Genomic DNA, 72,089 nt, shown 5'->3' on the forward strand with positions numbered 1-72,089 from the left:
GCACGGCGAGGGCACAACCGCATGGTGGAGAGGGATCTCACGAGGGGGAGAGAACGATTGGAGGCATGACTTACGCGAGCGATGAGGCAAAAAAAAATTCGCACGGGCGAAGGCAGAGCGACGAAGCGAGCGAGGTATCGCACGGTCGTGGGCAGACGGACGAACCAAAACAAATGTCGCACCAAAAATATCCACACTTTGTTCTTTTTAGTTGTATATATATATATATATATATATATATATATATATATATATATATATATATATATATATATATATATATATATATATATATATATATATATATATATATATATATATATAGAGAGAGAGAGAGAGAGAGAGATCAAATACTGCCTATGATATTTATATTTATTATATATAGTAATTATTAGCATATTAGAACATGGTCACAATGATAATAAAACATGTTTTAATAGTTTATCATGTGTGACTATCCTTTATATTTGAAATTTAACATTATAAAAATAAAATAAACATTATAAATGAAGGAGCGAAAGTAGCTGCAGCTGGGTACGCTAGATAGTATGACACGAAATAAAGGAAAAGTGGCTCTATTTAATGCCTATAAAACTTTCACGACATCCGCTAAAACTGGTCAAAGGATTACTAGCCATGCTAGTGCATTTCGGGCTGCTCTGAGAGACATCATGTTGTTCGTGACCTAGTACTGTCTTAGAGCAACTCTAATAGCTAGTTATAAGCTAGTATTTGTAACATCCTCGGTGTTACACTGTAAATTGCTTACTAAAACACTGCATGAGCATCATATTTATGTGTTAATGTATGTAATATAGAGTGTAGATTAATTTCCGTAACATAAAACGACCAACGGAAACGCTTAACGAAACATTGTTCGTGACGTATGAAATTATCAAGTAAGGATGTTCGTGAATTTTTATTGAACGAAAACACTATAGAATGTATATACGAAACTTTAATAAAGTTAGAAGTACAAACTTTATAGATGACGATGAAATATCGAAAAATGAATTCACTAGCTAACATACCTAATAGCTTAGAAATCGAATTTGACTGCGAATCCGATCAAGACTTAGTCAAATTTCTTAAGTCGGAAAATGGTTTGACGAAGCTAAGTTTGGTAATTTTTATAGAAGAATCGGGTTAAGGAGTGGTGTGGTTTTAGTGCTTGTTTTAGTAGCCTAACATGCCCTCTCAAGTATAGAAAAGATGGTTTGGTGTTTGAATCAACAAATTGGATTTTTCGGGACCCATAAAAAGCGTGCATGGCACGTTTCCGGCCAGGTTTCAATGACTGGGTGCGGTCACCGTGCCTCGGCACTCGGTGTCGTAGCACTGACTCACCCAATGCGCGCACACCGCTGCATAGGCTCCGCATCACCGCTGCCATGCCCAGGCACGTGTTGCACGAGCAGAGCACGCACACTCCCACGTCGCGCACCGCCGCGCTCAACGGGCCCGATGCCCTAGCCGCTTGCCCTCGTCGGGTCACTGCAGCTGCTTTGCATTGCATCGCATCCACCTATGCCGCTACGCCACCGCTGTCCCATCACCGTGCTACGCCGCGCTGTCACCATCGTGCCACAGCACGCTGCCGTTGCGTCTACCTATGCCTCTGTGTCGTTGCCGTGTCGACTTCGTGCACATGGCCTTGCCAAGGCCACTCGCTTGTCATTTGCCATTAATGGTGCCATGGCTACCCTGCCGCGCTGTCTCTGCCTGTAGCATGCATGCTCCTCTCCTGGCTATGTTGGCTCGCAGTGAGTGCACGTGTGCAGTCACCGCGTACCGCCAAAGCTCAGGCAAGCAATCGGACCCCTTCCCCTTCTTTTCCCCTCCCTCCTCTGCTGCCGAGTCAGCCAGGCCACGCCTTCAATCTGGCATAGATAGGTCATGTCCATTCAATTTGGTGCGCCCCCAACTCCATCTTTGAGCCTGCTAGCCAACCGACCCCAGCACCGTGTCCAATCGTGCCTTAGCAAGTTCTAATTTAGAGACGGACGTCCACCGTCACGCCATTAAAGGCTAAGCCACTGTTGCCGTGGGCATTACCCAGCTGGTCATCCTAAGCCTAATTAGTTGCATCCCCAGCCCTGCCTTGCAGTCCTTCTCCCCGTGCGCACCCCATTTGCACTGCTACTAACATTCCCGGCGCCACTAACATGGTCGCACCACCGTAGTCCATCGTGGAGCTTGCCGTGTATGCGTGGCCAGACACACCCGGCCCATCCCTAGTCAAGCCACCACCACAGGTAGCTTTAGGGTGAGTTGTTGATGCCCATCCTTTGGTTCTTTCACTTTAGTTGTGCCTTGGCTCACGGGAATGTGACTGCCACCGCCGCAGGGTGCTCACTGCCATGGAGGAATGTAATAGAACCGACCAATTATACGAGATTAAGTAAGGAAATCTTCCGCCGAAGGAGATAATTTAGCAAACTTAAGCTCATATAACCCGGTAGTCCGTAAAACCATGAAGGATTTCAAACCAATCGACATACAAACCAAGATCGTACAAGTTTAGCAATCACCGTCACATGTTACATAAAGTTCTCAATGACAGTTGGATACATCAGAGTTTAGAACATAAAGTTATTACAACCCAAGTTCAAACTGAAATAGCGGAAGCAAATAGTTTTAAAGCCACACACACACTTTTGGTTCAGATATAGTGCCAGTAGGTACTCATCTCCAACAAAAGCATCAGATGAGAGATACGGAGTGACCATTGGCCTTGGTCCTAGTTGTCGCCCATCGCCGGGTACATGCAGTTAATGCAATAGCCGTAGTACATTTGACCATCTGCAACAACAATGGGAACAACGCCCTGAGTACGAGAAGGTACTCAGCTAGACTTACCCGTCTTAAACCAAAATAAAGCGACACCAAGGATTATGCAAGGCTTTCTTTAGTGGGCTAGCTGACTCGTTTACGAAAAGCATAAGCTATCATGAAGAAACCATTTTAAGTACTTTGCATCATCTTTATTATGACCTATCCATCTAGGTAAGCACCTATACTATAGCAATCACTTGATTAACCAATAACATCTAGTTACCAACTTAGATTTAGCATATCCCATATCATATAGATAACCATCAGTGTTTCATCATAATTACTATGATGTTGTAGCTCGAGTCAAGTGCTCACTATCCAGGAGCGATGGCGATTCGAATAGATTCCTAACTAGCTGGTGATTTATTCCTCACACAAACCACACTCACCGATCAAGTGAGCTACAGATCACTAATGACACTTTCCAAGTAGCCACGAGATAACAGTCATGGACCGCACTACCCAGGGACCGCCCGACAGCTAGGACGCACCTTGGGCTCACTCTTCGCGTCCCCGTCATACCCCCTTCAGCACCAGTCTACCAATCCAAGTTTATCCTGGCTCAAATAGTGTCACTAGCTTCGCAGTCGAAAGGTACTTTATTCGGCCAGCTAAATGTGAGGCATACGTTCAACATGACAAGAGGGACGAGCAACGATTGGTCCTTAATCGACACAGACAGAAAACTAATAGCACCCCAGAACCCTATCTGGTTGCCTCCAACTTTTTCTATCCAGTCTCTAATTATCCATCACACATGGTTAATTCTAGGATATCATTCTTTCTATAGCTAAATTCTTCTAGTAACCACCTATAAATGTAGGTGACCAGAAATCACCGATCGCTACCGGTATAAGCAAGGCTAAGCAGTTATTCGATCCTGACCTAACAGGGTAAAAAGGTAATAAGGTAGGCAAGGATAGTAATAAATGCATCAACGGTTTCAATCAACTCCTACAACTTAATGCAACAATATATAAACTCATATATAGAAAGAATTGCTTTTATAGAGTAGGAGACTTAGAATGCTCCGGAGCTTGCCTCGTTCGAATGAACTAGGTTGATGATCCACGCACTCGGGCAAGTCCTCTCCTTGCTCCTCTTCCTCTGGCACCTCCTGTGCCTAGATTTCTTGTGGATCTGTCCCAGGTCTGCTCTTCCTGAACTGCTACTAGCAACTCCTCCTACGATCCTGTATGATGCAGATGTATAAGTGCTCATGCATAGGTGCATCGGAGAGATGACATGTAATGATCATGATGCATGGAATGTAGATGAACATGTTTAACTTTATTGGACATAGTAGAAGTAAAGCTCTTCTACAAGGTAGCCAACATCATCCAAGAACATGTACTACTATACTACTACTACAACCACTGTACTAACATGCCAAGTCACCACAGCAAGCTAAGATGCTTCAAAGATACACCAAAGCAAACATTATTAACTAAACATGCATTAAAGAATATTATTTTATTTCATTTTAAACTAGGGCTACAACAGCAACATATATTTCTGGTGCTCATAAAATTATGAGAAAATTATAGTAGCTTCCTTAGCCAATAATTAGTCTACCATAAAATTTTCATTGCATTTGGATAAGTAAAATAGCCTTCACAAAAATGACAAGCTATGGCATAAATATGAGCATGAAAATACTTTGTATTATGAAAAGTATCAAACAATAGATTTAATATTTTTCCTATGTTCTACACAGTAAACAATCACTGCACAAAAATTATCATATACATGTTTTATACAATTTTTGCTCTATATCAAAATAACAAAAATCATCAATTAAAGGCACTTGAACTACACATCAATATTTCTCTATAGAACATGCATGACATATATTTTTCCTACAAAGTACATCACTAAAGGAGATTAACAAAACTAGAACCATATTTTTCTGATAATTATTCTATTTACTAGACATTTTCTAAGATAATAGCAAATACAAGAATTAAATAAAACCCTATACAAAAGTATCACAAAAACCATATGCAATATTTTTAACAGATAGATCTAGTCACAAGAAACCTAGCAAAATTGTTTCATCAAATTTGGAGCAATACTTTTTCGATTTATGAATTTCTAAAGCATTTAAATAAAATCTGTAAATCATTTCTTTTAATCTTTCTGAAATTCCTGGTTCAAAATTGCTAGATCCACCTGGATCTGAACACACACACACACCGAGCGACAGACTAGGCTGGGCTCCTACGCATCAGGCAGGCCCCACCATGGCAGCCACACGAGACAGAGGAGGCGGCGGACCACGCTGAGATCTCAGCCGACGGCGAGGTCTCCGGCCCAGTGAAGGTGACCAACGTGCTCCCCACCCTCACGCGAACCCAACAGGTGCCCAGTGGCATGGGCATAGGAGCTCGAGAAGCCGGCCGCTGCCGTGCATGGCGGAGCGACTGGCGCGGGTCGTCGTCGGTGGGGCGTCCCCGGCCATGGCACGGTGAGTGGAGGCGCTCGGGAGCCTCAGTGACGCGGTGTGGTGCTCATGCATGAGAAAAGAGAGCGAGAAGGAGGACGGAGGGGCGAGGTCCATGGAGCGGAGCACTCCGGCGAGGAGGAGCTCACTCCGGTGAGCGATTCACGATCGATGAAAGCTTACCAAGGTGAATCGACGTGAGCACGGGGTGCGCGAGGTGGAGGCAGAGCTCAGTGTGAGATGGAGCAGTCGATGGCGAGCTGGGGTGGTCGAGCGAGTCAACTTCGGCGAGGGAGCGTGCACGGCGGAGCTGCGCGGCTATGGTTGCTGCTGAGCGAGAGGCAGGGGAACAAGGCAGCATGTGGGAGGAGCGTGGGGTGGAGCGCGCGTCTGGTCGGCTCTTGAGCCGAGTGCTGGTCGGAGCACCGCCCTTCGCCACCGGTGTATGGACGCCGCGTGGTGGCCGGGCAGGCGGGGAAGGCAGGCGCAGCGCGCCCGCGCGCTGGAGCGGCATGGCGTGGGCCTGGGCCGGCAAAGCGGTAGCTGGGCCAGGGCGAAGCGTGTGGCGCTATGGGCCGAATACTCGAGCGGGCCAGAAGGGAGGCGGCGGCCCATTAAGTGAAAATGTGATCTTTCCTTTTTATTTTCTTCCCCAAATTCATTCAAATGAATTTTTAAACCTTTTCAAAGTAATTTCAAAAGTTGGACCCAAAATAAAAGTTGTTTAGAAATTTAAACTCTACAACTTTGTCAAAAGGTGCAAGGTCTAAATCCAAACATATTTTGAGATAGAAGTTAAAAGCTAAATAAAGAGTATTTTGACCATTTTTAATAATATTTTTAAAATCAAAATTTGGGAAATTTTGAATACCAGCCTTGCTCCAAAATGCATGTGAAACATTTCTAAGTCATTTGTACTCCCAAACAATCATGTTAAACATCATTACAAGCACAAACACGACCCAGGTTCATTTAAACAGTAATGCAACATACATGTTTCATTAGTATGTTTCAATTCTATATTTCATGTCATGCTTATGAATGCATAATAATGATTATGCTCATGATTTGCAAAATATTAATGCATGCTTAACACCGAGGTGTTACAGCCCTCCCCCCTTATAAGAATCTTGTCCTGAGATTTTGAGTTACGAACCATTTGTTATAAAAATCCTTATAAGCATTTTGTAGATATTCTCCTAGTTTCCCACGTCGCATCACCATCATCGTGATGACTCCACTGTATCTTATATGTTCTCACCACTTTATTCTGAGTGACTCGGTCCTTAGTGTCCAAAACTCGAACCGGTTGCTCACGGTATTCCAAGTCTGATTTGATCCGAATACCCTGAGGTTCTATTCTCTCTTCCGGAACACGCAAGCACTTCTTCAACTGTGATACATGGAAGACTAGAAAGATCGAACCCATCGCTTCTGGTAACTGTAACTTATAAGCCATGGGACCCTTCTTCTCTATGATCTTGTACGGTCCTACAAACCTAGGAGCGAGCTTTCTCTTTACTCCAAACCATTGTACTTTCTTCATTGGAGTAACCTTCAGATAAATGTAGTCACCTACCTCAAACTCAAGCGGTCTCCTTCTCTTATCTGCATAACTCTTCTGAGCATGACTGTGCCGCTTTCATGTTTTGTTGGATAATACGGACCTTTTTCTCAGCCTCGTCAACAAAATCGATTCCGTAAAACCTTCTCTCTCTAGGCTCAACCCAATTCAACGGTGTCCTACATTTCCTACCATACAATGCTTCAAATGGAGCCATCTTGATACTCTCTTGGTAACTGTTGTTGTAAGCGAACTCTGCCAAAGGTAACCATGATTCCCATGAACCCTTAGACGATAACACACAAGCTCTAAGCATATCTTCAAGAATAGCATTAACTCGCTCTGTCTGCCCATCTGTCTGTGGGTGGTAAGTTGTACTACGAACCAAGCTAGTACCCAAACCTTTATGAAGATGCTCCCAAAAATGAGCGGTAAACTATGACCCACGGTCAGACACGATAGTCTTTGGTATACCATGCAATCGGACAATCTCTGCAATGTACTTCTCAGCATACTGAGGGGGTCGAAAAGCGTTCTTGACTGGTAAAAAGTGAGCTGATTTGGTAAGGCGATCTACAATCACCCAAATCGAATCATTCCCCTTTGGTGTGGTGGGAAGACCGGTGATAAAATCCATACTTATATCATCCCATTTCCAATCTGGTACTGACAAAGGTTGCAACATTCCTGCGGGTCTCATGTGAAGAGCTTTCACTCTACAACACATGTCGCAACGAGCAACATACGCTGCAATCTCCTTCTTCATCTTCGTCCACCAATAACGAGGTCTCAATTCTTGGTACATTTTGCTACTTCTAGGATGGATAGACAACTTAGAGTGATGAGCTTCATCCATCAATTTGTTCTTGAGCTCTCGATCTTTAGGTACAACCAGACGGTCCTTAAACCATAACACTCCTTGTTCATCCACTCTAAAGTGCTTGGTCGGTTCTTTCTTCATTTTCTCCTTGATATGGAATATTCCCTTATCTGTTTTCTGACCCTCAATGATCTTGCTCTCCAAGGTACAACTAACCTTGGATATTATGCAACACCAGCAGGATGCAACAAATTGAACCCATCTTCAAACAATGGTTGCACAGCAAGAGAATGTGACTTCCTACTTAAGGCATCTGCTACTACATTTGCCTTTTCCGGATGATAGTGCACATTTAGATTATAATCCTTTATCAGCTCTAACCATCTTCTCTATCGCATATTCAACTCAGACTGAGTAAATATGTACTTGAGACTCTTATGATCTGTAAAGATATTGCACACATTCCCAAGCAAGTAGTGTCTCCAAATCTTTAGAGCATGCACAATGGCCGCAAGCTCTAAATCATGCGTAGGATAGTTAACCTCATGCTTCCTCAACTGACGTGAGGCATAAGCAATGACCCTTCCATCTTGCATCAGAACACATCCTAAACCATTCTTTGATGCATCGCAAAACACATCAAACGGCTTCTCTATATCCGGTTGCGCCAGAACAGGAGCAGTGGTTAGCAAATTCCGCAAGGTGCAGAAAGCTGCCTCACACTCCTTTGTCCAAACGAACTTATGATCCTTCTGTAGCAAACTTGTCATTGGCTTGGCAATCTTCGAGAAGTCCGGTATAAAATGACGATAGTAACCGGCTAATCCAAGAAAACTCCGAACCTCATGAACTGTGCTTGGTGCCTTCCAATCCATAACCTCTTGTACCTTACTAGGATCCACTGAGATTCCATTCTTAGATAACACATGACCGAGAAAAGGAACTGTCTTCAGCCAGAACTCACATTTACTAAACTTAGCATACAGCTAGTGATCTCTGAGTCTAGTCAAGACAATTCTTAGATGCTCTGCATGATCCTGTTCGTTCTCTGAGTATACTAGAATGTCATCAATGAACACAATCATGAACTTATCCAACTCCGGCATAAAGACCGAATTCATCAGATACATAAAGTATGTAGGAGCATTGGTCAAACCAAAGGACATGACAAGATACTCGTACAAACCATATCTAGGTGGAGAACGTGGTTTTGGGTATATCTTGTGGTCTAATCTTGATCTGATGGTACCCTGATCTCAAATCTATCTTGGAGAACACCTTGGCTTTTGATAATTGATCAAACAAGATATCAATCCGAGGTAGAGGATACTTGTTTTTAATTGTCACCGCATTCAGTGGCTGGTAGTCCACGCACATCCGTAAGGAGTTATCCTTCTTCTTCTTCATGAACAGTGCGGGACATCCCCATTCCGATGAACTTGGACGAATTAAACCCTTAGTCAACAGATCTTGGAGTTGTTTCTTCAACTCAGGCTAATTCATTTGGAGGCATCCGATAAGGCCTTCCTTGAGATCGGTGGTGTTCTAGGGATTAACTCAATGGCAAACTCAACATCTCTAGTCCGGTGGAAGACCGGGTAACTCATCTAGGAAACACGTCTGGAAACTCGCACACTACTAGAATCTTGGCTAGAAGAGTAGTTTGGACTGCACAAGTTGTACTGGCCAGATCTATTCTCTGAGGTAAGGTTACTTGAAATGTACCTTCTCCAACAGGTTCCTTGAGAGAAATGCTTCTTCCTCCAACATCAATTACTACTCCCATCTTATTCATCCAGTTCATTCCCATAATCACATCCAGAATTAGCCCTGGCATAACTATCAAGTTAAGCTTATACTACCTATCTGCTATACTCAGGGTTACCCCCTAGATTATCTGATTAGTTAACAGATCAGCCCTAGCTGAACTTATCCAATAAGCACATTCCAATTCAACTATCTTTTGCTCATACTTTCTTGCAAATGCTTGACTTATGAATGAATGAGATGATCCAGAATCAAACAAAATGACTGTAGGATGATTGTTGATAGAAAACATACCGGCTGTCATGGGCTCTCCTTCTAGGATGTCATCAATGGTGGTGTGGTGCACATGAGCTTGGTACTGATTCTGCTGCTTCTTGGGATATGGGCAAAACTTCACAAAGTGCCTAGGTTGATTGCAGTTGAAACACGGTCCTCTTACTTGAGTAGCAGCTCTAGATGAACTGCCTTGTCCGGTCTTGGCTTGTGGCACCGCCATCTTGAATGGCTTCTGATTCCTCTAAGGTTGCTGAGCATTCTGATTCCTCCGCTGGGGTGGCCTAAACCTTGCACCAGGGGCAAGGCGGACGATACGCAGAACGATTTGCCATCGGGGCCCTTGACTAGGACGGACCTGACTCAAAAGCCCTCTTGTGAGTCTTGGATGTAGCATATACATTGTTGTTCTTTTCTTGCTTTAAGCAGTCACTAACAAAGTCATTGAAACTAGTTCTTAGTGTTGGTACCCACGTGCTTCATCATCTTGGGATTCAGACCTCTCTTGAAACTAGCGATCTTTTTGGCATCGGTATTCACCATGTTAGAGGCATAGCGACTTAGATTGTTGAATGCATGTAGATACTGTGTCACAGTCTTGGTGCCTTGATTCAGTGCTAGAAATTCTCCAAACTTCATTTCTGTCAAACCAGGTGGAATGTAAACTCCACGAAAAGCCTCAGTGAATTCCCTCCAAGTAATGGGGGCATTGGGGGGAAAAGTGGTGCGGTGGTGCTTCCACCACATTCCTGTAGGGCCTTGTAGCTGATGAGCTGCATACTCAGTCTTCAACACTTCTGTCATCCTTAGAACATGAAACTTATCTTCCATGGTGTTTATCCACTCTTCTGCATCCAATGGCTCTGCCGCTTCTTTGAAAACTGGTGGTCTGGTGTCCATAAAGTCCTTGAAACTGCTATACTGATTCGCTTCATGTCCACCTGGGTTTAACCCACGGCGAGTGTTGTCAGCAATGTGGCGCAATGTAGCTTCCATGTTTTGCTGCATGCCCTCCATGTTGCGTTGACTTCCAAGGAACTGTGCGAAGAACTGTTCCGCGGTGTATGGTGGAGGAGGAGGTGGTGGTGGATCACGGTTCTCATTCCCAGGGGCACTGCCACCTGCCTCAGTAGCATCATACACGGTACGGTGAGTGTTCGGCATCTGCATATTTCAGCAACAGTAATTATTAGGCGATGTTGTAGAAATTGCAGGTGAATGAAAAATTATGCCGTACTGAATTCACTGGAGAGAATAAATTCATACAATAAAATAGGGGCACAATAAGTCATTCCAATTAACACAACATCACTAATTAGATTACTTAAGCGCACACATCGCGTCCATTACAACCAAATTGCCAGCATACATACACTAGACTTTTGATGTTCAGATATCGCCACAAACACATCCAAGTTTTCCAATCATTACATCAAGGTCTTAGTCTTTCTACTCATTATTACATGCCAGACATGCCAACCATGCAAAAGGTCATCGCAAACAAAACCCTAGTAGCTAGCGCAACAACTACTAGCCTACTCATCGTGGTCGCTGTCTAAGTCAGAGATGTCGACATTGTCACTATCCACATCATCGTTGTCATCATCAGCTGGTGCCTCAGGCTCTTCGGGATCCTCGTCCTCATCTAGATCCATCTCTGCTGCTCCAGGAGGAACGTAAGGGTGGAGCTGATTATTCAGCTGATGAACCTCCTCATGTAGGTTGTCGTTGTACTCTTCTGCATTGGCCAAGCTGCTGCTCTAGCTCAACCTGTCGAGCTCTCAGAACATCTTCTGCAGACTAGGCTTCATTCTCTGGTGGAGCACATGGATCAACATGCGCTCAGCGTTCCTATTGGTGGTGGTCAGACGCTCAACCTGCTCTCTCAGTGCACGTATGTCTCCCTCATAGACTCTAGTCCTCTGGGTCGCCTGATCCCTCTGACGAGTCAACTGAGCCATCTCTGCATTGAGCCTCTCAATCTCGGCGTCGTGATCCCTCTAACGCTGAATGTCGATCATCGTGGGCCTGACCAAGAGCACCTAGACACACGTCTCAGGCTACCTTCTACTCCATCGAAAGCCTTCATCACTGATGAACATGGTGCTCATAGCAGGGTTATCACTGTTCTAGTCCTTCTGCTGCACCAATCTCCAGAGATCTTCCTCTTGCTTGTTGCCACGAGTCAGTGGAGGGGTTGCCCCTCGAAAGACTCCAACTATAGCGGCTGCCAACTCCTAAGGAAAACGATCCATGATATCCCTCAGTATCCCAAAGGCTGCCCTATCAGCTGCTTCTTCAGCGGTCCTACCAGTTGACTCATAACGCCAACCAGTCCACTCAGAACCATCACCTCAGGGACGAACAACGGCCTCCACAGTAACCAAGAGACCTTCCCCCAACTGCTCATTTGTCCAGAAATAGCGGGGCTCCATTCCATCAGGATAGCCTACATAGCTGAGCACTCTCCACAAGAGTGTAGGCATCCCAAACTCTCCAAGAAATGTGTGGTGCTGACGGGTACGTGGAGCAAGCTGATGGCGGGGAGCTCTGCCTCTGGTGGACTTGCGAGCGGTCTGCTTTGTGCGTGCCATCTGTAGCAAATTTTGTTTTATTACTCACGTGAGAACAAGGTTAAGTTGTCATTTTTATCAAAATGAGATAATCAACTTATAAGGGGAGGAACAATGCCATGAATGATATGTAACAACATGATGCATGCACGTTCCGTACGTTCTCACAAACTTAGGAAAAATAACAATTGCTAGCGGCATAGACGGTGGCATACAACGGTCTCTCATAAACATAGCTAATACGTACTACACGATAGCGCTGTTATGTACCTGCAAAAGATCCACTTCAGCCCAAACCCTGACAGTATGAAAAATATGCATGAAAGCAGTAAAGTAATCTACTCGCTCTACACGCATCCCCAGATACGCGTACAACGGTAGCAACTACCCGAACCATCGTCCTATCGACGGCATCGTCACCACAGGACGGAATTCCCCACACATTGGATACCTTCATACAAACACGCGTATGGCATGTAAATAATCCGGCATCATATAAGCACTTCCCTAGATCGGCAGTGTATCCGATCATGCTCTCACAACTCTCACTTACCGAGGCGTAGAGGCAATGGATCCATACATTACCACTCAAGTGAATGGCACTCATACAATAGCACGCCTGTATGAGCAACGAAATAGAAATATGATGCAAAGACCCCCAAGTCAGTACTTAAATAAGCCACCTAGAGTCCTTAACTGGGCATACAGGATATGACCACTGGCACACTATTAAGTTTTAAAACTCAGTTTTAAACAAAATTTTGGTTTTAAATACTCATGGGAACAGTAACCTGCTAAACCTTGCTCTGATGCCAGCTATAACAGAACCGACCAATTATACGAGATTAAGTAAGGAAATCTTCCGCCGAAGCAGATAATTTAGCAAACTTAAGCCCGTATAACCCGGTAGTCCGTGAAACCATGAAGGATTTCAAACCAATCGACATACAAACCAAGATCGTACAAGTTTAGCAATCACCGTCACATGTTACATAAAGTTCACAATGACAGTTGGATACATCAGAGTTTAGAACATAAAGTTATTACAACCCAAGTTCAAACTGAAATAGCGGAAGCAAATAGTTTTAAAGCCACACACACACTTTTGGTTCAGATACAGTGCCAGTAGGTAGTCATCTCCAACAAAAGCATCAGATGAGAGATACGGAGTGACCATTGCCCTTGGTCCTAGTTGTCGCCCATCGCCGGGTACAGGCAGTTAATGCAATAGCCATAGTACATTTGACCATCTGCAACAACAATGGGAACAACGCCCTGAGTACGAGAAGGTACTCAGCTAGACTTACCCGTCTTAAACCAAAATAAAGCGACACCAAGGATTATGCAAGGCTTTCTTTAGTGGGCTAGCTGACTCGTTTGCGAAAAGCATAAGCTATCATGAAGAAACCATTTTAAGTACTTTGCATCATCTTTATTATGACCTATCCATCTAGGTAAGCACCTATACTATAGCAATCACTTGATTAACCAATAACATCTAGTTACCAACTTAGATTTAGCATATCCCATACCATCTAGATAACCATCAGTGTTCCATCATAATTACTACGATGCTGTAGCTCGAGTCAAGTGCTCACTATCCAGGAGCGATGGCGATTCGAATCGATTCCTAACCAGCTGGTGATTTATTCCTCACACAAACCACACTCACCGATCAAGTGAGCTACAGATCACTAATGACACTTTCCAAGTAGCCACGGGATAACAGTCATGGACCGCACTACCCAGGGACCGCCCGACAGCCTAGGACGCACCTTGGGCTCACTCTTCGCGTCCCCGTCATACCCCCTTCAGCACCAGTCTAGCCAATCCGAGTTTATCCTGGCTCAAATAGTGTCACTAGCTTCACGGTCGAAAGGTACTTTATTCGGCCAGCTAAATGTGAGGCATACGTTCAACATGACAAGAGGGACGAGCAACGATCGGTCCTTAATCGACACAGATGGAAAACTAACAGCACCCTAGAACCCTGTCTGGTTGCCTCCAACTTTTTCCGTCCGGTCTCCAATTATCCATCACACATGGTTAATTCCAGGATATCATTCTTTCCATAGCTAAATTCTTCTAGTAACCACCTATAAATGTAGGTGACCAGAAATCACCGATCGCTACCGGTCTAAGCAAGGCTAAGCAGTTATTTGATCCTGACCTAACAGGGTAAAAAGGTAATAAGGTAGGCAAGGATAGTAATAAATGCATCAACGGTTTCAATCAACTCCTACAACTTAATGCAACAATATATAAACTCATATATAGAAAGAATTGCTTTTATAAAGTAGGAGACTTAGAATGCTCCGGGGCTTGCCTCGTTCGAACGAACTAGGTTGATGATCCACGCACTCGGGCAAGTCCTCTCCTTGCTCCTCTTCCTCTGGCACCTCCTGTGCCTAGATTTCTTGTGGATCTGTCCCGGTCTGCTCTTCCTGAACTGCTACTAGCAACTCCTCCTATGATCCTGTATGATGCAGATGTATAAGTGCTCATGCATAGGTGCATCGGAGAGATGACATGTAATGATCATGATGCATGGAATGTAGATGAACATGTTTAACTTTATTGGACATAGTAGAAGTAAAGCTCTTCTACAAGGTAGCCAACATCATCCAAGAACATGTACTACTATACTACTACTACAACCACTGTACTAACATGCCAAGTCACCACAGCAAGCTAAGATGCTTCAAAGATACACCAAAGCAAACATTATTAACTAAACATGCATTAAAGAAGATTATTTTATTTCATTTTAAACTAGGGCTACAACAGCAACATATATTTCTGGTGCTCATAAAAATCTGAGAAAATTACAGTAGCATAGTACTACTCTAAGTAGACTACCATAAAATTTTCATGGCATTTGGATAAGTAAAATAGCCTACACAAAAATGACAAGCTATGGCATAAATATGAGCATGAAAATACTTTGTATTATGAAAAGTATCAAACAATAGATTTAATATTTTTCCTATGTTCTACACAGTAAACAATCACTGCACAAAAATTATCATACACATGTTTTATACAATTTTTGCTCTCTATCAAAATAACAAAAATCATCAATTAAAGGCACTTGAACTACACATCAATATTTCTCTACAGAACATGCATGACATATATTTTTCCTACAAAGTACATCACTAAAGGAGATTAACAAAACTAGACCCATATTTTTTTGATAATTATTCTGTTTACTAGACATTTTCTAAGATAACAACAAATACAAGAATTAAATAAAACCCTATACAAAAGTATCACAAAAACCATATGCAATATTTTTAACAGATAGATCTAGTCACAAGAAACCTAGCAAAATTTGTTTCATCAAATTTGGAGCAATATTTTTCGATTTATGAATTTCTAAAGCATTTAAATAAAATCTATAAATCATTTCTTTTAATCTTTCTGAAATTCCCTGGTTCAAAATTGCTAGATCCACCCGGATCTGAACACACACACACACACATCGAGCGACAGATAGGTGGGCTCCCTGCGTCAGGCAGGCCCCACCGGGCAGCCACACGGGACAGAGGAGGCGGCGGACCACCGAGATCTCACCGACGGCGAGGTCTCCGGCCCAGTGAAGGTGACCAACATGCTCCCCACCCTCGCGCGAACCCAACGGTGCCCATGGCATGGGCCATGGAGCTCGAGAAGCCAGCCGCTGCCATGCATGGCGGAGCGACGGCGCAGGTCGTCGCCGGTGGGGCGTCCCCGGCCATGGCACGGTGAGTGGAGACGCTCGGGAGCCTCAGTGACGCGGTGTGGTGCTCGTGCGTGAGAAAAGAGAGCGAGAAGGAGGACAGAGGGGCGAGGTCCATGGAGCGGAGCACTCCGGCGAGGAGGAGCTCACTCCGGTGAGCGATTCACGACCGGTGAAAGCTTACCAAGGTGAATCGACGCGAGCACGGGGTGCGCGAGGTGGAGGCAGAGCTCAGTGTGAGATGGAGCGGTCGATGGCGAGCTGGGGTGGTCGGGTGAGTCAACTCCGGCGAGGGAGCGTGCACGGTAGAGCTACGCGGCTATGGTTGCTGCTGAGCGAGAGGCAGGGGGACAAGGCAGCATGTGGGAGGAGCGTGGGGTGGAGCGCGCGTCTGGTCGGCTCTTGAGCCGAGCACTGGTCGGAGCACCGCCCTTCGCCACCGGTGTATGGACGCCGCGTGGTGGCCGGGCAGGCGGGGAAGGCAGGCGCAGCGCGCCCGCGCGCTGGAGCGGCATGGCGTGGGCCTGGGCCGGCGAAGCGGTAGCTGGGCCAGGGCGAAGCGCGTGGCGCTACGGGCCGAATACTCAAGCGAGCCAGAAGGGAGGCGGCGGCCCATTGAGTGAAAATGTGATCTTTCCTTTTTATTTTCTTCCCCAAATTCATTCAATGAATTTTTAAACCTTTTCAAAGTAATTTCAAAAGTTGGACCCAAAATAAAGTTGTTTAGAAATTTAAACTCTTCAACTTTGTCAAAAGGTGCAAGGTCTAAATCCAAACATATTTTGAGATAGAAGTTAAAAGCTAAATAAAGAGTATTTTGACCATTTTTAATAATATTTTTAAAATCAAAATTTGGGAAATTTTGAATACCAGCCTTGCTCCAAAATGCATGTGAAACATTTCTAAGTCATTTGTACTCCCAAACAATCATGTTAAACATCATTACAAGCACAAACACGACCCAGGTTCATTTAAACAGTAATGCAACATACATGTTTCATTAGTATGTTTCAATTCTATATTTCATGTCATGCTTATGAATGCATAATAATGATTATGCTCATGATTTGCAAAATATTAATGCATGCTTAACACCGAGGTATTACAAGGGAGCTCTTGAGCACGTCTCCATTCATCGCTTCACCGCCCATCGCTTTGTGTTTGTATCTAGGTGAGGATCGGCTCCTTAGAGGGGGCAGGGAGGGGCCCGACTAGCTGATGTGACTGCCTAGTGCCGTCGTCGCCGTGCCGGTGCGCGCGCGGGTGCCCGAGGACCTAGCCGTTGAGAAGATGGATTGTTCTAAGGGCTAGATTACTTAAGCCCAAACTATAGGAATAGTGCTGTGGACTGTGGATTGATTCAGTATTAGCACGGAGACGTTTTCGCAAATGTGCCAAAGCACGCGAGCCTCACCGTTGCGGGTCGTTGTCGTGCGGTTGGGCCGCGCCCTCGTGGGCCATGCCGGTGGGTTGCGTGTGCCCACGCTGCGCGTGCGTGGGCCACGCCGCGTGATAGTGGGCCGCGTAGGTTGAATTCAGTTTTTCTTTTTTCAGGGAATTAGTAAATTCTTTTTCAATTTAGTTTTGAGCTAATCTTTGGAAAATTATAGTAAATTCTATAGGTGTCCAAAAATAGTAAAACAAAATTTATTAGGTTCACAAAATTGTGATATATCTGTTGGTGTAGTTAATTTACAGTTATCTGTGATAATGGTAGATTCATTAATTCATTTAGGAAAGCTTAGCATTATTTAGCTTAATATTTGTAGGATTTTTTGTGGCAAATTGGTAATAGTTTTGACCATGAAATTTTTACAATAGGTTCATTATATTATTATGTGCTCACTGTAATTTTGATAGTCTTAGAAGAGGTTGATAAATGAGGTAGCTAGTACTCCTTATTTTATCATATAGATATTAAATCGATGTTAAGAATAGGGATGCCTTTAGTTGCTAAGATAATACGTGCAATATTTTATATTTGTTAAGTGGTAATAATAGGTAACTTAGCATCTTAGTCGGTTGAGCTAGCTTAGTAGGTTGATAGAGGTATTCTTATTTTAAGAGTTGTTGTTGCCGTATTACTAAGTGTTGCATCATCATTTCATGCATGTAGATAACGAGTTGATAGAGTTCATGTCTACGGGTGAGCAGGAGTATGAGGACATTATCAAGGAGTATGAGAAGGATATTCTTGTATAGGAGGGAGGCTCAGAGCTATCAGTTGCTGACTTTGTTGACACCCCACCTACCCAAGGCAAGCCTCGGTGCATAACCCTTATTTTGAATGATCATTGAATATATATATATATATGATGTGCATTTATGTTACAGGTATTTTATGAAAACTACTTACATAGATATACCTACCTAAGAGTCCTACTAGCATAGGTCCAGTAGCTTTATGCTCAGGACTTCGGTAGCGTGAGTAACTTGCTGTTACTCACAATAGGTGATTATTATTATCACTCATGATAAAAACTTGTGAAAGGAAAATGGAGACCGGACAGGGATATGGTACGGGTATTGGTGGGTGTAAGAGGTTGTGTCCTTCGGCCAATGGGGCATAGCTTGGTTACACTATTTCTGTGTCTATGTCGGTTAAGGACTATCCGTTGTATTGGGTTCTAGGCAAGTCACAGACCTATTATCCCAAACACATACTTTGTATGGGCATATGTAAGGCTTGTTGCTCTCTTGTTGTAGGTTCTAGCTCTTTCCGGACCGACTGATTAGAGGCAGATAAAAAGATCAAGATGTCCAAGAGGAGGATGAATTGGGCTAATTCTAAAATACTTTGCAATAAATAAACCCTACGGTTAGCCCACTTCACCCCTTGTGCCTAGAAAGTGTTTCTATTGTTCTACCGTACAAAAGTTTACCAACCTATGTTCTAATCCTACTCTAGCATGTCAATTCTATGAATGTAAAGATAAGAATTGAATTGCTCAAAGTAAATGCTTAAAGTAAAGAGAGAAGGAGGAATGTGGTGATGTTTTACCGAGATATCGGAGAGTCGCCACTCCCCACTAGTCCTCGTTGGAGCACCCACGCAAGGGTGTAGCTCCCCCTTGATCTACGCAAGGATCAAGTGCTCTCTATGGGTTGATTCTTCGATACTTCGTTGTGGTGAATCATCCACAACCACTCATAACTTGAGTTGAGTCATCCATAAGCTCCGTTGGATGATCACCAAACTCCCAATCACCACCAAGCCATCTAGGTGATGGCAATCACCAAGAGTAACAAGCATTAACTCTCACTTGACCATGACAAGCCTAATGAGAAGGGTAGATGCACACTTTGCTACTCTTGCTTTCACTAATGAGGTCTCTCTCTTGAATTCTCAAATCTCAATCACCTCACTAGGACCTTACTCTTCTTGGCACTTTCAAGGGTGTTTTTTAGCTGTTAGAATGAGGAAAAGTGATCCCTTGAGTGAATAGAGAAAGTATTTATAACCTCTTATTCAAAACGAACCGTTATGTGCCACTGCGGGGTGACCGAACGCTCTGGTCAAGGTGGCCGGACGCTCCGGTCAGTTCTCCCCGCCATCGAGCAGTTAAGTTGTGATCGGACACTGACTAGCATCCGGTCAGCGGTGACCGAACGTGTCCGGTCACAAAAACTACCCTCTGGAACCTTACTAAAGTTGACCGGACTCTAGAACCCAGCATCCGATCACTTTGCTGCTTAGCGTCCGATCAGTAGCCGGAACCTGACCAGCGTCCGGTCAGCATTGACTGGATACGTCCGATCAGGATTCTCCCTCTCTGGAACCTTATTGGAGCTGACCGGACTCTAGCACCCAGCATCCGATCATATTTCACTCAGCGTCCGATCGCATCTAGATGACTTCACCTTGATCAAATGAACTGATCAGACTCTGCGCCACCGTCCGGTCACACCAGAACCAGCGTCTGGTCAACATTTGACCCTCCATTCACTTCCAACTCACAATCATATGTGAATGAAGTTTGTTCCAATTGATCTACGGGCTTTTTAGAAGCTACCTAGTGCTAGATTTAATAAGTGTGCACCACACCTAACCCACTAGACTCACCTAGGTCAAGCTACCCATTCATACCCCATTAATAGTACGATTGAAGGAAAAACAAAGTCCTAAACTACTCTAAGTGTCTCTTCAACACCAAACGATACTTAGAATTTGTCTATCCTTAACCTTGCCGTCCATCCTTTGAAAATCGAAACGATTTCTATCGTAGGAGCATGACCACCATGATTGCCCAATCAATTGTCATCACGATGACCTAAATTAATTACATCTGTAAAACACACATTAGTCACAGTAATCTTGTATTGTCATTAATCACTAAAACCTAACTAGGGACCTAGATGCTTTCAGCGGAAATGGTGGAGGTCTAAGCACCGCACTGAGTCTGGGACTTAGGAGCGGGGGCTTAGAGTCTAAGTTTGGACGGGGACTTAGACCCCGTGACAGGAGAGTGGTGGGTTGGTCCTGCTTGTGCCTAGGGTGCAAGCATGACGTGTGTTTCGGGATACCCAGCTGGGACATTGATTCATAAATCGTCGGCGATCCGGTACGGCTTGTCTACAGTCTAGCACCGTAGTAATGATGAAAGGTGGTGAAATGAAACTGTTTGCTTAACTCCTGCTTGAAAGTAGAACATGTGCTTACATAGAATAGCTAGATAATGAAATAATCATGATTGCTAATAATAAATATACATAAGGATGCACTATTAGTATTGCTTTCTGTAAAAAGAAACCTAGCAAACCATAAAGCTTATCATATCCTTTGGAGTTGAGAAATTATTCCCACTAGTCGGATAAGTCTTACGAGTATATTGTGTACTCAGGGTTTATTTATCCCTGTTCTAGGTGCAGCTTGAGGAGTAGCTGTTGTATGAAGGATTCTTCTGGTGGGCATAGATGGATCCTTGTATATTATCGATAGATGTTTCTTTTCATTCCGCTGTTTAATTTTCGTACTCTGAATTTGATACTGTAATAATATATTTCTAAGAACTCTGGATGTATGAAATGGACTAAGTAATGTAAACTCGTTCTCATTATTGCATCCTGAGGGAAAATGTGGATTATTCGGGCTCTCCTTTGTGGTGTGCTCGACGGAATCCGCCCGATGTAGCTCGTCCTCGGGGTGCTTAGTGTCTAGTGGAAGACAAGTGCCTCCGTAAATACGTTATTTCGGACGGTTCTGCCACAGTATCAGATGTCACGTGAAGAAAAGATGTCAAAAACCTTTGAGCTAAGCTATTTACACATGTCAATGCATAAAAGAACACAAGTCCTCTATCTTTTTTCTTCACAGTAAAGAGAAATTATGCATAAATAACAATTTACATGTGGAGCATATATGAGAAGATATCATCTAAGAGGCCCTCGATCCATCCTCGTATGGGTGGAAAACCTCAATCCTTGTATGGGTGGAGGTGTCGTCAGGACTACATGTGTATACAACAGGTAGGAAAAGGAAATTTGAGTGGATTTTTTTCTAATCTAAAATTAAAAAGAGTTGGAAAGAGGGGTGAGGCTAGCGCACAATCGCATCGCATGAGCAGGCCTCAACGTACTCCCTCACTCGAGGCTGCGTGTGCCTTCGAGCAAGGTCGAGAGAGGCCCGGCTTCACGGGCTTTATAAGATTCGGAACGGGCTTCCAACGCTGGCTCAAGGCCATACACCTCTGATGCGTCGGCATTAATTAATAAGGTTAATACACGCGGGAGGAGTACGTGTACGTACGTGCTTGAGGAGCTTTACTTTAGGAAAGGGCTCAAGTCCATGAAGCATGAGGCCCAGCCGGATTAAAGCTAGAAGATTAAAGAAAAGTGCACACGGCGTGACCAAATATGTTTAATTAGAGTACTTATCCGACTATTAAAGATATACGACCGATTATAGACGTATCGTGAGACGTATTTGAGATTGAATAGGAGTCTTATATCTTACATGTAAGATCACGAATGATGGAGGACTCATATGACATGGTGTGTAGATCGAACGGTTATCAATGAGGGAGAGTAAGATCTCGGACAACGAAATGCTCATATTAAACGGTGTCAAGATGAAACGGTTACGAAAGAGGGATAGCCCCACAAATTATTCGCTCTTTTATAGTGTAATGACGATGATACACTCCCAATCTTAGTTTTTGTAAGATTGAAAAAAAAAACTTCCTAAAAAAAGATTGAAAAAATTGCTCTCTAACAACTCCATATTTGAACTCCTAACTTTTTGCACACTTGGTAAAATAAAATAATTTCTGATGTATCGATTGGCTAATCTGGATGTGTATGGAGAAAAACAAGAGTAGGACAATGTTCCCAATATAAATATATAAGAGAAAGAAAGTGTAAAAATAGTTAGAGTGATTGAAAATAGTCTAGGATTTCTAATATATAATTGCCTTCTATGTTTAGGAGTGATATTTTAAAAGAATTTCGAGGAACAAAAATATGCTCCTAACTTTTTTTTATCTTAAAAACTCATTAATTTATCAATTGGTGTTTGGAACTACCGGAGATGCTGGGGCCCTGTCAAAAAAAAAAAACTGAGGGCCCAATGCATACGCGGTAGGCCCAATACACGCGCACAAGTCTCTTCTTTTATCGAACCCAGCCCATCGACCGCGTTTCCGCCTCTCCTTCTCCCCTTCCGCCTCCGATGGCCACAACGGCGACAACGACGGCGACGGTGACGGCGGCGGCGGCCACAGCCAACTCCGTACCTACACCAACACCGCCGCATCCACGCCCCGCCGCTCCACCTGCTCTCCGGGCGCCTTCCACCCTGGGTCCCGTCAAGTCAGAGGCTACTCCCACCCCCTCGTCCTCTACCGCCACCGCCGCCGCCGCCGCCGGAGCGGAGGATCCATCCTACATCATCACTGTTCCTAGTTATTCAGGTAAACAAACCCGTGCCTTAGCACCGCGCTTCTACCTCTTGTGGAGGCTAAAACCTGGAACCCTAATCGGGGCTTCCCCTCGCAGCATGGTTCTCGTTCGACTCCATCCACGACACGGAGCGCCGCCTCCTTCCGGAGTTCTTCGAGGGGGAGGCCGCGGCGGCGTCCGGGTGCCGGGGCCCGCACGCGTACAAGTACTACCGCGACTCCCTGATACGGAGGTTCCGAGCGCGGCCGGGTCGACGGCTCACACTCACGGAGGCCAGGAGGGGGCTTGTTGGTGACGTCGGCTCAGTCCGCCGCGTCTTCGATTTCCTTGAGGAATGGGGGCTCATCAACTACGGTGCTTTGCCATCGGGGTCAAAGCAAGCGAAAGAGAAGAGGGAAGAGGTCGCGCAACAGTCCTTGTTGCCTTCTGGGGCAACTGTACCCAGGAAGCTCTGTACCGGGTGCCGCACCGTGTGTGGGCTTGCTTACTACGCCTGCGACAAGGTGAGCATTTTTTAATTGTGGATTATTATACCACTGCATAAATTCTCCGTAGGGATATAGTACCACTGTTTCAATTTTCCACTGCAGATATAGATTTGGTAACACGAATCAAACATTTAGGTCTGAATTGAATTATCTTAACTCATTAATTTGAGTATTTGGGATGGGCTACACCAATTAGCGCAGTTGCAATGCAAAAGTATTTTGTCTTTGCTGGCAACATTAAGATAAATTGAGTTGCCAAAATCTGCATCTTAGGTTTCTCATGGTATGTAACGGAAGGAGCAATAGTTCTGTGGTTATGAGTTCAGCCATGTATCAAGAAATTCATTTGGTGGGGTTGGATGTGTTCCTGCCTTCCTGGTTGGTCCTATGGTCCATGTTATCTCCATTGACATGTCTCCTGGGAAGGGTATTAGGACTGGTGAGCGGACAACTTTTTGAACAAAAAGGATCCCATGTAATATAAGCATATTTTGCTTTGACAATTGTCATATTTATTTGCTTCTGAATTTTAAACTGAGGTCACAGTGCAACTTCTGTGCACAAAATTACCTGCAAATATTGAAGTATCTGTCCTTATTGTTGTCAAGAAAGGGCATTAAGACTGGTGAGCGAATAACCTTGTTGATAAAAGGTGGCTAGATTTTGTTTCTTCTGAATAAATTGGAAATGTTTCATATCGCCCAATAGGCCTGGTTTTAGACCAGTGCTCCTCAATTATGAACATACAAAGTCATTCAGGCATTGGCGTGTTGATTCAGCTTTTGTAGTGGCCGCATTTGTTCATTGCTTTTTTTGGAGGGTATGATTGTAGTCACTTGTCAGAACATTATCAACACTTCAGAATGAAGTTTGAAGTTAGACGCTCTGTACAGTTATTTTCACCATCAAAGTGACGTGTACATGTAAACAATTCAGATCAAGTTCATGCTAATTGAAGTGAGCAACAAAGATCAGTTCAACTATTGTCATCGCTTGTCATTCTTACCATGTTGGCTGAAACTTTTTCATTGACTTTTTAATTTTTTATTGAAGAGTTACTAAGTTGATCTTATTAACCTTTTGCATGTGATCAGGCAGATATAAGTCTTTGTACTAGATGTTATGTAAATAATAACTACCGCCGGGTCTGTCTCCTGCTAACTTCAAGAGAGTTGAAATTACTGAAGATGCAAATCAGATTGGACAGACAAAGAAACTCTTCACTTGCTTGAGGCTGTCTTGCATTATGGCGAAGACTGGAAAAAGGTTGTCTGAACATGTTGGTAGTCGGTTAGAAAAAGACTGTATTGCAAGATTTATACGGTTACCTTTCGGAGGAACAGTTCATGGGACCCAAGGAGGATAGAATGGGGTTTGAGAACAATGATGACAATACTGATGAGCCTGGAGCAGATGTCTCAAAACGACTACGTCTGACTCCACTAGCAGATGCAAGCAATCCGATTATGGCTCAGGTCTGCATCGTTGCCTTTTACCCTGATGTTGGTAGCTGCTAGAGTACTTTTCAGCAGTATGCCATTTGCTTGGGCCTAGGAGCAAAGATGGTAGCACCAATACAAATCCTTTTTGTGATTAAAACTTGAGTCGTTGCATGTATATAAGAATGTAACCTGTCAGCTATTTCTGCAGTCATTGTTATTTGATTGTATAGGTCACTTCCTCAAGTAGCCTGGTTCCTTGCATGTATAACCCATATCCTTTACCTCAAAACAAAAGTGAAACATTGGGATAATATTTAAACAACCTCTGGCATAATATTCTCAAAACTGTCTTACATTGGCCTGCTGGTTGTATCAGCTTCCTTTGTACTGTATTGTTGTTCACTTCGGATGTGTTGAATAAACTGAGGGAGAAATCTGAGTAACTGAAAGTGTTTTTCCAGGTTGCATTTTTATCAGCCATTGTGGGTTCCGATGTTGCTTCAGCTGCAGCGCAAGCAGCTATTTCTGCACAATCCCGTTTGTTGACCTAAATGACAGCGAGATTGAAACTTCAATAATAGCACCAAGGAAGAAGGTATCAGCTCTGCTCTTTACATATTTGACTTATTCTTTTGCAACTTCTGCCGTTGAATTATTCATAAACATACACCTTTGCACGTTGATGTGCAAAATGCAAGCAATATCAACAGTGATGATTAATGGAAGTTTGAATGTTGTATGGATGCAAATAAACATTCTACAGGGAACAATACGCTCAAGCATACATGTGTAGTATTATAGCATTGTGCCATGTGCAAATAATAGTATATGGACTTGTACCTGAATTTTGTGTGCATCCACTACTAAAATGCTACCTGCTCACCTCACTCACACCTTGCTTCTTAGCCACTAACTTTAATGCCCTCTTCAGAATCATCTCACACAAATGGGCTCTCAGTTAACGATTTACTGAAAGAGGCGGCTGCTAATGCACGGGCACAACTTGAGAAGGAACGGAACAGCATAGAGCAATCTTATCAAACATAGTAGATGTCCAGGTACCAACACTCAAGTTACGTACTGACTTACAAATGATGTATATGTACTAAGTTGGACCCAAAATAAAAGTTGTTTAGAAATTTAAACTCTACAAACTTTGTCAAAAGGTTGCAAGGTCTAAATCCAAACATATTTTGAGATAGAAGTTAAAAGCTAAATAAGAGTATTTTGACCATTTTAATAATATTTTTAAAATCAAAATTTGGGAAATTTTGAATACCAGCCTTGCTCCAAAATGCATGTTAACATTTCTAAGTCATTTGTACTCCCAAACAATCATGTAAACATCATTACAAGCACAAAACCGACCCAGGTTCATTTTAAACAGTAAGGCAACATACATGTTTCATTAGTATGTTTCAATTCTATATTTCATGTCATGCTTATGAATGCATAATAATATTATGCTCATGATTTGCAAATTATTAATGCATACCTTAACACCGAGGTGTTACAGCCCTCCCCCCTTATAAGAATCTTGTCCTGAGATTTTGAGTTACGAACCATTTGTTATAAAAATCCCTTATAAGCATTTTGTAGATATTCTCTCTGTTTCCCACGTCGCATCCCCATCATCGTGATGACTCCACTGTATCTTATATGTTCTCACCACTTTATTCTGAGTGACTCGGTCCTTAGTGTCCAAAACTCGAACCAGTTGCTCACGGTATTCCAAGTCTGATTTGATCCGAATACCCTGAGGTTCTATTCTCTCTTCCGGAACACGCAAGCACTTCTTCAACTGTGATACATGGAAGACTAGAAAGATCGAACCCATCGCTTCTGGTAACTGTAACTTATAAGCCATGGACCCTTCTTCTCTATGATCTTGTACGGTCCTACAAACCTAGGAGCGAGCTTTCTCTTTACTCCAAACCATTGTACTTTCTTCATTGGAGTAACCTTCAGATGAAATGTAGTCACCTACCTCAAACTCAAGCGGTCTCCTTCTCTTTATCTGCATAACTCTTCTAGCATGATTGTGCCGCTTTCATGTTTTGTTAGATAATACGGACCTTTTTCTCAGCCTCGTCAACAAAATTGATTCCGTAAAACCTTCTCTCTCTAGGCTCAACCCAATTCAACGGTGTCCTACATTTCCTACCATACAATGCTTCAAATGGAGCCATCTTGATACTCTCTTGGTAACTGTTGTTGTAAGCGAACTCTGCCTAAAGGTAACCATGATTCCCATGAACCCTTAGACGATAACACACAAGCTCTAAGCATATCTTCAAGAATAGCATTAACTCGCTCTGTCTGCCCATCTGTCTATGGGTGGTAAGTTGTACTACGAACCAAGCTAGTACCCAAACCTTTATGAAGATGCTCCCAAAAATGAGCGGTAAACTGTGACCCACGGTCAGACACGATAGTCTTTGGTATACCATGCAATCGGACAATCTCCTGCAATGTACTTCTCAGTATACTGAGGGGGTCGAAAAGCGTTCTTGACTGGTAAAAAGTGAGCTGATTTGGTAAGGCGATCTACAATCACCCAAATCGAATTATTCCCCTTTGGTGTGGTGGGAAGACCGGTGATAAAATCCATATTTATATCATCCCATTTCCAATCTGGTACTGACAAAGGTTGCAACATTCCTGCGGGTCTCATGTGAAGAGCTTTCACTCTACAACACATGTCGCAACGAGCAACATACGCTGCAATCTCCTTCTTCATCTTCGTCCACCAATAATGAGGTCTTAATTCTTGGTACATTTTGCTACTTCCAGGATGGATAGACAACTTAGAGTGATGAGCTTCATCCATCAATTTGTTCTTGAGCTCTCGATCTTTAGGTACAACCAGACGGTCCTTAAACCATAACACTCCTTGTTCATCCACTCTAAAGTGCTTGGTCGGTTCTTTCTTCATTTTCTCCTTGATATGGAATATTCCCTTATCTATTTTCTGACCCTCAATGATCTTGCTCCAAGGTACAACTAACTTGGATATTATGCAACACCATAGGATGCAACAAATTGAACCCATCTTCAAACAATGGTTGCACAGCAAGAGAATGTGACTTTCTACTTAAGGCATCTGCTACTACATTTGCCTTTTCTGGATGATAGTGCACATTTAGATTATAATCCTTTATCAGCTCTAACCATCTTCTCTGTCGCATATTCAACTCAGACTGAGTAAATATGTACTTGAGACTCTTATGATCTGTAAAGATATTGCACACATTCCCAAGCAAGTAGTGTCTCCAAATCTTTAGAGCATGCACAATGGCCGCAAGCTCTAAATCATGCGTAGGATAGTTAACCTCATGCTTCCTCAACTGACGTGAGGCATAAGCAATGACCCTTCCATCTTGCATCAGAACACATCCTAAACCATTCTTTGATGCATCGTAAAACACATCAAACGGCTTCTCTATATCCGGTTGCGCCAGAACAGGAGCAGTGGTTAGCAAATTCCGCAAGGTGTAGAAAGCTGCCTCACACTCCTTTGTCCAAACAAACTTATGATCCTTCTGTAGCAAACTTGTCATTGGCTTGGCAATCTTCAAGAAGTCCAGTATAAAACGACGATAGTAACCGGCTAATCCAAGAAAACTCCGAACCTCATGAACTGTGCTTGGTGCCTTCCAATCCATAACCTCTTGTACCTTACTAGGATCCACTAAGATTCCATTCTTAGATAACACATGACCGAGAAAAGGAACTGTCTTCAGCCAGAACTCACATTTACTAAACTTAGCATATAGCTAGTGATCTCTGAGTCTAGTCAAGACAATTCTTAGATGCTCTGCATGATCCTATTTGTTCTCTGAGTATACTAGAATGTCATCAATGAACACAATCATGAACTTATCCAACTCCGGCATAAAGACCGAATTCATCAAATACATAAAGTATGTAGGAGCATTGGTCAAACCAAAGGACATGACAAGATACTTGTACAAACCATATCTAGTGGAGAACGTGGTTTTGGGTATATCTTGTGGTCTAATCTTGATCTGATGGTACCCTGATCTCAAATCTATCTTGGAGAACACATTGGCTTTTGACAATTGATCAAACAAGATATCAATCCGAGGTAGAGGATACTTGTTTTTAATTATCACCGCATTCAGTGGTCGGTAGTCTACGCACATCCGTAAGGAGTTATCCTTCTTCTTCTTCATGAACAGTGCAGGACATCCCTTCTTCTTCTTCATGAACAGTGCAGGACATCCCCATTCCGATGAACTTGGATGAGTTAAACCCTTAGTCTACAGATCTTGGAGTTGTTTCTTCAACTCAGCTAATTCATTTGGAGGCATCCGATAAGGCCTCCTTGAGATCGGTGGTGTTCTAGGGATTAACTCAATGGCAAACTCAACATCTCTGTCCGGTGGAAGACCGGGTAACTCATCTAGAAACACGTCCGGAAACTCGCACACTACTGAAATCTTGGCTAGAAGAGTAGTTTGGACTACACAAGTTGTACTAGCCAGATCTATTCTCCGAGGTAAGGTTACTTGAAATGTACCTTCTCCAACAGGTTCCTTGAGAGAAATGCTTCTTCCTCCAACATCAATTACTACTCCCATCTTATTCATCCAGTTCATTCTCATAATCACATCCAGAATTAGCCCTGGCATAACTATCAAGTTAAGCTTACACTGCCTATCTGCTATACTCAGGGTTACCCCCTGGATTATCTGATTAGTTAACAGATCAGCCCTAGCTAAAATTATCCAATAAGCACATTCCAATTCAACTATCTTTTGCTCATACTTTCTTGCAAATGCTTGACTTATGAATGAATGAGATGATCCAGAATCAAACAAAATGACTGTAGGATGATTGTTGATAGAAAACATACCGGCTGTCATGGGCTCTCCTTCCAGGATGTCATCAATGGTGGTGTGGAGCACACGAGCTTGGTATTGATTCTGCTGCTTCTTGGGAATTGGGCAAAACTTCACAAAGTGCCTAGGTTGATTGCAGTTGAAACACGGTCCTCTTACTTGAGTAGCAGCTCTAGATGAACTGCCTTGTCCAGTCTTGGCTTGTGGCACCACCATCTTGAATGGCTTCTGATTCCTCTAAGGTTGCTGAGCATTCTGATTCCTCCGCTGGGGTGGCCTAAACCTTGCACCAGGGGCAAGCAGACGATACGTAGAATGATTTGCCATCGGGGCCCTTGACTGGGACGGACCTGACTCAAAAGCCCTCTTGTGAGTCTTGGATGTAGCATATATGTTGTTGTTCTTTTCTTGCTTTAAGCAGTCACTAACAAAGTCATTGAAACTAGTTCTTATGTTGGTACCCACGTGCTTCATCATCTTGGGATTCAGACCTCTCTTGAAACTAGCGATCTTTTTGGCATCGGTATTCACCATGTTAGAGGCATAGCGACTTAGATTGTTGAATGCATGTAGATACTGTGTCACAGTCTTGGTGCCTTGATTCAGTGCTAGAAATTCTCGAAACTTCAATTATGTCAAACCAGGTGGAATGTAAACTCCACGAAAAGCCTCAGTGAATTCCCTCCAAGTAATGGGGGCATTGGGGGGAAAAGTGGTGCGGTGGTGCTTCCACCACATTCCTATAGGGCCTTGTAACTGATGAGCTGCATACTCAGTCTTCAACACTTCGGTCATCCTTAGAACATGAAACTTATCTTCCATGGTGTTTATCCACTCTTCTGCATCCAATGGCTCTACCGCTTCTTTTAAAACTGGTGGTCTAGTGTCCATAAAGTCCTTGAAACTACTATACTGATTCGCTTCATGTTCACCTAGGTTTAACCCACGGCGAGTGTTGTCAGCAATGTGGCGCAATGTAGCTTCCATGTTTTGCTGCATGCCCTCCATGTTGCGTTGACTTCCAAGGAATTGTGCGAAGAACTGTTCCACGGTGTATGGTGGAGGAGGAGGTGGTGGTGGATCACGGTTCTCATTCCTAGGGGCACTGCCACCTGCCTCAATAGCATCATACACGGTACGATGAGTGTTCGGCATCTGCATATTTCAGCAACAGTAATTATTAGGCGATGTTGTAGAAATTGCAGGTGAATGAAAAATTATGCCGTACTGAATTCACTGGAGAGAATAAATTCATACAATAAAATAGGGGCACAATAAGTCATTTCAATTAACACAACATCACTAATTAGATTACTTAAGCACACACATCGCGTCCATTACAACCAAATTGCCAGCATACATACACTAGACTTTTGATGTTCAGATATCGCCACAAACACATCCAAGTTTTCCATTATTACATCAAGGTCTTAGTCTTTCTACTCATTATTACATGCCAGACATGCCAACCATGCAAAAGGTCATCGCAAACAAAACCCTAGTAGCTAGCGCAACAACTACTAGCCTACTCATCGTGGTTGCTGTCTAAGTCAGAGATGTCGACATTGTCACTATCCACATCATTGTTGTCATCATCAGCTGGTGCCTCAGGCTCTTCGGGATCCTCATCCTCATCTAGATCCATCTCTGGTGCTCCAAGAGGAATGTAAGGGTGGAGCTGATTATTCAGCTGATGAACCTCCTCATGTAGGTTGTCATTGTACTCTTCTGCATTGGCCAACTACTGCTCTAGCTCAACCTGTCGAGCTCTCAGAACATCTTCTGCAGACTAGGCTTCATTTCTCTGGTGGAGCACATGGATCAACATGCGCTCAGCGTTCCTATTGGTGGTGGTCAGCCGCTCAACCTGCTCTCTCAGTGCATGTATGTCTCCCTCATAGACTCCAGTCCTCTGGGTCACCTGATCCCTCTGACGAGTCAACTGAGCCATCTCTGCATTGAGCCTCTCAATCTCGGTGTCGTGATCCCTCTAACGCTGATGTCGATCATCGTGGGCCTGACCAAGAGCACTAGACACACGTCTCAGGCTACCTTCTACTCCATCGAAAGCCTTCATCACTATGAACATGGTGCTCATAGCAGGGTTATCACTGTTCTATCCTTCTGTTGCACCAATCTTCAGAGATCTTCCTCTTGCTTGTTGCCACGAGTCAGTGGGGGGGTTGCCCCTCAGAAAGACTCCAACTATAGCGGCTGCCAACTCCTAAGGAAAACGATCCATGATATCCCTCAGTATCCCAAAGGCTGCCCTATCAGCTGCTTCTTCAGTGGTCCTACCAGTTGACTCATAACGCCAACCAGTCCACTCAGAACCATCACCTCAGGGACGAACAATGGCCTCCACAGTAACCAAGAGACCTTCCCCCAACTGCTCATTTGTCCAGAAATAGCGGGGCTCCATGCCATCAGGATAGCCTACATAGCTGAGCACTCTCCACAAGAGTGTAGGCATCCCAAACTCTCCAAGAAATGTGTGGTGCTGACGGGTACGTGGAGCAAGCTGATGGTGGGGAGCTATGCCTCTGGTGGACTTGCGAGCGGTTTGCTTTGTGCGTGCCATCTGTAGCAAATTTTGTTTTATTACTCACGTGAGAACAAGGTTAAGTTGTCATTTTTATCAAAATGAGATAATCAACTTATAAGGGGAGGAACAATGCCATGAATGATATGTAACAACATGATGCATGCACGTTCCGTACATTCTCATAAACTTAGGAAAAATAACAATTGCTAGCGGCATAGACGGTGGCATACAACGGTCTCTCATAAATATAGCTAATACGTACTACACGATAGCGCTATTATGTACCTGCAAAAGATCCACTTCAGCCCAAACCCTGACAGTATGAAAAATATGCATGAAAGCAGTAAAGTAATCTACTCGCTCTACACGCATCCCCAGATACGCATACAACGGTAGCAACTACCCGAACCATCGTCCTATCGATGACATCGTCACCACAGGATGGAATTCCCCACACATTGGATACCTTCATACAAACACGCATATGGCATGTAAATAATCTGGCATCATATAAGCACTTCCCTGGATCGGCAGTGTATCCGATCATGCTCTCACAACTCTCACTTACCGAGGCGTAGAGGCAATGGATCCATACATTACCACTCAAGTGAATGGCACTCATATAATAGCATGCTGTATGAGCAACGAAATAGAAATATGTTGCAAAGACCCCCAAGTCAGTACTTAAATAAGCCACCTAGAGTCCTTAACTGGGCATACGGATATGACCACTGGCACACTATTAAGTTTTAAAACTCAGTTTTAAACAAAATTTTGGTTTTTAAATACTCATGGGAACAGTAACCTGCTAAACCTTGCTCTGATGCCAGCTATAACAGAACCGACCAATTATACGAGATTAAGTAAGGAAATCTTCCAGCCGAAGGAGATAATTTAGCAAACTTAAGCCCGTATAACCCGGTAGTCCGTGAAACCACGAAGGATTTCAAACCAATCGACATACAAACCAAGATCGTACAAGTTTAGCAATCACCGTCACATGTTACATAAAGTTCACAATGACTAGTTGGATACATCAGAGTTTAGAACATAAAGTTATTACAACCCAAGTTCAAACTAAAATAGCGGAAGCAAATAGTTTTAAAGCCACACACACACTTTTGGTTCAGATACAGTGCCAGTAGGTAGTCATCTCCAACAAAAGCATCAGATGAGAGATATAGGAGTGACCATTGCCCTTGGTCCTAGTTGTCGCCCATCGCCGGGTACAGGCAGTTAATGCAATAGCCATAGTACATTTGACCATCTGCAACAACAATGGAACAATGCCCTAAGTACGAGAAGGTACTCAGCTAGACTTACCCGTCTTAAACCAAAATAAAGCGACACCAAGGATTATGCAAGGCTTTCTTTAGTGGGCTAGCTAACTCGTTTGCGAAAAGCATAAGCTATCATGAAGAAACCATTTTAAGTACTTTGCATCATCTTTATTATGACCTATCCATCTAGGTAAGCACCTATACTATAGCAATCACTTGATTAACCAATAACATCTAGTTACCAACTTAGATTTAGCATATCCCATACCATCTAGATAACCATCAGTGTTCCATCAAAATTACTACGATGCTGTAGCTCGAGTCAAGTGCTCACTATCCAGGAGCGATGGCGATTCGAATCGATTCCTAACCAGCTGGTGATTTATTCCTCACACAAACCTACACTCACCGATCAAGTGAGCTACAGATCACTAATGACACTTTCCAAGTAGCCACGGGATAACAGTCATGGACCGCACTACCCAGGGACCGCCCGACAGCTAGGACGCACCTTGGGCTCACTCTTCGCATCCTCGTCATACCCCCTTCAGCACCAGTCTACCAATCCGAGTTTATCCTGGCTCAAATAGTATCACTAGCTTCACGGTCGAAAGGTACTTTATTTCGGCCAGCTAAATGTGAGGCATACGTTCAACATGATAAGAGGGACGAGCAACGATCGGTCCTTAATCGACATAGATGGAAAACTAATAGCACCCCTAGAACCCTGTCTGGTTGCCTCCAACTTTTTCCGTCCGGTCTCCAATTATCCATCACACATGGTTAATTCCAGGATATCATTCTTTCCATAGCTAAATTCTTCCAGTAACCACCTATAAATGTAGGTGACCGGAAATCACCGATCGCTACCGGTATAAGCAAGGCTAAGCAGTTATTTGATCCTGACCTAACAGGGTAAAAAGGTAATAAGGTAGGTAAGGATAGTAATAAATGCATCAACGGTTTCAATCAACTCCTACAACTCAATGCAATAATATATAAACTCATATATAGAAAGAATTGCTTTTGTAGAGTAGGAGACTTAGAATGCTCTGGAGCTTGCCTCGTTCGAATGAACTAGGTTGATGATCCACGCACTCGGGCAAGTCCTCTCCTTGCTCCTCTTCCTCTGGCACCTCCTGTGCCTAGATTTCTTGTGGATCTGTCCCAGTCTGCTCTTCCTGAACTGTTACTAGCAACTCCTCCTATGATCCTGTATGATGCAGATGTATAAGTGCTCATGCATAGGTGCATCGGAGAGATGACATGTAATGATCATGATGCATGGAATGTAGATGAACATGTTTAACTTTATTGGACATAGTAGAAGTAAAGCTCTTCTACAAGGTAGCCAACATCATCCAAGAACATGTACTACTATACTACTACTACAACCACTGTACTAACATGCCAAGTCACCACAGCAAGCTAAGATGCTTCAAAGATACACCAAAGCAAACATTATTAACTAAACATGCATTAAAGAAGATTATTTTATTTCATTTTAAACTAGGGCTACAACAGCAACATATATTTCTGGTGCTCATAAAATTATGAGAAAATTACAGTAGCTTCCTTAGCCAATAATTAGTCTACCATAAAATTTTCATTGCATTTGGATAAGTAAAATAGCCTTCACAAAAATGACAAGCTATGGCATAAATATGAGCATGAAAATACTTTGTATTATGAAAAGTATCAAACAATAGATTTAATATTTTTCCTATGATCTACACAGTAAACAATCATTGCACAAAAATTATCATATACATGTTTTATACAATTTTGCTCTCTATCAAAATAACAAAAATCATCAATTAAAGGCACTTGAACTACACATCAATATTTCTCTACAGAACATGCATGACATATATTTTTCCTACAAAGTACATCACTAAAGGAGATTAACAAAACTAGACCCATATTTTTTTGATAATTATTCTATTTACTAGACATTTTCTAAGATAACAAGCAAATACAAGAATTAAATAAAACCCTATACAAAAGTATCACAAAAACCACATGCAATATTTTTAACAGATAGATCTAGTCACAAGAAACCTAGCAAAATTTGTTTCATCAAATTTGGAGCAATATTTTTCGATTTATGAATTTCTAAAGCATTTAAATAAAATCTATAAATCATTTCTTTTAATCTTTCTGAAAATTCCTGGTTCAAAATTGCTAGATCCACCCGGATCTGAACACACACACACACACATCGAGCGACAGATAGGCTGGGCTCCTGCGTCAGGCAGGCCCCACCGGGCAGCCACACAGGACAGAGGAGGCGGCGGACCACCGAGATCTCACCGACGGCGAGGTCTCCGGCCCAGTGAAGGTGACCAACATGCTCCCCACCCTCGCGCGAACCCAACGGTGCCCATGGCATGGGCCATGGAGCTCGAGAAGCCAGCCGCTGCCATGCATGGCGGAGCGACGGCGCAGGGTCGTCGCCGGTGGGGCGTCCCCGGCCATGGCACGGTGAGTGGAGGACGCTCGGGAGCCTCAGTGACGCGGTGTGGTGCTCGTGCGTGAGAAAAGAGAGCGAGAAGGAGGACAGAGGGGCAAGGTCCATGGAGCGGAGCACTCCGACGAGGAGGATCTCACTCCGGTGAGCGATTCACGGCCGGTGAAAGCTTACCAAGGTGAACTGACGTGAGCACGGGGTGCACGAGGTGGAGGTAGAGCTCAATGCGAGATGGAGCGGTCGACGGCGAGCTGGGGTGGTCGGGCGAGCCAACTCCGGTGAGGGAGCGTGCGCGGTAGAGCTGCGCGGCTATGGCTACTACTAAGCAAGAGGTAGGGGGACAAGGCAGCATGTGGGAGGAGCGTGGGGTGGAGCGCATGTCTAGTCGGCTCTTGAGCCGAGCGCTGGTCGGAGCACCGCCCTTCGCCACCGGTGTATGGATGCCGCGTGGCGGTCGGGCAGGCGGGGAAGGCAGGCGTGGTGCGCCCGTGCGCTGGAGCGGCATGGCGTGGGCCTAGGCTGGCAAAGTGGTAGCTGGGCCAGGGCAAAGCGCGTGGCGCTACGGGCCAAATACGCTAGCGGGCCAGAAGGGAGGCGGCGGCCCATTAAGTGAAAATGTGATCTTTCCTTTTTATTTTCTTCCCCAAATTCATTCAAATGAATTTTTAAACCTTTTCAAAGTAATTTCAAAAGTTGGACCCAAAATAAAAGTTGTTTAGAAATTTAAACTCTACAACTTTGTCAAAAGGTGCAAGGTCTAAATCCAAACAGATTTTGAGATAGAAGTTAAAAGCTAAATAAAGGGTATTTTGACCATTTTTAATAATATTTTTAAAATCAAAATTTGGGAAATTTTGAATACCAGCCTTGCTCCAAAATGCATGTGAAACATTTCTAAGTCATTTGTACTCCCAAACAATCATGTTAAACATCATTACAAGCACAAACACGACCCAGGTTCATTTAAACAGTAATGCAACATACATGTTTCATTAGTATGTTTCAATTCTATATTTCATGTCATGCTTATGAATGCATAATAATGATTATGCTCATGATTTGCAAAATATTAATGCATGCTTAACACCGAGGTGCTACAAGGGAGCTCTTGAGCACGTCTCCATTCATCGCTTCACCGCCCACCACTTCGCTGTTTGTACCTAGGTGAGGATCGGCTCCTCAGAGGGGGAAGGGAGGGGTCCGGCTGGCCGGATGTGACTGCCTAGTGCCGTCGTCGCCGTGCCGGTGCGCGCACGGGTGCCTAGGGACCTGGCCATTGAGAAGATGGATTGTTCCAAGGGCTAGATTACTTAAGCCTAGACTGTAGGAATAGTGCTGTGGACTGTGGATTGATTCGGTATTAGCGCGGAGACGTTTTCGCAAATGTGCCAAAGCACGCGGGCCTCACCGTTGCGGGCCGTTGTCGCACGGTTGGGCCGCGCCCTCGTGGGCCATGCCGGTGGGTTGCGTGTGCCCGCGCTGCGCGTGCGTGGGCCACGCCGCGTGATAGTGGGCCGCGCAGGTTGAATTCAGTTTTTCTTTTTTCAGGGAATTAGTAAATGCTTTTTCAATTTAGTTTTGAGCTAATCTTTGGAAAATTATAGTAAATTCTATATGTATCCAAAAATAGTGAAACAAAATTTATTAGGTTCACAAAATTGTGATATATCTATTGGTGTAGTTAATTTACAGTTATCTGTGATAATGGTAGATTCATTAATTCATTTAGGAAAGCTTAGCATTATTTAGCTTAATATTTGTAGGATTTTTTGTGGCAAATTGGCAATAGTTTTGACCATGAAATTTTTACAATAGGTTCATTGTATTATTATGTGCTCACTGTAATTTTGATAGTCCTTAGAAGAGGTTGATAAATGAGGGTAGCTAGTACTCCTTATTTTATCATATAGATATTAAATCGATGTTAAGAATAGGGAATGCCTTTAGTTGCTAAGATAATACGTGCAATATTTTATATTTGTTAAGTGGTAATAATAGGTAACTTAGCATCTTAGTCGGTTGAGCTAGCTTAGTAGGTTGATAGAGGTATTCTTATTTTAAGAGTTGTTGTTGCCGTATTACTAAGTGTTGCATCATCATTTCATGCATGTAGATAACGAGTTGGTAGAGTTCATGTCCTACGGGTGAGCAGGAGTATGAGGACATTATCAAGGAGTATGAGAAGGACTATTCTTGTATAGGAGGGAGGCTCAGAGCTATCAGTTGCTGACTTTATTGACACCCCACCTACCCAAGGCAAGCCTCGGTGCATAACCCTTATTTTGAATGATCATTGAATATATATATATATGATATGCATTTATGTTATATGTATTTTATGGAAACTACTTACATAGATATACCTACCTAAGAGTCCTACTAGCATAGGTCCAGTAGCTTTATGCTTAGGACTCCGGTAGCGTGAGTAACTTGCCTGTTACTCACAATAGGTGATTATTATTATCACTCATGATAAAAACTTGTGAAAGGAAAATGGAGACCGGACAGGGATATGGTACGAGTATTGGTGAGTGTAAGAGGTTGTGTCCTTCGGCCAATGGGGCATAGCTTGGTTACACTATTTCTGTGTCTATGTCGGTTAAGGACTAGTCCATTGTATTGGGTTCTAGGCAAGTCACAGACCTATTATTCCCAAACACATACTTTGTATGGGCATATGTAAGGCTTGTTGCTCTCTTGTTGTAGGTTCTAGCTCTTTCCGGACCGACTGATTAGAGGCAGATAAAAAGATCAAGATGTCCAAGAGGAGGATGAATTGGGCTAATTCTAAAATACTTTGCAATAAATAAACCCTACGGTTAGCCCACTTCACCCCTTGTGCCTAGAAAGTGTTTCTATTGTTCTACCGTACAAAAGTTTACCAACCTATGTTCTAATCCTACTCTAGCATGTCAATTCTATGAATGTAAAGATAAGAATTGAATTGCTCAAAGTAAATGCTTAAAGTAAAGAGAGAAGGAGGAATGTGGTGATGTTTTACCGAGATATCGGAGAGTCGCCACTCCCCACTAGTCCTCGTTGGAGCACCCACGCAAGGGTGTAGCTCCCCCTTGATCTACGCAAGGATCAAGTGCTCTCTATGGGTTGATTCTTCGATACTTCGTTGTGGTGAATCATCCACAACCACTCATAACTTGAGTTGGGTCATCCATAAGCTCCGTTGGATGATCACCAAACTCCCAATCACCACCAAGCCATCTAGGTGATGGTGATCACCAAGAGTAACAAGCATTAACTCTCACTTGACCACGACAAGCCTAATGAGAAGGGTGGATGCACACTTTGCTACTCTTGCTTTCACTAATGAGGTCTCTCTCTTGGATTCTCAAATCTTAATCACCTCACTAGGACCTTGCTCTTCTTGGCACTTTCAAGAGTGTTTTTCAGCTGTTAGAATGAGCAAAAGTGATTCCCTTGAGTGAATAGAGGAAAGTATTTATAACCTCTCATTCAAAACGAACCATTATGTGCCACTGCGGGGTGACCGAACGCTCTGGTCAAGGTGGCCGGACGCTCCGGTCAGTTCTCCCCGCCATCGAGCAGTTAAGTTGTGATCGGACACTGACCAGCATCCGGTCAGCGGTGACCGAACGCGTCCGATCACAAAAACTACCCTCTAGAACCTTACTGAAGTTGACCGGACTCTAGAACCCAGCATCCGATCACTTTGCTGCTTAGCGTCCGATCAGTAGCCGGAACCTGACCAGCGTCCGGTCAGCATTGACCTGGACTACGTCCGATCAGGATTCTCTCTCTCTGGAACCTTATTGGAGCTGACCGGACTCTAGCACCCAGCATCCGATCATATTTCACACAGTGTCCGATCACATCTAGATGACTTCACCTTGATCAAATGAACTGACCAGACTCTGCGCCAGCGTCCGGTCACACCAGAACCAGCGTCTAGTCAACATTTGACCCTCCATTCACTTCTAACTCACAATCATATATGAATGAAGTTTGCTTCAATTGATCTAAGGGCTTTTTAGAAGCTACCTAGTGCTAGATTTAACAAGTGTGTACCACACCTAACCCACTAGACTCACCTAGGTCAAGCTACCCATTCATACCCCATTAATAGTACGATTGAAGGAAAAATAAAGTCCTAAACTACTCTAAGTGTCTCTTCAACACCAAACGACTACTTAGAATTAGTTCATCCTTAACCTTGCCAGTCATCCTTTGAAAATCGAAACGATTTCTATCGTAGGAGCATGACCACCATGATTGCCCAATCAATTGTCATCACGATGACCTAAATTAATTACATCTGTAAAACACACATTAGTCACAGTAATCTTGTATTGTCATTAATCACTAAAACCTAACTAGGGACCTAGATGCTTTCAGCGGGAATGGTGGAGGTCTAAGCACCGCACTGAGTCTGGGACTTAGGAGCGGGGGCTTAGAGTCTAAGTTTGGACGGGGACCTAGACCCCGTGACAGGAGAGTGGTGGGTTGGTCCTGCTTGTGCCTAGGGTGCAAGCATGACGTGTGTTTCGGGGATACCCAGCTGGGACATTGATTCATAAATCGTCGGCGATCCGGTACGGCTTGTCTACAGTCTAGCACCGTAGTAATGATGAAAGGTGGTGAAATGAAACTGTTTGCTTAACTCCTGCTTGAAAGTAGAACATGTGCTTACATAGAATAGGCTAGATAATGAAATAATCATGATTGCTAATAATAAACATACATAAGGATACACTATTAGTATTGCTTTCTGCTAAAAAGGAACCTAGCAAACCATAAAGCTTATCATATCCTTGGAGTTGAGAAATTATTCCCACTAGTCGGATAAGTCTTACGAGTACATTATGTACTCAGTGTTTATTTATCCCTGTTCTAGGTGCAGCTTGAGGAGTAGCTGTTGTATGAAGGATTCTTCTGGTGGGCATAGATGGATCCTTGTATATTATCGATAGATGTTTCTTTTCATTCCGCTGTTTAATTTTCGTACTCTGAATTTGATACTGTAATAATATATTTCTAAGAACTCTGGATGTATGAAATGGACTAAGTAATGTAAACTCGTTCTCATTATTGCATCCTGAGGGAAAATGTGGATTATTCGGGCTCTCCTTTGTGGTGTGCTCGACGGAATCCGCCCGATGTAGCTCGTCCCTCGGGGTGCTTAGTGTCTAGTGGAAGACAAGCTGCCTCCGTAAGTACGTTATTTCGGACGGTTCTGCCACAGTATCAGATGTCACGTGAAGAAAAGATGTCAAAAACCTTTGAGCTAAGCTATTTACACATGTCAATGCATAAAAGAACACAAGTCCTCTATCTTTTTTCTTCACAGTAAAGAGAAATTATGCATAAATAACAATTTACATGTGGAGCACATATGAGAAGATATCAGTCTAAGAGGCCCTCGATCCATCCTCGTATGGGTGGAGAAACCTCAATCCTTGTATGGGTGGAGGTGTCGTCAGGACTACATGTGTATACAACAGGTAGGAAAAGGAAATTTGAGTGGATTTTTTTCTAATCTAAAATTAAAAAGAGTTGGAAAGAGGGGTGAGGCTAGCGCACAATCGCATTGCATGAGCAGGCCTCAACGTACTCCCTCACTCGAGGCTGCGTGTGCCTTCGAGCAAGGTCGAGAGAGGCCCGGCTTCACGGGCTTTATAAGATTCGGAACGGGCTTCCAACGCTGGCTCAAGGCCATACACCTCTGATGCGTCGGCATTAATTAATAAGGTTAATACACGCGGGAGGAGTACGTGTACGTACGTGCTTGAGGAGCTTTACTTTAGGAAAGGGCTCAAGTCCATGAAGCATGAGGCCCAGCCGGATTAAAGCTAGAAGATTAAAGAAAAGTGCACACGGCGTGACCAAATATGTTTAATTAGAGTACTTATCCGACTATTAAAGATATACGACCGATTGTAGACGTATCGTGAGACGTATTTGAGATTGAATAGGAGTCTTATATCTTACATGTAAGATCACGAATGATGGAGGGACTCATATGACATGGTGTGTAGATCGAACGGTTATCAATGAGGGAGAGTAAGATCTCGGACAACGAAATGCTCATATTAAACGGTGTCAAGATGAAACGGTTATGAAAGAGGGATAGCCCCACAAATTATTCGCTCTTTTATAGTGTAATGACGATGATACACTCCCAATCTTAGTTTTTGTAAGATTGAAAAAAAAAACTTCCTAAAAAAAGATTGAAAAAATTGCTCTCTAACAACTCCATATTTGAACTCCTAACTTTTTGCACACTTGGTAAAATAAAATAATTTCTGATGTATCGATTGGCTAATCTGGATGTGTAAGGACATGGAGAAAAATAAGAGTAGGACAATGTTCCCAATATAAATATATAAGAGAAAGAAAGTGTAAAAATAGTTAGAGTGATTGAAAATAGTCTAGGATTTCTAATATATAATTGCCTTCTATGTTTAGGAGTGATATTTTAAAAGAATTTCGAGGAACAAAAATATGCTCCTAACTTTTTTTATCTTAAAAACTCATTAATTTATCAATTGGTGTTTGGAACTACCGGAGATGCTGGGGCCCTGTCCAAAAAAAAAAAACTGAGGGCCCAATGCATACGCGGTAGGCCCAATACACGCGCACAAGTCTCTTCTTTTATCGAACCCAGCCCATCGACCGCGTTTCCGCCTCTCCTTCTCCCCTTCCGCCTCCGATGGCCACAACGGCGACAACGACGGCGACGGTGACGGCGGCGGCGGCCACAGCCAACTCCGTACCTACACCAACACCGCCGCATCCACGCCCCGCCGCTCCACCTGCTCTCCGGGCGCCTTCCACCCTGGGTCCCGTCAAGTCAGAGGCTACTCCCACCCCCTCGTCCTCTACCGCCACCGCCGCCGCCGCCGCCGGAGCGGAGGATCCATCCTACATCATCACTGTTCCTAGTTATTCAGGTAAACAAACCCGTGCCTTAGCACCGCGCTTCTACCTCTTGTGGAGGCTAAAACCTGGAACCCTAATCGGGGCTTCCCCTCGCAGCATGGTTCTCGTTCGACTCCATCCACGACACGGAGCGCCGCCTCCTTCCGGAGTTCTTCGAGGGGGAGGCCGCGGCGGCGTCCGGGTGCCGGGGCCCGCACGCGTACAAGTACTACCGCGACTCCCTGATACGGAGGTTCCGAGCGCGGCCGGGTCGACGGCTCACACTCACGGAGGCCAGGAGGGGGCTTGTTGGTGACGTCGGCTCAGTCCGCCGCGTCTTCGATTTCCTTGAGGAATGGGGGCTCATCAACTACGGTGCTTTGCCATCGGGGTCAAAGCAAGCGAAAGAGAAGAGGGAAGAGGTCGCGCAACAGTCCTTGTTGCCTTCTGGGGCAACTGTACCCAGGAAGCTCTGTACCGGGTGCCGCACCGTGTGTGGGCTTGCTTACTACGCCTGCGACAAGGTGAGCATTTTTTAATTGTGGATTATTATACCACTGCATAAATTCTCCGTAGGGATATAGTACCACTGTTTCAATTTTCCACTGCAGATATAGATTTGGTAACACGAATCAAACATTTAGGTCTGAATTGAATTATCTTAACTCATTAATTTGAGTATTTGGGATGGGCTACACCAATTAGTGCAGTTGCAATGCAAAAGTATTTTGTCTTTGCTGGCAACATTAAGATAAATTGAGTTGCCAAAATCTGCATCTTAGGTTTCTCATGGTATGTAACGGAAGGAGCAATAGTTCTGTGGTTATGAGTTCAGCCATGTATCAAGAAATTCATTTGGTGGGGTTGGATGTGTTCCTGCCTTCCTGGTTGGTCCTATGGTCCATGTTATCTCCATTGACATGTCTCCTGGGAAGGGTATTAGGACTGGTGAGCGGACAACTTTTTGAACAAAAAAGGATCCCATGTAATATAAGCATATTTTGCTTTGACAATTGTCATATTTATTTGCTTCTGAATTTTAAACTGAGGTCACAGTGCAACTTCTGTGCACAAAATTACCTGCAAATATTGAAGTATCTGTCCTTATTGTTGTCAAGAAAGGGCATTAAGACTGGTGAGCGAATAACCTTGTTGATAAAAGGTGGCTAGATTTTGTTTCTTCTGAATAAATTGGAAATGTTTCATATCGCCCAATAGGCCTGGTTTTAGACCAGTGCTCCTCAATTATGAACATACAAAGTCATTCAGGCATTGGCGTGTTGATTCAGCTTTTGTAGTGGCCGCATTTGTTCATTGCTTTTTTTGGAGGGTATGATTGTAGTCACTAGTCAGAACATTATCAACACTTCAGAATGAAGTTTGAAGTTAGACGCTCTGTACAGTTATTTTCACCATCAAAGTGACGTGTACATGTAAACAATTCAGATCAAGTTCATGCTAATTGAAGTGAGCAACAAAGATCAGTTCAACTATTGTCATCGCTTGTCATTCTTACCATGTTGGCTGAAACTTTTTCATTGACTTTTTAATTTTTTATTGAAGAGTTACTAAGTTGATCTTATTAACCTTTTGCATGTGATCAGGCAGATATAAGTCTTTGTACTAGATGTTATGTAAATAATAACTACCGGCCGGGTCTGTCTCCTGCTAACTTCAAGAGAGTTGAAATTACTGAAGATGCAAAATCAGATTGGACAGACAAAGAAACTCTTCACTTGCTTGAGGCTGTCTTGCATTATGGCGAAGACTGGAAAAAGGTGTCTGAACATGTTGGTAGTCGGTTAGAAAAAGACTGTATTGCAAGATTTATACGGTTACCTTTCGGAGAACAGTTCATGGGACCCAAGGAGGATAGAATGGGGTTTGAGAACAATGATGACAATACTGATGAGCCTGGAGCAGATGTCTCAAAACGACTACGTCTGACTCCACTAGCAGATGCAAGCAATCCGATTATGGCTCAGGTCTGCATCGTTGCCTTTTACCCTGATGTTGGTAGCTGCTAGAGTACTTTTCAGCAGTATGCCATTTGCTTGGGCCTAGGAGCAAAGATGGTAGCACCAATACAAATCCTTTTTGTGATTAAAACTTTGAGTCGTTGCATGTATATAAGAATGTAACCTGTCAGCTATTTCTGCACTGTCCTTGTTATTTGATGTATAGGTCACTTCCTCAAGTAGCCTTGGTTCCTTGCATGTATAACCCATATCCTTTACCTCAAAACAAAAGTGAAACATTGGGATAATATTTAAACAACCTCTGGCATAATATTCTCAAAACTGTCTTACATTGGCCTGCTGGTGTATCAGCTTCCTTGTACTGTATTGTTGTTCACTTCGGATGTGTTGAATAACTGAGGGAGAAATCTGAGTAACTGAAAGTGTTTTCCCAGGTTGCATTTTTATCAGCCATTGTGGGTTCCGATGTTGCTTCAGCTGCAGCGCAAGCAGCTATTTCTGCACAATCCCGTGTTGACCTAAATGACAGCGAGATTGAAACTTCAATAAATAGCACCAAGGAAGAAGGTATCAGCTCTGCTCTTTACATATTTGACTTATTCTTTTGCAACTTCTGCCGTTGAATTATTCATAAACATACACCTTTGCACGTCGATGTGCAAAATGCAAGCAATATCAACAGTGATGATTAATGGAAGTTTGAATGTTGTATGGATGCAAATAAACATTCTACAGGGAACAATACGCTCAAGCATACATGTGTAGTATTATAGCATTGTGCCATGTGCAAATAATAGTATATGGACTTGTACCTGAATTTTGTGTGCATCCACTACTAAAATGCTACCTGCTCACCTCACTCACACCTTGCTTCTTAGCCACTAACTTTAATGCCCTCTTCAGAATCATCTCACACAAATGGGCTCTCAGTTAACGATTTACTGAAAGAGGCGGCTGCTAATGCACGGGCACAACTTGAGAAGGAACGGAACAGCATAGAGCAATCTTTATCAAACATAGTAGATGTCCAGGTACCAACACTCAAGTGTTACGTACATGACTTACAAATTGATGTATATGTACTGACCGCTTGTCCATATCAACCCTTGTGTCACGTGTGGCCTTTTCAGATGAAGGAAATCCAAGGTAAAATATGCCGGTTTGAACAGAAGGAGATGCTGATGGAGAAAGAGCGACAGCAGCTGAATTGTCTAAGGGATCTACTTTTCACAGATCAATTGGCAGTCATGCAACATCAACAAAGGACTCCAGCTGCAGTCACAGAGTGCAGAGGTGATGAGAAGCCAAAGCCCGTGGCTAACATGAGTTGATTCGAGTAGATCCTCAGCATAGCATGATTCTGATGTAACATTGGAGCTGCGTTGATCCGCATCTGCCGTTGGTAGGATTGGAACTAATTTATATGCTACATGTAAGTCGATACTTGTTCTCTATAGGGTGGTTTTTCTGTATTTGGCATCCCTTTACGTTTTTGCACATTGAGCTCAACTCCACAGGCCTGGAGTGCCAGAGCAAGTGTTTAGTGTATGTATGTATGATGATGATGACTACCGGTTAGTGCAAGACAGCTTATTAAAGAGAAACCGAAGTAGCAACTTGCACGTCTCGTCTTCTCTTCTATCTACTCCTAAAATTAAGCGGCTGCTATCAATTTGTCGACAAAGTTTACAGCCTATAGAAGTTACAATGGTGCTTCTGGTGTGGGGGCTCAAGGTTACCGAACGTTGCAATTGCAAGTTGCAACAAGTGAAAACCGAATTCGCACACCCTTCTAGAATCCAGAGCTAGGGAGAGTTAGGGGGTGTTTGGATCAGCTTAGCAGCTCCTAAATTTAGTTCTATTTAGTTATTTTTTAGCCAAACACTCTGACTAAATGGCATTTAGCCAACTAGTCACCTAAAGCTTGCTAAAGGGGGACTAAAAGCCCACCCTGGATAGGGGGTGCTCCTCATTATTGCCCTGTCCGAGTCCACCCGCCGAACCCTATCCGCTCACTCTCGCTCACACTCAGCTCGCTCACTCTCTCCCTCTCTCACTCACTCTCCTCTGCTCCCCCCACCGCCTGCCACCACTGCACTCGACGCTGGCCCCGCTCCTCCCCACGCCTCTGTCGTCTTCCCCGCTCCTCTGCTCGCCGCATCCGCCATGGACGGCCACGGGTCCGAGTATCCGGACTACTACTCACAGTCCTCTTCTCCGGTGGATCCCATGGCTTCTGCTCCGTCCTCCCCCCCTAACGCCGGCGACTTCGGTCTCTTCTCCCAGGCGTCGTCGTATGGTGCAGGCTCCTCTACTCGTCGCGGCATGGAGGGGCTAGATCTGAACACCGACGCCGACGGCTACCTCTACATCGATTCGTACCAGGGGCTCCTCCAAGCTGACGGTGTTCCCGGCAGAAGAGGGTTTCCTCCTGTTACGCATTGGCGCCAGATCTGGTGGCATCCAGTTCGTTCCTCCTCACTCGTACTGGAGGAGCGAGCGGATCTAGAAAACGCTCGGCGTCGCGCGCAGCTATGCAGCCGCACCTAGACTGGATTCGGCAGGTGCCTGTGCCGGAGTGATGGCCAACCGCGTGCCGGCAGCAAGGATGCGTGGATCAGTGTCCTCCGGCAGCTCTTTTCCTACAACAGATGCAATGGGGCAAGAAGATGACAATGATGTTCCGCCTAAGGTGAGCTTTTGCATGTCTGATCTATTTTTTTAAGTGTGATCTGTTTTGCTCTGCTTGCCAAGTATGTTTTCCTCTGATAAATTAGTGTGTATTTGTCTGATCTGTTGCAATGTAAATATTAGACTTTTTGATCTACAAGTCTGATCTGATTCTCTAATAGTTTGACAAGGCAATTGGTCGGATGCAAATACATTTGTATTCTCTTGTCTTGTTGATGAAATGAAAAAGGGCAATACAAGTAATGGGACAATGAAAATGAGAGGTTATGAATCTTTGCAAGAGCTCTATGAGTGTCGAGTTGGCCTTAGACATGATTTGAAACAACTGAAGAACAGATACAGTCAGCTCAAGACCATGTACAAGTTTCTACAAGTGGGCACTAAACCAAACAGGGGTTGGCCGCCAAGCAAATGGAGGGATTGATGCACCACTTAGTTGGTGGGAAAGGCACACCAAGGTAATCTTTGTGTCTGTTTTGTTCTTTTGTCATGACAGTTTGTACAAGTCTTCAAATGAGTACTACATTGCTACCTAGCTTTTCAGAAGTAGCTACAACAGATTGATCTTCAGCAGCTTTGATACAAATGAAGAAAGGATGGCATGGTTGAAGAGAGCCACCCAGCATTGAAGAAAGGATGGCATGGCTAGAGTAACAAGTTTGGCAGCCTAAATTTATTTTGCTTAGGACCTTCAATTTATGTTGAACTTTGTAATGTTAAGGAACCATGGTATTTGTCTAGACCTTGTAATGTTTGTTGGACAATGTAATGTTTGTTGCTGCCATGATTGTTGATGTTGTTGGGTTGCTGCAAAGTAATGTTTGTTGCTGCCTTGTTATTAAGTTGTTAATACTTTTTTCACATCTAATTGTTATGATGATCAGGGAGCAAATGATGAGGGAGCTGATGATGGAGGAGTTGATGGAGGGGGTTGCTGATGGAGGGGCTAGTGGTGGAGGGTCTACTGATGGAGTTGGAGGGGCTAATGATGGTTGGACTACTACTGATGATGGTGCAACTACTGAAGACTGATGATAAGTGGTCTACTGATGATGATTGGATATCTACTGATGATGATGGGTTATCTTCTGAAGATGAGGAAGAAGCTCTGACAATGCATGTTCTGAGGTGTCAGTAGAAGAGAAGGATTGCTACTACTATTCTAATGCTAGGTATGTACCACTATGACAAGTACATGAACAAGGCTACACATAGAGTCCCTCTAGAATTTGGATATCAGTGGACTATGAGAACCTAGGACATAGGAGACAATGCTATAATATGTTTAGGATGCACAGTGATATTTTTTATAGCCTACATAATTTGCTTGTTGAGAGATATGGTTTGAACTCCACTAGGAAAATGTCATCTATAGAGTCTCTAGCAATGTTTTTGTGGTTGTGTGGTGCCTCTCAGTCTATGAGACAAGCTGATAATAGATTTGAGAGGTCACTAGGGACATGTAGCAACAAGTTTGATGAGGTACTTGCTAGTGTGATGAAGCTAGCTACTGATATCATTAGGCCGAAGGATCTAGAATTTACAAGTATACATAGAAGGTTACAATCTCCTCGGTTTGCTCCGTACTTTGATAATTGCATTGGAGCTATAGATGGGACACATGTACCTGACAATGTGCCAACTGAGAAGGTAGTCTAGTACACAGGAAGGAAAGGAATCACCACTCAGAATGTGTTAGCTGTATGTGACTATGATATGAAATTTACTTTTGTTGTGGCGGGATGGCCTGGCTCGGTTCATGATATGAGGGTGTTCAATGATGCACTTGAGAAGTTGGGTAACAAGTTTCCACATCCACCTAAAGGTATACATGTGCTCTTCAATGTCTTATTTGTCTTAGTTGTAGCATTGAAAGGACCTTGATGTCGCCTAGAGGGGCTAAATAGGCCTATTTAAAACAAACTCACAACGGAAGTTAAATTCTAGGTGTGGCACTGCTGCTCCCAAGATGCGGCACTACTGCTCCTAAGGTGCAGCACTGCCGCACTATGGCACCGCCTCACAAAAGTGCGGCACTGCCACGCCTGCAGACAAGCTTGAACTATAATTCAAAAACTGCCTAAGGAAAAGTAGATCGAGCAAATTACTGATGTTCCTAGGGTAGTGTAGAACCTATTCCACCACCTAGATGTTGGTGGAAGTGCACGAGCAAGTAGATCAGGACCAAACCCTAGAATCACCACAAATACAAGTATAGCAATGCAAATCACAAGAACACAAGTGAGGCACCGATTTATCCCGTGGTTCAGCTCGCCACTAAGGCTTTAGGTCTCTTTTGAAAGCATCTAGGCTCCTAGTTGGGTTTTCGGTGATTAATGACAATACGTGATTACTATGACTAACATGTGTTTTGCAGAGGCTATTAAGTTAGGTCACGGTAATGGAGATCAATTGGGCTATCATGATGGTCATGCCCCTATGATGGAAATCATTTCAGGTTTTCAAAGGATGGACGACAAGGTTAAGGATGGACTAGTTCTAAGTGTCGATTGGAAGTTGAGAGTGACACTTAGAGTAGTTTAGGACTTTGTTTTCCTTTGGTCATACTATTAAGGGGGGTACGGACGGGTAGCTTGACCTAGGTGAGTCTAGTGGGTTAGGTGTGGTGCACACTTGCTAAAACTAGCGCTAGGTAGCTCCAAAATAGTCCTTAGATCCAATGGAGCAAACTTCATTCATATATGATCGAGAGTTGGAAGTGAATGGAGAGTCAAATACTAATCGGACGCTGGCTTCGGTGTGATCGGACGCTGGCTCAGAGTCTGGTCAGTTCATTTGATCAAGGTGAAGTCATCTAGAAGTGACCGGACGCTGAGGGCCAGCGTTCGGTCGACTCCAGTAAGGTCCCAGAAAGGGAGAATCCTGATCGGACACGTCCGATCAGTGCTGACCGGACGCTGGTCAGGTGCCGGCTACTGATCGGACGCTGCTCAGCAAGTGACCGGACGCTGGAGGTTCAGCGTTCGGTCGACATCAGTAAGGTTCCAGTGAGGGTAAATTGTGACCAGACGCGTTCGATCAGTGCTGATCGGACACTGGACAGCGTCCGGTCACACTGTAAACACTAGAGTTCGGGGTAGACTGACCGATGCGTCCGGTCAACATGACCGGAGCATCCGATCACCCCACAGAGGCACATAACGGTTCGTTTTTCAGCCCATGTTATAAATACCACCTCCATTCGTATGTGGGGGTACTTTTGCTTATTCCAACAGCTGAGAAACACGTTTGAGAGTGCCAAGAAGAGCAAGGTCCTAGTGAGGTGATTGAGATTTGAGAATCCCAAAGAGAGCCCTCATTAGTGAAGCAAGAGTAGCAAAGTGTGCATCCACCCTTCTCATTAGGCTTGTCGTGGTCAAGTGAGAGTTTGTGCTTGTTACTCTTGGTGATCGCCATCACCTAGATGGCTTGGTGGTGATTGGGAGTTTGGTGATCATCCGGCGGAGCTTGTGGGTGACCCAACTCAAGTTGTGAGGTGGGGTGATTCACCGTGACGGAGTGTCAAAGAATCAACCCGTAGAGAGCACTTAATCCTTGCGCGGATCAAGGGGGAGCTACACCCTTGCGTGGGTGCTCCAACGAGGACTAGTGGGGAGTGGCGACTCTCTGATACCTCGGCAAAACATCGCCGCGTTCCTTCTCCTCTCTTTACTTTAAGCATTTACTTTGAGCAATTCAATACTTGTCTTTTACATTCCTAGAATTGTCCATGCTAGAGTAGGATTGGAACTTAGGAATGCTAAACTTTTGTGCGTTAGATTAATAGAAATACTTTCTAGGAACAAGAGGTTAATTGGGCTAACCATATGATTTGATTATTATAAAGAAATTTGTAATTAGCCCAATTCACCCTCCCCCCTTGGGCATCTTGATCATTTCAATTGGTATCAGAGCCTCGTGCTCACGTATTTAGGCTTAACCGCCTAGAGCAAGATGTCTCACAGGGATGGACCTCCTCCTATCTTTGAGGGAGATTATTTTCCTTATTGGAAAATTCATATGGAGGCGTATCTAGAAGCTCTAAATGTTGGTATTCTTAGAGCCACCTCATAAGGCTTCCCAAAACCTCAGGATGCTACTCACCTATAAGGTGATGAGGTGAATTATGAGAAGTAGGAATGCAAAGGCTTCGAAACACCATCTTTAGAGGCCTTTGCAAAGATGTGTTCAATCGGGTGAGGAACCACAAAGACGCCCATGCACTATGGCTTGGATGTTTGTGCGCTCCATGAGGGAACTAAGAGTGAGCGTGAGGAACGCTATCATCTTGTCATGAAAAAGCTCAACTCTTTTGAAATGCTTCCTAAAGAATGTGCTAATGAGATGTATTCATATTTGAATGTTCTTGTAGAGGAAGTCAATGGGCTTGGACTTACTTAAATGCAACCATCCGATGTTGTAAGAAAGATCTTGAGTGTCCTCCCCATTGATAGATTAGGGCATATTATGACCAGTGCTTCATTCAAGGTGATCTTTCCACCTCTACACCGACACAAATCTTAGGAAAGATCAATTGCTCATGAGATGTACATGCACATCACGCCACAAGATGGCTCATCCTCTACCAAGAAGAAAGATAAGGACTTAGCATTCAAAGCTAGCCAAGAGAAGGGTAAAGCAAGACTTGAGTATGAGAGCTCAAGTGATGATGAAGTTGATGATGAAAGTCTTGCTCTCATGGTGAAGAAGACCGCCAAGATGCTAAAGAAGCTCAACAAGAGTGGCATCAAGTTTGATGGCAAGAAAAGTTCTTCACTAGCTCTAGAAGGAAGCCAATCTCTAAGATGGATTGCTTCAATTGTGGAGAACTTGGTCATCTAGCACACCAATGCACTAAGCCCAAGAAAGACAAGTTTAAGAACAAATACAAGGGCAAGAAAGATGACTCAAGTAATAAAGAAGAAGAAGAGAAGAAGAACAAGCCATACAAGAAGAGAGATGGTAAGAAGAAGGACTTCCATAAGAAGAAGAGTGGAAAAGCATACATTGTCGGTGATTGGCTCACGGATATTGATTCATCTAGTGCCTCATCCGATGATGATAGTGACAACTAGAAGGTGGCCGCAATTGTTATCGACTCTTCATCATCTTCACCGCCATCATCCTCTACACACCTATGCCTTATGGCCAAGGGTGACTGCAAGGTATCTAATAATGATGATAGTAGTGATGATGATAGCGATAGTGATGATGATGAATATGAATCACCTTCTTATGATGATCTTGCTAGATTGCTAAAACAATACACTAAGATCATTATAAAAACTAGAGCTAAAATGAAAAGCTAGAAGCTAAAAATGATTCTCTTTTAGCCAAATGTGATATAGCGGAAAAGGCTAGTGTTGAGCTTAAAGAAGCAAATGATGCTATATCATCCAAACTCAAGGAGCTCAAATCTTCTAAGAAAGAGCTTAAAGAAAACATGATAAACTTGAGAGGACACATAATGAGCTCATCACCAGCCACAACAAGCTAAGAGAAGAATATACTACTCTTAAGGTTAATCATGATAATCTTGTTATTGCTCAAAAATTCTTATCCAATGAGCCACATGACGCTACTAACGATGTTGTTAAGATTGATATAGCTACATCATGTGATGACTTGATTATTGAGAGCATTGAGCAAAGTTCTAGTAGCAAGGGCAAGCAAGTGGTTGAAGGCGATGATTATGATGAGTTTGTCAAGCTCAAGAATGACAATGAAAAAGCTCAAGAAAGATCTTGAAGAACTCAAAACCACCAAGTCTATTGTGCTAGAAACTATTGTTCATGATGATGGTTTGATCCTTGAGAATGAGAAGCTCAAAGATGAGAACAAGAAGCTCAAGGAAGAGAAAAACAATGATGCTCTCAAGGAAGAAAACAATAAGCTCAAGTTGGAGAAAGAGCATCTTAAGATTGGATTGAGCAAGTTCACTAGAGGCAAGCATCTTTCAAAGTGAGCTACTAATGAACACCGTCATGAAGATGGATAGAAGTGGCATTGGATACTTGGCAAACCAAGAAAAGAAGGCTCAAGCTCAACAACAACATAAGTCCAAGCCAAAGCCAAAGAGATGTTTTGAGTGTGGACAAGAAGGCCACTTTGCTCATGAGTGCCAAGCTCCACCACCACAACCCTTGCCCAAGCATGCTAGACCTTTTGCCTTCAATGCTCACTACATGCTTAGAAAGGATTCTAGTGGAAAGATAAAAGTGATGTTCTTAGGACCTCTAAACAAGAATAGGCCTAAGAAAATTTGGGTTGCAAAGTCACTTGTTGAGAAGGTGAAGGGCCCTCAACAAGTTTGGGTTCCTAAAGCTTGATCTCTTGTGTGTAGGTGAACTACAAGACCGGTGGAAGTCATTGGGTTATTGATAGTGGTTGCACACAACATATGACCGGTGATCCTCGTATGTTCACCTCACTAGATGAAGAAGTAGATGGATAAGAAAGAATCACATTTGGAGATAACTCAAATGGCAAGGTCAAAGAATTGGGTAAAGTGGCTATATCAAATGATCATTCCATCTCCAATGTGCTATATGTTGCTTCATTGAGTTTCAACGTGCTATCTGTTGGACAATTGTGTGATCTTGGCTTCCAATGCTTGTTTACTGAGGAGGTTGTTGTATCCAAGAAGGATGATGATCATGTGATATTCAAATGATTTAGATACAACAACCTATATCTAGTGGACTTCACCTCCGAAGATGCAAACTTGAAGACATACCTATTCACCAAAACAACACTTGGGTGGCTATGGCATAGAAGACTTGCTCATGTTGGGATAAGCCCACTCAAGAAGCTAATGAAGAATGATTTGGTGAGAGGGTTGAAGGATGTGAAGTCTGAGAAGGACAAGCTTTGTAGTGCATGTCAAGCCGACAAGCAAGTTGCAAATACCCATCCAACAAAAGCCTTTATGTCAACCGTAAGAGTGCTAGAACTCCTTCATATGGATTTATTTGGACCAACAACATACAAGAGTTTGAGAGGAAATCTTTATTGTCTTGTGATTGTTGATGACTATTCAAGGTATACGTGGGTATTCTTCCTTTATGACAAATCCAAAGTTGCATCTTGTTTCAAGAAGTTTGCCAAGAGAGCACAAAATGAATTTGAAGTGAAGCTTAAGAAGATAAGAAGTGACAATGGGAAGGAATTTGACAACACAAATATAGAAGCCTATTGTGATGAAGTTGGGATCAAGCATGAGGTCTCCGCAACATATACTCCTCAACAAAATGGTGTGGTTGAGAGGAAGAACCGGACATTGATCACTCTTGCAAGAACAATGCTTGATGAGTACAATACCCCCAAAGCTCTATGGGCGGAAGATATCAACACCGCATGCTATGCATCAAACTGCCTATTCCTTCAAAAGTTTCTTAGCAAGACACCTTATGATTTGCTCAATGGGAAGAAACCGGATGTCTCCTTCTTTAGGATGTTTGGTTGCAAATGCTATATCTACAAGAAGCGACAACACCTAGGGAAGTTTCAAAGACGTTGTGATATTGGTTTTCTTGTTGGTTACTCATCAAAGTCTGAAGCATATAGAGTATTTAATCATGCCACCGGCTTGGTTGAAGAAACATATGATGTGGAATTTGATGAATCTAACGGCCCCCAAGGAGCACATGAGAATCTTGATGATGTAGGTGATGAACCATTGAGGGAGGCTATGAAAAAGATTCTGGTTGGAGACATCAAGCCTAAAGATGATGAAGATGATGTACAAGTGATTGATCCACGTTCTTCATCAAGTGTGCCACAAGATGGTGATAAAGATGGGAGAGTAGAAAATAAAGACACTCATGTCTCCCATGATCAAATGGTGGTACAAGCATAAGATGTTGATGCTCCATAACCTCCTCCTCAAGTGGTCAATAGAAGAAATACACCTCTACTACAAGATCATCCACAAGATCTCAACATAGGGAGTCCATCAAAGGGTCTAATGACTCGATCACAAAAACTTGCTTCATTTATTACTCATCACTCTTTTATCTCTTGCTATGAGCCTACTAAGGTAGAAGAAGCTCTTTAAGATCCGGATTGGATAAATGCCATGCATAAAGAGTTGAACAACTTCACCCGCAATGAAGTTTGGACTCTGAGTGCGGCCAAAAGGTGCAAGAGTCATTGGAACAAAGTAGGTGTTCCACAATAAGCAAGATGATCAAGGTGTTGTTGTGAGGAACAAGGCAAGACTAGTTGCAAAGGGGTTCTCCCAAGTTGAAGGTTTGGATTTTGGAGAGACCTTTGCACCGGTTGCAAGATTAGAAGCCATCCATATCCTACTTGCATATGCATCACATCATGAAATGAAACTATATCAAATGGATGTAAAAGTGCATTTTTAAATGGCTTTATTAATGAACTAGTCTATGTTGATCAACCTCCCAGGTTTGAAGACCCTAGATATCCTAATCATGTTTATAGGTTGTCCAAGGCACTATATGGGCTTAAGCAAGCCCCAAGAGCTTGGTATGAGCGCCTTCGGGACTTCCTCATTGAGAAGGGCTTCACCATTGGGAAGGTCGATACCACACTATTCACCAAGAAGTTTGATGGGCATATCTTCATTTGTCAAGTATATGTCGATGATATCATCTTTGGATCATCAAATGAAGACTCATGCAAAGAATTTGATGAATTAATGTCGAAGGAGTTCGAGATGTCAATGATTGGTGAGCTTACATTCTTTCTTGGTTTTCAAGTCAAGCAAATGAAAGAAGGCATCTTCATCTCTCAAGAGAAATACACAAAAGATCTTCTCAAGAGATTCAAGATGGATGAATGTAAGCCAATCAAGACACCAATGCCTACCAATGGACATCTTGACCTAGATGAGGGAGGTAACCCAGTTGATCAAACTCTCTACCGTTCTATGATTGGTAGCTTGTTATATTTAACCGCATCTAGGCCCGACATCATGTTTAGTGTGTGTATGTGTGCTAGATTTCAAGCTAGTCCTAAGGAAACACATTTAATTGTCGTAAAAAGAATCCTTAGGTATCTTAAGCACACACCAAGCATTGGTCTTTGGTATCCCAAAGGAGCTAGATTTAAATTAGTTGGCTATTCTGATTCGGATTATGCCGGTTGCAAAGTTGATAGAAAAAGCACATCCGGAGGGTGCCATTTGCTTAGTAGATCACTTGTGTCTTGGTCCTCTAAGAAACAAAATAGTGTGGCTTTGTCCCCCGCTAAAGCGGAATATATTGCCGCGGGTGCTTGTTGTGCATAAATATTATACATGAAACAAACTTTGCTAGACTATGGTGTAGTTCTAGAAAAGGTACCTCTTTTGTGCGACAATGAAAGTGCGGTAAAACTTGCAAATAATCCGGTTCAACACTCTCGCACCAAGCACATAGATATCCGCCATCACTTTCTAAGAGATCATGTTGCTAAAAATAATATATCACTAGAAGGTGTAAGAACTGAAGATCAATTAGCGGATATCTTCACTAAACCGCTAGATAAGGCTACATTTTGTAGATTGCGGAATGAGCTCAATGTACTTGATTTTAGTAACTTCACTAAAAGATGAGCTTGTGTTGTCCCTTGCATTCATTGTAATATACAACATGTTTAATTTTTGGTAATGCATATAGGGCTTGTCTAACATGGTTAAGATAACCGCCGAAAAGCGTGTGAAGAAGCTTAACCTTGGATCAAACTTGACAAGAAACTAGATTTACTTACAAGTATTGCATATGCATGGATGTTGTTTTGTCGTTTTGTTCCATTTGCCCTCTTATTGCCTATTTTCTTAAAAAGAATTATAGCCTAAGGAAAAATATTTTGAAAAATATGAGGGTTTGAGAGAGGTCACTCACATCAGTCCCAATTGGTGTTTATTTGGATCTTATTCAAGTCAGAACTTGATTGGGAACAGGCAGCTCGAAGAACTTTGAAGATTTGTTGGAAAAAGGGCAACCGAACGCTGCACTGGAGTCTGGGGTCCAGCGTCCGGTCAGTTCACAGGAGGTGAACTCGCTACGAAGGAGTGACCGGACTCTGCGTTTTAGCCTCCGGTCAGTTGGAGGTTCAGCATCTGGTCATGCATGAAGGCATTCAAGGCAAGGTGATCGAACTCTGGCTACGTCCTATTAGTGTCCACCGAACATGTCTAGTCACGATTCCAGGAGATTTGGACCTCTCTAGAATCGACCGGACGTTGGGTGGTAGTGTCTGGTCGCTGCCACCAGAGCGTCCGGTCAATAGGAAGCGTGCGTAATTAGGACTCTCACTCCATTTCCTTTTCCACCTCATGGGGGACCCTTTATAATCACAGCGCCGCCTCGACCAACTCCACATCCACGCCGTCATCACCGTGATCTAGCCCTAGCCGCCGTCGCAGTCGCATCCACGCCATGCTCCTCTACGTCGCTCCTGCACAGCCACGCCAGCAGCGCCATCGCGCCCTGCGATGCCGTCCCCATGCGCAAGTGCATCTCGTCACACCACCATGCTGATTGCCCTATGCCACAGTGTCACCGCAGCGCCATCGCCGCTTGCCCTAGCGCTAACATTGTCCCGTGTTCCAGTGCCGCTGCCGTGCCCTAGGATGTGCCTCTGCTCCACGCACTTGAGCCACATTTATCACTGCCCACGCCGCCAGATCCATCCAATGCCAAGTTGCGACGTTTGAACCTAACCCTAGCCTCATGTTTTGGTGGTTCCCCACGTGTCATTTCTCTTCTCCTCGGATCGACGGTTCATAAGGTAGCAAGCCCACGTTTCTATTTCGTACCTAATTGCTTGCTTTCATAAGGTTTTTGTATCTCTAGATGCATAATTAAAATTATTTGTATATCCTATCTATTCTATCGTGCAGCGAGTCGGTGCCGTTGAGATCGTTTTTGTAGTTCTCAGTCAACTTGGGGCCAAGCTCGCGAGTACGGATCGAGGCCAAGCCTTGGAAGTGATAGTTGGTAGTTGTTCCTTTTAGATCCAACTGATGGTTCACGTCAAGAATGTTGGAGGCAGTTCGGGGTGATGAGGATTCAAGGCATCCGCCTCGCTTGCCTACAGATCCAAAAGGCAAGGCGACGAAGAAGACTACAACAAAGAAGCGCAAGTACCTAGATGTAGAGACAGCTAGAGCAGCCGCAATTGTAGAGGCTACAGAGCGTGCCGAGAGAGGAGGTGCTCGTTGTGGAGTCCAGATCGTAGATCGGCTTTCACCAGAAGTGAGGGCTACACTTGAGTGGGTTGAGCGCCTTCATGGTGGTCCAGCTGGGACTCTCATGATTAGAGGTCAGCGTGTTGCCATCGATGAGGATCAGCCTTAGGGGGAGTCACAGTAGTAGGCACCATCAGTAGAGCAGGCTCAGGAGGGACAGCAGGCCAAGGAGACAGAGCAGGCACCTCAGCCATAGCTTTGTCGCTCTAGTCGTACCCATGCTCCAGTCACACCGAGGGCAGATACACAGCGGAGGGGTTCTCATCCACTGCCCAGACCATAGGGTCCACCTCCTATGACACACTTAGACTTGAGGGCTGCCACGGCCAAGCAGGTGCAGTAGCTTAGGTTTGTGGAGTTTGAGCAGTGGTTCCCACCGAGGAGGGATGACAGAGCATCAGAGGACTTCTACACACCACTCCAGGAGGATTTCTACAATGCATATCTTAACAGTAGAGCTGTATTCAGACCTCAGAGGGTGTGCAACATTGAGTCTATAGTTACAGCAGCTGGAGAGCACATTCACCCCTACCTTACATATCTGCCAGGGCTGACAGACTTGATTGGATGGATAGGATTATATGTTCCATCTTGGGTCCATCAGTTCTATGCTACACTATGGATTGATCCACACTGTAACACCTCGGGTGTTAGCCTTGCATAACTTGACTTGCATAACATGAGCATGAGCATCAAGCATTCATAAATCATCATTTACAATTGAAACATCTGATCGAAACATATGAAACATTGCTTGTTATTTCGTGTTTCTTGTAACATATGCATATGATCATGTGCAAATAAATGCTAGTGTGTAATGTTGGTCACTATAACACCTTAGCTACACTTAGATTAACAAAAGGAACCTTGTTCATGAAGGCCACATTTCATGATCAAGCACTTAAGCGATATTTCATGTGTTGACCTGAATAGCTATATGAGTGACTACTACATGAAATGCTTAAATAACCTTGCAAATTGTTTAAACATGCTTAGAGTATCATCATGAACAACTTTGGTATTTAAGGTTAGGGCTAGTTTGGTCATTTAGCCAGGGTTTGAGTATGGATCATGATTTCAATGTGACATGTTTGACTAAAGTTGAACTAGGTGTTAGAGACCTTGCATGGAGGAGTTCACTAAAGCAAAGTTGTAGTGTTAGACATTAGGAACAACTTTTATTTTTGGGTCATCACATGATTCAGCTCCTAACATGTTTGAAATTGGATCACAAGAATCATCAAAATCCTGATTTCAACACTTAACGAAATTTGCTAAGTCGTGAAACCCTGACAGCCTGACAAGCTGACCTTCAGGGCATTATAACTCGAGTTCAGGTGAGAATTAGAATGCGATCCTTGAACAACATTTGAAGCTGGTACATGGGTCTACAAATTCTATTCAGTAAGTTTGCACGAAGGAGCCACCGATTAGCCGGTAAATCAAGTTGAAAACGCGTTGTCAGGCTCGGCCATCACGTTTCTGACGAAACTGAACGACGCGTTCAATGGCCGACCGACGGCAGAGTTCGCGCGCCGCGTGTCCCCGGCGACGGCCGCGCGTCGCCGTTGCCCTGACCGTGCAGGCCACGCCGCTCCTGGGCGTGCCTTCATCACGCCAGCGCCCGCCCGAGCCATCCCGCGCTCCCCATTTCGCTCCCGGCGCCTTCTCTTCCTCACAGCAGCAGCCGCAGAGCGCCCACAGCTCCGCCGTCGCCATAGCCGCACGCAGCTCGTGCTTGGCCACTCCCGCACCACCGTGATAGCTCCACCGTCTCCCCAGCACCCCATTGTTTCTCCCCGTGCTCGCTGACCAAGCTCGATAAGCCCCAGTGCCGTGCAAAGGCTCACCGGAGCTTCGCCGCCGTGGTCCGTCATCGTGGCCCCGCCGCTGTAGTCTACCTTTCCGCATGATAGCTGGTGCGCTAGGTCCGCCGTAGTACCCTGGTGCTCGTCCGAGCCTTAGATCGAGCCACCGAGGTCGTCACCGGCGTTTCACCGTCGACCCGCACCTCCACCCCGCCATGGCCGCCGCTGTAGCCGCTAGCTCCGATGAGGAGGCCACCCAAGTAGCTCAATCGCTCCGCTAAGTCGAGTAGATCATCGTGTGATGATGTCACCGCCGGCGAACTCACCGTCGTCGAGTTCTCGCCGCGCCGTGACGAAGCAGCGCCGCTGCTCTGCTCGGTGTCGATGACGCGTGGGGTCCCCTGACCAGCGGGTCCCACCTGTCAGCGACAGCAGTAGTGTAGGCTAACTCATTTTGAATCTAGTTTTTGAATTGTTTTGTGAAATTTGTATCTTTAGTTTGGTAGCTCCAAAAATTGTGAAATAAATTTGTAAGTGTTCCTTAGGAAGTGTAGTATTTAGGAAAAATATGTTCTTGGTTTCAACAGTAGAAATTTCTAGAGATTTAAATAGGGATTTCAAATGTGCTTTTGAATGCATTCAAATTTGTTTATTTTATATCTAGAGTTCCTGTGCTCCAAAAATTATGAAATTTTTGTGGTAGGCTATTCTTGTCATACCTGAGCTTGGATAAAAATTTGAGGACCAGTGCATGTGTAGATCTATAGTTATAGATTTTTCTTTTATAAATAGTTAATCCTTGCATTAATTTTTATAAATTAATTATGAGTCCAAAATTCATGAAATTTGTTGGAGGTGATACTAGTACCATATAGATGTTAGGAAAAATAAGAAATCTGTTGCTTGACACTTTTCAATAGGATTTTCCATTTATGCTATTTCAAGCCTTGCTTCCTTATCATTTTTGTATAGAAGGTTCTACTTAGTAAAATGACATGAAATTTTTATAGTAGCCCTTTGATAGCATTAGTAAGGCTCTGTAAAATTTTGAGAATTTATTAAGCACATCTGATATATATTTATTATTTAACCTAGATATCTAAATAAAATAATAAAGGCAATTTAATAAATAGTTTGGGCTTCACCATTATATCATATTAACTGTATTTGGTATGCTTAAACTGTTGGTAGGTTCTAGGTTGTCAAATTGTGAATGATTACATAAAGTAGAAGTACTATTACTTTATATTGCATGATAAATCATTTCCGAACCGATTCTAGAATATGATAAGTTGCATGTTGAAACTGATGTCGACTGTAAAAATGGTTAATAACAAAGTTGTAGAGAATTTGATAAGCTTTCCAGAAAGTCTAGGATCACTGTTTTTGGATTTGTAGAACTCCAGTCATGAGTGAAACAAGTGGCTGCTATTTTATGGTGTAGTCGATGCATTGTAGAAGTAGTTAAGTAGTAATCGAGAAGAGATATGCACCTACTCAACCACACGATGTACTTGTTAACATTATGCATTCGTAATACTCATACCATACTCATGCATCTAGGATCGGAGGAAGAGATCACGTTGCTGGAATTCGAAGAAGCAGAGGAAGGGAACCAGCAGGAGGATCCGCAAGCCGCAGCTCCCGAAGGCGTGGAGCAGAACCCTGAAGAGCTTCCGGAGTGCCCTGACCATCGCCCTACTTCCTTTCTGCGAGGCAAGCCCCAGAGCATTATAAGTCTCCCAGTAATTTATAAATGTTTACTTACGTATTTATGATTGATGCATTAGGTTATAAGAGTTGAATGAAACCACTTGATGCATGTACATTCCTTGTCCAGATATTATCCCGTTAACCGGTATAGGTCCAGGATCGAATATATGCTTAGCCATGCTTAGACCGGTAGAAGTCGGGTGATTTCCTGTCACCTGCGAGATATAGGTGGATACCGAAGCACGGTTGGCTATATCTGCTATCATGGAACAGAACCATGGTTAATGTAAATGGAGACCGGGCGGGATATCGATAGAAAAGCAACAAGGCATGGAGGTCTTGGGTGTGGATCTATCCCCGTCTGTGTCGATCAAGGACCGTACCGTTGTTGGAACTTCTGACAAGATTGAACGCATGCCTCTCACTTAGCTGGCCGGATAATTCGTTCCGACCACGAAGCCGAGTAATTCAACTCAGGCCGGGAATCATTCTGTTGTGCGCTCCTTCCGGGGAACGATCAGACTGAGCCCAAGGGCAGGCTTGGCCTGAGCATCCTGGCATCTGGTGTTCCAGATTGTGCGGCGCAGTACGAACCCGCGAAATGTGTACCGGAGTTGTACCAAAGGTGACCTAAGACTATCGTGGCTGATAGATCTGGGTTTGTGTTAGGAATAAATTCCCAGCTGGTAGAAATCGATTCGAATCGCCGTCTCTCCCGGATAGTGAGAAACTTGGCTAGCTCCAACATCGTAGTAACTGTGTTATGAAACATGATGGTTCGGATGAATATGGAATTACAATACCTGCTATGGTTACTATTGTATGATTCTAAATAATATACCACATGTTTGGCACAGGGTAGTTGCTAATCTAGAAATGGATAGTCATAATTAACTTGATAAAGGAATCACAAGTGTACAAAGATTAATTGCCTTTTTCGCAAAAATGTTGTCAATTTACGTCCACTTATACAGCCTTGCATAATCCTTGGAGTCATTTTATTTCTGGTTCATGACGGGTAAGTCTAGCTGAGTACCTTCTTGTACTCAGGGTTTATTTTCCCATTGTTGCAGATGGCACTGTGTATCATGGTTATTGCAAGAGTTGCTTCTATCCCGCTGTGGATGAGGAGTAAGCCTTGGGCAGACTTCCTTAGTAATTCCTATCTTTGCTTTTGTGGATCGTGATCTGGCATGGCACTGTATTAAACTATGTTGGAAAAAACTTTATCTCGAACTTATTTGCTTCTGCTTTGTTTATCAAACTTGTTTTGTAATAACTTTTATTCGTACTCTAATGATGAAACGTATCTGTGAACTTTATGTAATATGTGGCATGTATGTTGAATCCTGTACGATCTTGGTTGTTGTAAATCGTTTATCGAGACCCGTCGCGGTACTCGACGGACTACCGGGTTTATATGGGTTCAAGTATGACAGTGCGACCGCTTGCGGATTGCCATTGTACTTGTATTCTTATAAATTGGTCGGTTCTGCGGCACTGTAACACCTCGGGTGTTAGCCTTGCATAACTTGACTTGCATAACATGAGCATGAGCATCAAGCATTCATAAATCATCATTTACAATTGAAACATCTGATCGAAACATATGAAACATTGCTTGTTATTTCGTGTTTCTTGTAACATATGCATATGATCATGTGCAAATAAATGCTAGTGTGTAATGTTGGTCACTATAACACCTTAGCTACACTTAGATTAACAAAAGGAACCTTGTTCATGAAGGCCACATTTCATGATCAAGCACTTAAGCGATATTTCATGTGTTGACCTGAATAGCTATATGAGTGACTACTACATGAAATGCTTAAATAACCTTGCAAATTGTTTAAACATGCTTAGAGTATCATCATGAACAACTTTGGTATTTAAGGTTAGGGCTAGTTTGGTCATTTAGCCAGGGTTTGAGTATGGATCATGATTTCAATGTGACATGTTTGACTAAAGTTGAACTAGGTGTTAGAGACCTTGCATGGAGGAGTTCACTAAAGCAAAGTTGTAGTGTTAGACATTAGGAACAACTTTTATTTTTGGGTCATCACATGATTCAGCTCCTAACATGTTTGAAATTGGATCACAAGAATCATCAAAATCCTGATTTCAACACTTAACGAAATTTGCTAAGTCGTGAAACCCTGACAGCCTGACAAGCTGACCTTCAGGGCATTATAACTCGAGTTCAGGTGAGAATTAGAATGCGATCCTTGAACAACATTTGAAGCTGGTACATGGGTCTACAAATTCTATTCAGTAAGTTTGCACGAAGGAGCCACCGATTAGCCGGTAAATCAAGTTGAAAACGCGTTGTCAGGCTCGGCCATCACGTTTCTGACGAAACTGAACGACGCGTTCAATGGCCGACCGACGGCAGAGTTCGCGCGCCGCGTGTCCCCGGCGACGGCCGCGCGTCGCCGTTGCCCTGACCGTGCAGGCCACGCCGCTCCTGGGCGTGCCTTCATCACGCCAGCGCCCGCCCGAGCCATCCCGCGCTCCCCATTTCGCTCCCGGCGCCTTCTCTTCCTCACAGCAGCAGCCGCAGAGCGCCCACAGCTCCGCCGTCGCCATAGCCGCACGCAGCTCGTGCCTGGCCACTCCCGCACCACCGTGATAGCTCCACCGTCTCCCCAGCACCCCATTGTTTCTCCCCGTGCTCGCTGACCAAGCTCGGTAAGCCCCAGTGCCGTGCAAAGGCTCACCGGAGCTTCGCCGCCGTGGTCCGTCATCGTGGCCCCGCCGCTGTAGTCTACCTTTCCGCATGATAGCTGGTGCGCTAGGTCCGCCGTAGTACCCTGGTGCTCGTCCGAGCCTTAGATCGAGCCACCGAGGTCGTCATCGGCGTTTCACCGTCGACCCGCACCTCCACCCCGCCATGGCCGCCGCTGTAGCCGCTAGCTCCGATGAGGAGGCCACCCAAGTAGCTCAATCGCTCCGCTAAGTCGAGTAGATCATCGTGTGATGATGTCACCGCCGGCGAACTCACCGTCGTAGAGTTCTCGCCGCGCCGTGACGAAGCAGCGCCGCTGCTCTGCTCGGTGTCGATGACGCGTGGGGTCCCCTGACCAGCGGGTCCCACCTGTCAGCGACAGCAGTAGTGTAGGCTAACTCATTTTGAATCCAGTTTTTGAATTGTTTTGTGAAATTTGTATCTTTAGTTTGGTAGCTCCAAAAATTGTGAAATAAATTTGTAAGTGTTCCTTAGGAAGTGTAGTATTTAGGAAAAATATGTTCTTGGTTTCAACAGTAGAAATTTCTAGAGATTTAAATAGGGATTTCAAATGTGCTTTTGAATGCATTCAAATTTGTTTATTTTATATCTAGAGTTCCTGTGCTCCAAAAATTATGAAATGTTTGTGGTAGGCTATTCTTGTCATACCTGAGCTTGGATAAAAATTTGAGGACCAGTGCATGTGTAGATATATAGTTATAGATTTTTCTTTTATAAATAGTTAATCCTTGCATGAATTTTTATAAATTAATTATGAGTCCAAAATTCATGAAATTTGTTGGAGGTGATACTAGTACCATATAGATGTTAGGAAAAATAAGAAATCTGTTGCTTGACACTTTTCAATAGGATTTTCCATTTATGCTATTTCAAGCCTTGCTTCCTTATCATTTTTGTATAGAAGGTTCTACTTAGTAAAATGACATGAAATTTTTATAGTAGCCCTTTGATAGCATTAGTAAGGCTCTGTAAAATTTTGAGAATTTATTAAGCACATCTGATATATATTTATTATTTAACCTAGATATCTAAATAAAATAATAAAGGCAATTTAATAAATAGTTTGGGCTTCACCATTATATCATATTAACTGTATTTGGTATGCTTAAACTATTGGTAGGTTCTAGGTTGTCAAATTGTGAATGATTACATAAAGTAGAAGTACTATTACTTTATATTGCATGATAAATCATTTCCGAACCGATTCTAGAATATGATAAGTTGCATGTTGAAACTGATGTCGACTGTAAAAATGGTTAATAACAAAGTTGTAGAGAATTTGATAAGCTTTCCAGAAAGTCTAGGATCACTGTTTTTGGATTTGTAGAACTCCAGTCATGAGTGAAACAAGTGGCTGCTATTTTATGGTGTAGTCGATGCATTGTAGAAGTAGTTAAGTAGTAATCGAGAAGAGATATGCACCTACTCAACCACACGATGTACTTGTTAACATTATGCATTCGTAATACTCATACCATACTCATGCATCTAGGATCGGAGGAAGAGATCACGTTGCTGGAATTCGAAGAAGCAGAGGAAGGGAACCAGCAGGAGGATCCGCAAGCCGCAGCTCCCGAAGGCGTGGAGCAGAACCCTGAAGAGCTTCCGGAGTGCCCTGACCATCGCCCTACTTCCTTTCTGCGAGGCAAGCCCCGGAGCATTATAAGTCTCCCAGTAATTTACAAATGTTTACTTACGTATTTATGATTGATGCATTAGGTTATAAGAGTTGAATGAAACCACTTGATGCATGTACATTCCTTGTCCAGATATTATCCCGTTAACCAGTATAGGTCCAGGATCGAATATATGCTTAGCCATGCTTAGACCGGTAGAAGTCGGGTGATTTCCTGTCACCTGCGAGATATAGGTGGATACCGAAGCACGGTTGGCTATATCTGCTATCGTGGAATAGAACCATGGTTAATGTAAATGGAGACCGGGCGGGATATCGATAGAAAAGCAACAAGGCATGGAGGTCTTGGGTGTAGATCTATCCCCGTCTGTGTCGATCAAGGACCGTACCGTTGTTGGAACTTCTGACAAGATTGAACGCATGCCTCTCACTTAGCTGGCCGGATAATTCGTTCCAACCACGAAGCCGAGTAATTCAACTCAGGCCGGGAATCGTTCTGTTGTGCGCTCCTTCCGGGGAACGATCAGACTGAGCCCAAGGGCAGGCTTGGCCTGAGCATCCTGGCATCTGGTGTTCCAGATTGTGCGGCGCAGTACGAACCCGCGAAATGTGTACCGGAGTTGTACCAAAGGTGACCTAAGACTATCGTGGCTGATAGATCTGGGTTTGTGTTAGGAATAAATTCCCAGCTGGTAGAAATCGATTCGAATCGCCGTCTCTCCCGGATAGTGAGAAACTTGGCTAGCTCCAACATCGTAGTAACTGTGTTATGAAACATGATGGTTCGGATGAATATGGAATTACAATACCTGCTATGGTTACTATTGTATGATTCTAAATAATATACCACATGTTTGGCACAGGGTAGTTGCTAATCTAGAAATGGATAGTCATAATTAACTTGATAAAGGAATCACAAGTGTACAAAGATTAATTGCCTTTTTCGCAAAAATGTTGTCAATTTACGTCCACTTATACAGCCTTGCATAATCCTTGGAGTCATTTTATTTCTGGTTCATGACGGGTAAGTCTAGCTGAGTACCTTCTTGTACTCAGGGTTTATTTTCCCATTGTTGCAGATGGCACTGTGTATCATGGTTATTGCAAGAGTTGCTTCTATCCCGCTGTGGATGAGGAGTAAGCCTTGGGCAGGCTTCCTTAGTAATTCCTATCTTTGCTTTTGTGGATCGTGATCTGGCATGGCACTGTATTAAACTATGTTGGAAAAAACTTTATCTCGAACTTATTTGCTTCCGCTTTGTTTATCAAACTTGTTTTGTAATAACTTTTATTCGTACTCTGATGATGAAACGTATCTGTGAACTTTATGTAATATGTGGCATGTATGTTGAATCCTGTACGATCTTGGTTGTTGTAAATCGTTTATCGAGACCCGTCGCGGTACTCGACGGACTACCGGGTTTATATGGGTTCAAGTATGACAGTGCGACCGCTTGCGGATTGCCATTGTACTTGTATTCTTATAAATTGGTCGGTTCTGCGGCACACACCACAGATACATTCACTTTGCATTCAGAGGAAGAGATTATAGGCTGACGAGCACTAGGATCAGGGAGATACTTAGGTTTCAGGAGCAGCCCGTCCGGTTACATGATGTTTGCTATGGACAGACAGCGCCTCCCAGACACCCTCATGGCGGTATGGTGCCTCCCACAGATTTGGTTCGCCACTGCTTCAAGGAGCCTTTTGGCGAGGGGTCAAGCAGGACCCCCAGTGATCTCACTCCTATAGCTAGAGTGTTGGATGCCATTATGAGGAGGACCCTGTGTCGATGCGGGACCTATAGGATACCCCACAAGGGAAAGAGAAGATCTAGTCTAACTAGGATTCTTCCCATGTAATCTTAGTAGTAGTACTATTCAGTAATCCTATTAGGAACTCTCATTGTAAACCGACTAGGACTCTGGCCTCCTGGCTATATAAAGGAGGGCAGGGCTCCTGGGGAAAAGGACAACAGAACAATAATTGTACAACACTTCATAATCAATCTAACGTAGAGGCTAACGTCGGCTGGACGTAGGGCTGTTACTCGATCAACGATCGAGGGTCCGAACCAGGATAAGTCGTTTGTCTCTTGTATTCACCATCGAGTTCTGCATACGCTGAAGCCCGAACATACTGCCTCGGGTATCCTTTATATAGCCAGGAGGCCAGAGTCCTAGTCGGATTACAATGAGAGTTCCTAGTAGGATTACTAAATAGTACTACTAAGATTACATGGGAAGAATCCTAGTTAGACTAGATCTTCTCTTTCCCTTGCGGGGTATCCTATGGGTCCCGCATCGACAAGCCCTCGAGCACTTCATGGTTGAGCTCTAAAAGTCTCGTTCTGCTCCTTCAGGTCTTATTGAGTAGGAACAAACATCATCCGAGTGCTTTCTGGAGTGAAACCTTGTAGCGCTTCTTGGGATCTTCGAGTGGTGAGTGCTTTTTTGAAGAAAAAGTACATCCATCTGGTTGTAGCCCCCGAGCCTCTTGCTATTTGGAACAAGGAGCTAGAGGATCTTGTCTTAAAGTTGCTCTGATTGTTCGTTGAAGTTTTATAAAAAAGAACTCGAATATGGCTCGTTCTGGGTTCTTTTTGTTGTAATGTCTTGAAGTGGTCTGCGTTGAGGAAGTCTTTTGGTGACGTGTGCTTTTTTGAAGAAAAAGTGCACTCACTGAGTGTAGCCCCCGAGCCTCTTGCTATTTGGAACAAAAAGTTGGAGGGTCTTGAATCTTTATGTTGTTTGAAAATTTGTGTTCTGAAGTAGTCCCCGAGACTTGGATTATGTCATCATCCGAGTAGTTTTGCGGCATCTTTCCGAAGCAGCCCTTTAGTCTTGGATTAAACCATCATCCTTGTAGTTTCGTGGCATCCAGCCTCCGAGCTTATGTCTGGGTTCTTTTATTCGGAAAGAACTCGGTTACATGGCCTTGGCATACTCTCCGCTAGTCTTCTGTTGTCGGATGTGGTTGTGTGGAGTTGGTTGGGTGTAAATGCTGTTTGTTGACGGGTTGTACCGTGGTGGTATATCCTTCCAAATATGCTTGTCCTTGGTCACTGTTCCTTCATGCCTGAGTCCTTTTTCATTGAGTTCTATATTTTCACTGTTTCCTTTGTCAGGTCTTTACCTTTGGTGCTCCCGGTTCATGTGCACCGCTCTTTTGGTCTATAAATACCCTCCTGTGGTGCTTGTTTTTGAATCATTGAGCATTCTGTTGTGTGGCCTAAAGTCTTTGTAGTCATGGATATGGTAATTTGTGAAGTTGAGCAGCCCCTGGGCGTATCTTGTAGTCGTTGTGTATCTCGTCATAGCTAGAGGAAGTCTTGTGATAGGGGTTAGAGGTAGACTAATCCTGCAGTGGTGTTGCATCAGGAAGTTGGTGGCGGTAGTTGGAGGAAGTCTTGTGATGTGGGCTTCGTTCCTTCATCCGACAGTTCTTGGCTGGCGCTCTTTGTCTGCCCTGCAGCTGTCCAGTGCAGATCAACACCTGATCCTGCATCACGTTGGGCTTGGGTAGACAGATGCCTGCCAGCCTCCTTTGGTCCATGCTTTCCTGCTGTGCTGCTGATTTCCATCTTGGATGCACTGTGTTTGTCCTTTGAAGAAAACAGTGTAGCCGAGGGCGGTTTGTTCTACATGGCAGCAAATTGGAACACATAGTCGTTCCAGAGCCTAGCTGTGTCCGGGTTCCTCTTTGCTACCTTGCTTGTTGTTGTACCGAGTTCGTCGGGTCTTGTAAGATGTGTAATCTTATACTTCTTGATTTCATTTGTAATAAAAAAGATTCTTGCCTTCTTAGTTGCCATGCTTTCTCCTGCTGTATTGCTTATGGAATTTCCAAGTTCTTTTTATCAAGAACCGGGTTCTTTTGTTCCTTCAGAAGTTACCCTCCCTTTCTTCTTTGAGGATAGGTTGTTCTTGCAGTTATCTGATGGCTCCGCAGTAGTGCTGGATGGATAAGTCTGAAATGTGCCCATTGGACTGTACCGTTGTGTGGATTTGTGCTCTCCGTCGTTTTAGCTGCGTCGGTAAATGGACCGTTGCGTTCTCACACGATGTTTTAATGGGCCTAGTGGGTCGTTTCTAATGCTGTAAAATTTATTTATAGACCCTTCGTCCTCTTTTTCTGTACTGCCTTTCTTTTGCCTTCAAACCCTGCCTCTTAATCATCCGCCGTCGCCATTGTCGCCGTCACCCGAGCACCATCATCCTAGCTTCATCTTCCCCAGTACCTTTTTGCTTCCGCTAGTTCATGGGTAAGAAGAAAACCGCGAGCAAGTCCCAGGCGACCTTCATGGACGAGGAGTCATCCCTTTCTTTGATCGAGAACCAAGAGTTTGTGGCCATGAGGGCTGCTCAGAAGGTTTGGCCGGCTCCAACAACAAGCGAAGACCAACTGCGCGAGCTCGTCAGCGATGGCTTGATCCAAAGCAAAGACATCGCTGAATGGAGAGTTCTGGGCGAGCATCGGGTTCCTACTCTGGGTCCTGGTGAGATTGTCCTTTTCGTTTCCTTTGTCCGTGCTGGACTTTGCCTTCCTGCTTCCGCCTTCCTTCACCAATTTCTTGGTTATTTCAGGGTTAGTCTGAACCATCTAACCCCTAATGCCATTCTCCATCTTTCTGTTTTCATTCATCTCTGTGAAGCTTTCCTTGGAATCCCTCCTTCTCTATCTCTTTTTCGCTACTTCTTTCGTCTGAAGCCTCAACCCCGCCGCGAGGAAACCAGCGTTCTTGGTGGTTCCGGGATTCAGTTTCGCCAGGGTCTTAAGAGCAAGTTCTTTGATTATGACCTAGTTGATTCTATAAAAGATTGGCGTGCCGACTGGTTTTATGCTGCCAATTTGATCCCTTCCCTTGTCGTCCACTCTAGATCTGGTCCTGTGGTGAATGACCGATGGGATAAGAAACTTGAGTCACCTGCTGAGATTCAAGTGATCCAGCCATTCCTTGATAGGATTAGCACGCTGAAACAGCAGGGTTTAACCGGTTTCGGTATTGTTTCGAGTTTTCTTCATCGTCGAGTTCAGCCTTTGAAAGGGCGGGAGCACCTTGGCTTCGAGTATTCTGGGGCCGAGGATCCTTTACGCATGGTCCCAGCTCTTGAGCTAACCGATGAGGAGGTACTCGAGCGTCTCCAGAAGATGTTGAAAGGAGTGAGCATTGTTCCTCCTGCTGTCTCCGAGTTCTCTACCAACAACCCGCCCCCAGCTGTGAGTTGTTTATCTCTTTGTTTGGGTACTTTATATACTCTTGCTGCATCCATTTTTGCTTAGCTTTTCCTTGTCTTGCTATTTTATCCTTTTTCGTAGGAGCTTGGGCGGAACTTTGTTGACCCGATCCCTCTTGATGTTCTCCCTGCCGTGGCGGAGACTGGGGATAAACTTGCTGGAACTTCTGCAACTAGTAAGTCCCCAACCTCCATAGCG

At 43.8% G+C, this 72,089-nt stretch overlaps 1 protein-coding gene and 1 pseudogene across 1 annotated transcript; both read left to right on the top strand.

The window, feature by feature from the left end:
• Window positions 1-22,594: 22,594 nt before the first annotated feature.
• LOC136465280 (SWI/SNF complex subunit SWI3B-like) lies at window positions 22,595-25,932 on the top strand (annotated as a pseudogene).
• Window positions 25,933-42,602: 16,670 nt separating this feature from the next.
• Window positions 42,603-46,491, top strand: LOC136462945 (SWI/SNF complex subunit SWI3B-like). Its single transcript, XM_066461991.1, has 6 exons — window positions 42,603-42,909; window positions 42,995-43,401; window positions 44,482-44,862; window positions 45,291-45,423; window positions 45,760-45,887; window positions 45,987-46,491. The coding sequence occupies exons 1-6, from the start codon at window positions 42,669-42,671 to the stop codon at window positions 46,185-46,187; spliced, it is 1,491 nt and encodes a 496-aa protein (XP_066318088.1). The 5' UTR covers window positions 42,603-42,668; the 3' UTR covers window positions 46,188-46,491.
• The last annotated feature ends 25,598 nt before the right edge of the window (window positions 46,492-72,089 follow it).

Source organism: Miscanthus floridulus, chromosome 7 (assembly GCF_019320115.1).
Source record: "Miscanthus floridulus cultivar M001 chromosome 7, ASM1932011v1, whole genome shotgun sequence".
Classification (NCBI taxonomy): Eukaryota; Viridiplantae; Streptophyta; class Magnoliopsida; order Poales; family Poaceae; genus Miscanthus; species Miscanthus floridulus.

Excerpts from the sequence above, each read along its gene's own strand:
- LOC136462945 (XM_066461991.1), top strand. The coding sequence starts at position 42,669 with ATGGCCACAACGGCGACAACGACGGCGACGGTGACGGCGGCGGCGGCC. Across the intron at positions 45,424-45,759 it reads AAATAGCACCAAGGAAGAAG|AATCATCTCACACAAATGGG; the intron begins GTATCAGCTCTG and ends TGCCCTCTTCAG. Across the intron at positions 45,888-45,986 it reads CAAACATAGTAGATGTCCAG|ATGAAGGAAATCCAAGGTAA; the intron begins GTACCAACACTC and ends TGGCCTTTTCAG.